The following is a 72,089-nucleotide window of genomic DNA, read 5'->3' on the forward strand; positions in this document are numbered from 1 at the left end:
TGCTTTCTCCTCTGTCTCTGCTACAGTGAGCTTTTGGCTGCATCTGCCATTTGTCTGGATCAAGGTGAAATATCCATTTGGTTTTGAGGAGGGAATCGAACATTTTTGCAGCACATCTCGTCTTAGTGAAAGTGTTATTCTTGGGTTGCAAAGAAAGCGTTGCTACTACACTGTAAATGAGGTGTAAGTCCACTGAAATAAACTCAGACCAGTCTAAGCAGAGACCAGAAAACAGTACCACATGTTTCTTTCAAAAAGAAAGAAAGAAAAAAACAACAAACAAACCAAACAACAAAAAAGCTGTAAGAGACAGTGAAAGATAAAGATGTATTTGAATGATCTGGTAATTATATGTACACCAAGAGCTATTCATTCGTTTATCTATTCTTCCTTTGCCAGCATTGGCGAGCAGGCAGAAAAGAAACTCTTCCAACCTTCTCTCTCATTTGCTACTTCTTTCATCTGCTTTCCAGTTTCAAAATCAAACACTTAGCTCTCCCCCTGCTATGGAGATTTGTAAGGTCTCTGTTGAGTTTCCTTCCTTGAGCTGGCTTCCAGTTCAGATGTCAGTGGACAGGCCCAATACGAAAGGTTAAATAATTAGTCTGTAAAGCTGAATTATTACTTTCAGGAGAAAATAGAAGGCCATGAATCCCACATGCTGGGAATGTCACTCGCAGTGACAAGGAAGACATCTAGGTGTTAGGGAGGGCTGATGGACATGTAGTGGACACAGCCCTGTGCCACTTATATACCACTGGTGTAGGGCTGATTGCCCTACACACGCATTTCAGGCGTACAGGAAGGCAAAGTGTCTGTCCGTAACAGTCTATGGTTTGACATAGAACAAGACACAACAGTTAGGAGGGGAAAAAGCAAGAATTAGGAGAGTAGTAATAAGATCACACAGTAAGTAACTGCCTACATGCACAATTAGACAGTTCCAAGCCATTTTAAAGTGGGGTTGTGTGAATAATTTATTTTTCAGTTCACTGGTCAAACTGAAGAAAAAAAACATTAATTTTGGATTGACCTGAAACATAAAATTTTATTTGCTTTCTTGGCAAAACGAAAAAAAAGTTTAAAAAAGTGATCTGGGGTTGAAGTCAAAGCTAATGGTTCATTTAGTTGCGGGAATTGAAATGCTCATTAAATGCATTTTTAATTTAGAGAGCTTAGAAATAATAAGTTTTGAACAAAATGTTGAAATATTGTGAAAATATGAAAATAATTTCTCTTTTTTGAAATAAACTTTTTTTCAGTCAAAGTTATTAGCCAAATCAAGCCAAAGTCAGGAACGATTTTGACCTGATCTGTTTGTCTAGTACCTAATAACACTGGTTCTCCCTGTCCTTCCACCTTGCTTTCATAGGGTAGTGCATTTGTGGAAGAAAGGTTGCAAACAACTTCTGAGGGAAATGAAGATTTGATTTTTAAATAATGATTTTTAGTTCAGTTCTGTTGGAGATGAAGGGCATAATTCTAAATCCATTCCTCTGTTATAAAGCTAAGATTACAGAGAAAGTACTCAAGTGAAGTGATTCTGTAGGCTTTTTTTAAGGTGATATGTAAATAATAAATAAGGCTTGACAAAATGAAGAAAGTAGTTATTCTTAAGCACTCCATCCAAAACTCTACTGGCAAAATTACTAATTACCAGTCCTGGGAAATAAACCAGAATAAAATAATGTATGGTGTCAGAGTATTCAGATAAGTCATCATTCCTGCAGCAAACTGGTGGTGACCATGGGAGCAGAGGGCCCTTGAGGGTCCCATGTGGAGCCAAGGACGAGTGAGATCAGTGTCTGGTCACACTGGCTGCCCGGGTGTCAGGTCCCAAGGATGGATCTCTCATTTTCACTCACGAGGGAAAAGCTGTCATGCCTCCTGTGGGCCTTACTTTCAAGCTTGCTCTTCTTCCTGCAACAGTTCAAAGATAACGAAGGAGCAGAGGCTATTTCCCAGGGCCCCAAAAGACACCCAACACACAGGCCCTGCAAGAGGTGCCTGGCAAAGGAACAGGATTTAGTGATTGGTTTGGTTAGCAGCTGGTTCCTTCCTCCCAAACCCTTAATTTTCCTTATGTTGAAAATATTTTCTCTCTTATAAATACCATCTACTCTTTATTGGTACTCTCTCTTAAGAAGTGTGCTTTATTTCTGCATGTCATACTTTATATACGCTTAATAAATCTTGAATGGGCCACCTCTTCTTGCATTAGCTGAGTAACTTTGAGAAAGAAAAGGAAAGAAAATGCCTAACATGACCAGCCTTCCCACATCCATCTTTCAGCATCACCTGGTGTATTTGGTGCACAGGACTTCTGCCTGGGTTGGGGAGGAAACATCTTCACTTGCAGGGGACTTTATCGACCTCTCCTCACGTGGGCTCAGCACAAGAGTACAGGCAGTTATTTATGGTTCTGAAGGCTAAGCAGCTATTCAAAATGAAGACACCTTGATCCAGTTAGGTTACGGAAAATAATAGGCACTATACATGCACTTTGATACGTTTGCTTTTCTTTTGATTTGGCTGAAAGCCTCTCGCTCTGTCTTTCCTCTCCCTATTGTCATCTTCCTTTTTTCTCTTTCCATTCCCATTTCAAACCTGACTTAAAGAGTTTATGAAGAACCAGGCTCCAGCACAGCCATTGATCTTAAGGAGAGCAAGTTTCTGCCCATATCAGTCCATCCTTTGGGTGCTGCTGAAGCAATCAGACAATTCATTTATTTTATATTATAACTTTATTAGGGACAACCAATCTTGGTTTTCTTTATGTGTTTCCCTATTTTCTTCTCCAGAAAAATGGAGAGAAACAGTCACACCAAGATGTATTCATAGAGCAATTAATAATGACAAAAATTACACAATCACTGTCATTAATGACCACACTCTGATACTACTTTTCAGGCAATAGATCATCTTATCATGACTTCTGTGGGTCTCTGTGCAAAAGAAAAAAAAAAAAAGCTTCTCATGGTGTATAAAGGAATTGAAACCTGTTTATTTATGACTGGATAAGAATGAGCTGCCTCATTAATGTGGTATAAAATGGGTATAATTCAGCATTCCATACAATCCTCCATGACGTGTTGACAGGTGCTGTCATGCACTATCACTTTTAGGTTATTGCACTCTAATAGACTACAATTATAGCTCATTTAATATGATATGACAGTGTGGAAGCACATGTGAGGTTACAAGCAGTTACACTTAACAAAACAAGCTGGTGGCAATGGGTACAACTACAGGTAAATATTGCAGGGGGCAATTCCTCTTTCGGCCATCACAGGACCCAAATCTCTGTGGCTACAGGTCTTGTACTTACAGTTCTTTCAATGAAACATTTTTGTTTAGCCACCTCCTCACATTTTCTCTTATTTCCCCACAAATGCCAATATTACTGCTTTCAGTTGTGCCTCCTAATGTTGCTCCAACAGTTGAAACCACAGCAGGGGGTGGAGTAGGCTTGAAGAAAAGCCGAAGCTGTAAGTAGCACAAGATTTATAACAGTTGGCAGCCCAACATCTCATCTCATACAAACAACTCAGTTTCCTTTTGGCGGCCTGCTGTGCCACTAACAAGGCAGGCTACAAAATTCACCCACTGGGTGACGGGGGAAGGCAGTGTGAAGCACACGCCAGCATTGTTTTTGTATGGTAAAAGAGTGGCAGGAAAGTTGGGCTCTGCACTTTGGTTTCACTCATTAAAAGGGAAAACTGCAGAATTGATGCTGGATAGAAATATTTTTAACCCGTTAAAAAAAAAAGTTCCCTCAGGGAGGTTAAAAATTTCTCAACAACACTTGCAACCGGAACATTGCAGGTTTTCTTCAGGGCAAGATTCACACTGTGGCCGTGTAGGTGGTATTATAATCCAAAAAGATGCCAGCTAGTCTGTATTTTTGTCTAAACTGTATACTGAAGTGAGCGGCTTTGCTACTTTCTCGCTTAAAATGTATTTCAGATATTATTTCAAATGCTGAGGTCATAATTGGGCTTGCACACTGAGCAACTGTAGGGTATAATCCTTCTGGTTGCTGCCACGCACTTAAATTCAAGGGTTTGAATATAAAAGCCTAGAAGCTGACTCTATGAGATGTTTTCAGAAAACCAGCTTTCTGGCTCGTGCAGCCATGGTGCCTCGACAGCTGGGTCACGCCATATGGGTCAGGATGCCACCTCTCCGTTTCATGCATCCATGGAGCTGGAGTAATGCTCCTCATCCAGTTCGTAATGAAACATCTCCTTTGCATTACAAAGAATGTGCTTGTTCACTGAAACTGTTTCCCCATCAGCAGCAATCATACGCTTGACATACCTACTGGAAGAGTACACATGCAGCCTCTGCTCCTCCTCAGCAGCACAGAAGGCTCAGCCTGGTGAGCCGCCACCTTCCTCCCTCCCTTCCTGAGCAGCCGCCTCTCTCCTTCATAATTCAGTTTTCCCTGCCACTCCTCACACCTCTCCAAACCTCCAGCTCCCACCATGTCCTCTGTGTGCCTTCTCTGGCCACCGGCTCAACAAAAGGGAAGGAAGGTAACTCTCAGGTCAGGTCCATGACTGGGCTGTATTCCTCTGCCAGTGGGAAATGATTTTCAGCCAGCCCTGTGTGCCCAACAAAGCGGGGTATTCTGATCACAGCTACTTTTCAGAGGAGATGCCTATGCACGCTTCAGTTTGATAATCCCAACTGGTTGCTATGTCCTGTAGACTTGCCCAGAGGATGCGTACTGGAGCCATCGTCACATGCAAACATTGTTAAACTAACCGTGCCCTCTGGTTCTTAAGGAGATTGCAGTGCTATAGAAAACATCACAAATAAACCCCCCTGCTAAAAACAGCAGCATGCTATTTTGCATTTTTCATGCTATTTTGTGCCTCGATCCCAAGGGAAGCATTGAATTAATACAGCATACTGGGGTTCTGTAGAGGAGATACTAGAAGTGCTGATATAATTATGCAATGCTTGCCTTTAGTATTATTGTTAATTTGAGGTAGGACTCTGAAAAGCTCCTGCTATTGTGTGGGGAAGAACTTCCTCTGCAGAGCAGTGACACCTGGGATCCAAATCCCTCGGTTCCTTCTGACAATCTGCAATTTAATGTCACTGTAGTTTTTAAATTCTCCTAAAATAAAGACCAAATTGTGAATATCAGGATAAACAGGAATACTTTGTTTAGTAGCTCTTTGGCATTTGGAAATGAATTAAACCAAATAATATCTAAATATTTAGACTACATTCATTAGTAATGGATGCTTTTTAAAAAAGTTGATCCCGTGTCACAGATATCAGCCCTTTTCTTCACTGTTGTGACCAATCTTAAATCTGGTAGCCTTTTTTCAGTTATAAAAGTACTAAAATTTAAAGACTTGCTTTAGTGTACCTGTAATGTCACATGGTTAAGGTCTACTAAGAAAGTGTGAGCGCTAACATTGTTACAACAGAGTAAACTCTGAGTGCTACAAACAGTAGCATCTATATGTACCAAGCAATGCCTATTGTTAGTTAGAAGAAAATCCCCAAACTGAAAGGAAACAAGCTTGAGTCTGGAGGAGCACAAAGCAGAAACCTTTTGTTCTGAATTTTCTAGTTTTTTCCTGTTTGGCATGAAAAGCTGCCTCTGTAAATTGAAGGACAGTTGGACCCAAAGCTTCTGCCCCTGACTGGTGTTTGGTTGGCAGGAACTGTGTTCTCCTTGTTTGTTTTGTTTTGGTTTGGTTTGATTTGGTTTGGTTTGGTTTGTTTTTGTCCATACCTGAATAAAGACTGTTGCTGAGTGGGTAGGTTAGGAAGGGGAATAGAATTAATGCTTCTTGAAATAAAAATCCAAGTGAATTTCTATGATGATCTTCTGGGGTCTCCCGAGGGATGCCGCAGATGGCATGTGGTACTCCTGCCTTGGACTGCACCCAGCAGGCACCTGTGCATGGGGCTGGGGGGGCAAAAGGAGCATTGCCAGGGAGAGCATTAGACACAGAGGTTTTCTTTTCCTGCAAACTGGTTGTAAAACAGCACCAGCAACAGAGTAAAACCTTCCCTGTTACAAACTTTGCTGGTTTTATCACATGTCTTTTAATACTTCATGCTTGTATTAAGCTCCCTTCATCCCCCTTCTCATCCTCACTTCCATAGTCCTGGGAAAGCAAGTTATTTAGCTCTCTTTGCAATGTATGGAAACATCAGTTGTGGCTGTGTGGTTTTCATAGAATCACAGAATCATCTAGGTTGGAAAAGACCTTGAAGATCATCCAGTCCAACCATTAACCTAACATTGACAGTTCCCAACTGCACCATATCCCTAAGCGCTATGTCAAAGCGCTTGTTTTAGCCAAGTTTTCAGGAGTGAAACAATGTGTTTCACCCTGCTACTATAGAGTGATTTCTAACACATATCATAAATTTCATTCTAAAAGAAAATGCCAAGTAGAGAATTCAAAGTCCTCTTTTTAGTGCCTGTCTTCATGAACTGCTCCCAGTGGATAATGCCATAACCTCTACCCATAACATGGAGTATTATCAAAGCCAGGCATTTGCAAATCAGGAGGGAGATAGAGTCCTGAAAGGCTTTTTTTTTTGTTTAATTTTAAATAAGGATGGTCAGATCTTTGCAGGTATTTCTTGGTTTTTAGGCTTTGTACTGGTTTTGGCTTGAGTAAAACCATGCCAAAGTGGCAAGCATTATCTTTTCCTTCTTTGTTCCTAAGAGTTGTGACCTGTAGTTTTAGTATTAATCAAATATTCAGACCTATGTATGTGTGAAAAAAAGAAAGTAAGTCTGGTACATTGGTGGGGTTTTTTGACTACATGCAGAATTCTTCTATTTTGTCCTTACATAAGGAATATTTTGGTGGTAACAAAAGTAATGAATAGAGGCATCGCATTTTTTAAAGAGTTTAAGATTATCAAACACTTTTGAAATCAGATTGCCTGTGAAATCAACATTTGTATTTTTATTTCTTTACATACTCACACCAAGAACCTGGGGGTCTCATTAGAATTTGCCTGTTAGGACACATTCCTCCTTTCTCTTTCTCTCTTCATTCTTTCAGCTTATATTTATTTCTTCCCCCTCTTACTTTTCTTTCTTGCCCTTCCTTCCTTCCTTCCTTCCTTCCTTCCTTCCTTCCTTCCTTCCTTCCTTCCTTCCTTCCTTCCTTCCTTCCTTCCTTCCTTCCTTCCTTCCTTCCTTCCTTCCTTCCTTCCTTCCTTCCTTCCTTCCTTCCTTCCTTCCTTCCTTCCTTCCTTCCTTCCTTCTCCTTTCCCATCCCCTTTCCCTTTCCTACCGCCTTTCCCTTTCCCATCCCCTTTCCCTTTCCCATCCCCTTTCCCTTTCCCCCTTTCCCTTCCACTTCCCTATTCTCTCTCCCTTTACCTTTCCCCCTTCCCCTTTCTCTCTCCCTCTCCCTCAGCTATTTTCAAGATAAATCCTATCCTTGCAAATTCATAACTGACAGGACTGACAACTAGAATATTTACTGGAAAAACAAGAATGCACAGCAAGACTTCATGATTCTCCCTCTCATATATATTTCTTTATAGGGTGCATTCTGCAATATTTGGTGCATGTGTCAGTGGAGATGAAAAGATACGTTTATGGGGAAACTGAAATCTATTTCCAATGACATTACTATAATGCAAAATGGAATATTATGAGTGACAGTCACTCAGATTTCCATAAATGCGGCTCCTCTATAAGTGAAATTCTGAAGTGATTTTTATTTCTAATGTCACCCTTGGAGGCTCTGCAATGTCATCCTCATTTTTGTCAGAATAATTATCTTTAATTTGGGGGTTTGGTCTATCAGAGGTCTACAAACTCATTTCATCAGTTAACACTACTCATTTGTCAAAAACAGGCAAGAAGCAATGATTTCCCTGTTTCACTTCTATACTCTATCGACATTCTTTAATGGTTAAAATGTTTTCAGTAGGGGAGGAAAAGAGAAAACATCTTTTATGAGTCTTTCTGAGTGAACACAACAGTCTTTGCCTGCCTAGGGTGGTAGGCCAGTGGAACCTTGTGTGGCATGAAGACCTGAATACCTCCCAGTCAGAAAGGGGTAGTTTCACCAGTGAGAGCACAGTAGTTTTGTAAGTCTGAGGTGTGTGCATGTAGGAAGCTAGATTTAGGGAGTTTTCTTTAACAGTAAGTTATGTAGAGTTTCAAAATGGAATCAGTGAAGCCAAATCAATCTTCCAAGTCCATTTCAGGCTTTCTATTTTTTTTTTTCTCTTTGGACATAAAACACTTCAAATAAAAGTTCTATTAATAAAGCTCTAACCACAGATTAAATATTTCTGCTGACATTATTTGACTGATAATATCAATTTCAAAGTTCAAATTTTAATAAGGTATTACAAAGCATAGGAAGAAACAAGCTAATCAAGCCAAGTTTCATATTTCCCCTCTTTGTATAAAATGATAAGTGAATTTAAAGCTATGCTTTGTCTCTTTAATATCTGCTAAATATGGATGAATTACTGAATATATATTTATTCTTAGCCTCATTTGAAGGCAAATATTTACAAGGCTTTTCTCTTGTAATCTGATTTTAATATCTCAACTGAAAATGATTCATAACATGTGGCTTCAAATACCCTGTAGTTAAAGAGGCCAAAAATTAATTAGCTGATTCTAGCAAGGGTTTCTTGGAACTGACCTTGAAAGAAAAAAAAAAAAAAACAGTACTGTTTATCAGATCACTGTACATTGTTGTTGCTTTGTGCAAAGAATTTCAGGAGTAAATAACAGAGACTGGCAATAACTTGTGTCTGATCCTTGGTGCTGATGTACATGTACATCCTTTGGTTTTCTGTGGCTCTTCTAGTAGGACTTCAGGGACCAAGTATCTTCTGTCCTTTTGGCATGGAAATTGTTCAGACAGTCATCGGTATGTGAAGTGGGTTAGCGACTGTTATGCAAGCAATGGGAAGCACCTCCCTTTAATCCCTTGTCCAGATTAAAATGCAGTGAGTGCGGAAATACTCGCAGGTCCTTTTTTTGCATCTTATAAATATACTCAGGAAGCCATCTGGGAACAGAAATACTCCCTAAGTACCGCTGACCTGAAACGCAAGTGTCTTTGTGAAGTCAGTTTCTCTCCTTCCTTTGAAAGACAATCTTGCTGATGCTGGCTGCTAAAAATAAGGACGCAAAATCTTTTCCAGCATCTGGAGTTTTCTGTGCTTTAATCTGTTCATTTCCTTATGTATTGTTATATAGGTATTTCTGTGCACGCTTTGATTAATGTACAAATATATATTTTACTCGGTAGGATTAGAGTCAAGTGGGCCTGATTCTCCACTTCCTTGCATTTTGCATCATTATCTATAAGTGTAGGTACAACCCTTTTAAGAACTGTCATTTCATAAGGAGCTTTAGGGAATTAGATTAACTCTTGCTTTGCCACTTTATAAATAGTATCCATCTATTGTTAGCTGAAAATAATTTTTTTCTCTACCATCTTTTATCTGGCATTTTTTCTTTTGGCTACATGCTTTTCTAGAAACCTGAGCTGTGGGTTATCTTCTGTACCATTAAAGCAGCTGTTTCTAAAGGGTGCCACGTGGTCTAAAACTTCCTTGGGGCAAGAGTATTCCTGTAAATGTGTAGAGGTATGTGTGTGGGTATTAGATAGGTATTTACACTGTCTAATTCCCAGCCATAAAGATGCAAATAAGCTGTTTAACAGCCCTTCCACAAACCACCTTAGAAACGTAATTTTCAGTTCCCATAGTGTGTGTAGCTCTCCAAATTAGGAGGGTACACTGTCCTTCTTTGTATTTTTTGTGTGTGTTTGTTCTGGACAATGGTTCATTCAGCTTTGCAATAAATCACAAATTTGTTTTGCTTATGTCCATTCTCCTCCCCTCCTGTGAAACTGGGTATCGTGGTAGGTGTGGTGTCCTTGGTTGCTACAGCCATATTGTCTCAATAATGTTGTGTCAATGGCAAATTCTGTGATAGTAGGTGCTCTCATATAATCCTATTTTAGGGTTTAAATCTGTATAATCTGTGTATTTCTCAGACTCCCACTTGCATATTAGGTTGGCACTAATCATCCTTAGAAGAGTCAAACGGTAAAAAATATTTGACATGCTTTCTCCAGCAATGATGAGCCTTGGTTTTCCATGAAAAAAGGTCTTCATGATCATTCTGAATATGGCAGAAATCTGGTACCAGAATATAGACTCAGCTATAATTTCATAAATGCAAACCAGGTCAGGAAGCCTTTCAGGATTTCAGATTTCACAGAAAGGAAAATGGAATAAGATTTACATAATTAACCAAACAGGAGAGTAGCCTCAGCTCCAGGGTTTGAGTTTTCTCAGTAACTTAGTGTCTGTTTTGGTATCATTAAATAATTTTTAAAAAGCTGGTGGAATTTACTCAATATGAAGAGTAAAGCACAAGAGTTACATATGCACACATGTACTCTGTGGGATTTTGTTTTTCCACATGGGTGTGTATGTGCACGCATGTCTGTTGTGTGTCTCTAACAGTCCTGAACGCCCCATCTGTGGGCTGGTAAGAGGGTGTGCTGAGGATGCAATGATACTGATGAAGTTGAGGTGATGTGCACACTCCTGATACCTGTCCCAGTGTGTCATGAATCTTTTATGTTTCCTACTATAAAAATCTTGATTTGTCCATGAGCAGCCTTTCATTCGAGGCTTGAAAGTTTAGGTGTGCTTGTGGGACTTTGTCAGTTTGGTGTTGTCCAGTGTTGCACTGCTATTCCCTGAATTAATGCATTTAACAGAAGTTCTCCTGGCAATGATGGAAAAAGTCAAAAACTTCCTGGTGCCCCTGATTTATTGCAGGTTTTGTATTTCAAGAAACATGAGGGATTGTAAACCCACACTTAGCACTTTGGATCAAGTTGCATCTAACAGAATAATTGCATTTTTATCAATGAATCCGTTTACTTTAGATAGTTTTTCCTGCTTCCACAAAGTTAGCTTTTTCTTGGTTTAATTGGTAACTTTTCACCTTCTCTTAATCAAAAAAATTTCTGGAAATGCAAGATACATTTTGTTTGAGAATGAAGTTGAGGCACAGTTTTAGGCGCTCTCATACAGTTAGTTAAAGGTGATGCAGTTTGCTGTCTAAAAGCTTCTACTGTATTCAGCTCTATATCTTGCATTTTATCAGTGTGATGTGATCTAACAGCCACAGGAAAGACAGAATATCCTGAATAACTAGCAACTGCTACAGGGCAATATGATTTGGCAGAATCCTACTTGTAATCACTGATCTCAAGCTGAGGAAATACGGATAGAAAAAAATAAAATAAATACAAAATTATTTGTGTCTTGCTTTTTTTTGGTAAAAATATCAGGCATTGCTTGAGAAGTCTGGATTCCTGATTTTTCACTTCTGTTGCTTTTACAAAAACAAAGGAGGTAATGTTTTGAGTGCTCCTTTCTGTGTACATGCTATCTGTGGTTTTGATATAGTCTCCTCATTATAGTAGCCACATCCTTCCCCTCTCATAATAGCTCTTTTGCTGTCATCCGTAGTGCCACTGCTTATTTCCTCCCTCTTCATTATCCTGTGTAGTGGACTTACAAAGATCCCTTCTTTACCATACAGCTAGATTACCTAGCTCGGGCTCGCAATAAAAAGCATGTGCTATGGGAATACCAGAGAGCTTGCTGTGATCTTTGACCGATGTTTTGCTGGTGTTTGCTGCTGTATAGTTCTTTTTCCATAACACACCCCTGCCTACTACCATTATCACCATCATAAAAAAAAAAAAAAAAAAAAGAGTTTAATTGCAATGGTTTGAAAATCAAGTTTAGAAGCTAAGGATGTAGACACTGGATGGTTAAGATGTTTTGACAAACATAGCTCCAGGGAGTTAGCTAAATACACTACTGAATTACCAAATCAATCCAAAGAACTTGCATAAAGTCTGCTGGTTTATGGTTTCTTGAATGCTCCTAGTCATCAGGTATTAGCAAGTTACGCTACAGAGTTTACAGCACAACATATACACTCCACGGCTTGTTATAGCCATAATCCATATTTTAATGCTTTATGTCAGGCATCTCTGCTGCCCTCTAACCATTCTTTAATAATAAGACAAAAGTGATATTTTAGGGTAACAGTTAATAAATAACGTGACTTATCCAATCACACCTTTCACTAAAATATTATTATCTTTTGACAGGTTCATTACTGTAGAGACATTGGGGACTGATGAAACATTGTCTAATTCTACCACTAGTACATTTTCTGTAGTTGTCTTTCTTTTAATTTAATTGTCCTACTCTGAAAGCATACTGTCCATTGCAATTATCGAATGAGCATTTAATCTAGCATAACTAAGGCATTTTAATCTTTTCTTATGGAAAAACGATTAAATGGCCATAACATTCCTATGATGTGCACTCATCTACTCCTGACTTAGAGAATCGGTTTTCTCCTTTCTGATAACCAAAGCTCAAGTAGGATTTTAGCTTTGGTGCTGTGCATTGGCTGCCTGAGCAAGAAGAGGACTGCTATTTATTTAATGATACTGCAGAGTCAGCAAAACAATTTGTGGTTATCAGTCACTTCTGGTATGATTGTTTCTGGGCAAATTCTGCATATGCCAGTGCCTTTTGCTGGGTAACATTTTTTTTAAAATGATTTCTTAAATTGGAGATGTATGAATAGTACAAACCCAAAAAATAACAGATTGAAACAAAGCAAAAGCTAAAGAGGTATGCCGAAAACACCTCCTGCATACTGATGTGATCACATTTCAACAAATCAGTTTCTTGCAGTCTGGGGTGTCCTTTTTGTCTGACATTACAAATCTAATAGGAAGTGAATTTGAAATACCCAAACATATATGTAGAAAATAAAATATTAGTTTTCAAGTTTGCCTGCAAAATTTGGCTAGAAGCAGACCCCATCCCTACCAAAAAGGAGACTGAATAAGAAACTCAGATTAACCATCCCAGAACAAAACAGCAGATCTCAACCCTTCTTCTCACTGAGATCTGGCTGCTATCTCTCTAGGAGAGCAGTTCCTGTTGACAACATAGAAAGGGGCAATAAGTTCATTGGTCTTTCAGAACATGCTGCAATCTCCAAATTCCCCTGGAGAGAGTGTATCAGGTATCCACAGAGCTCTGCTTCAGATAATTTCATAGACTTTAAAAGAGATTTTCATAATGGCAGAATTGTGAAAAAGAAAGCTAAATTTATCAGATAGATTTATTGCTCACTCCAGTCCCCCAGATAGCTGTTTTTTAATGGCTCATTATTTTGCTCTTAAATAACTAAATCTGTACATATTATAATAAAGGATCATATGGAGTTCCTAAACTTCTACCTACATAATAAACAAAAACTTAGATAATGAGTCACTGTCATTGCACAGAACCATGTGTCATACTTCTAAATTCAAGGAGAAAGTGCTTGCATGTATATTGTTTTGCTGATTAAGGTTACCAATTAATCTCAGACACCAGAGAGAAGAGTAGGCGTATTTTACTAGTGATAACCAAATAATGTAACAGAGTAATACAGAAAACATGCGGTAAGAAAAGGCAGAATAATGCACCTAAAGCAACAAATAGGAAAATACAGGGTAATGCATCAAATCGTTACTACATGAGAGAGAGAATAGTGATTAAGAAAGATACATCACCACTTGCATACGTTACCAACATCCAGATCTGCAGTCGCTGGGGAGCCCAGGTTACAGCGAGGATTTGGAGAGCCTGTCCCGGCAAGTGGGAAGTCCTACACAATGCATCCATCCATAGGTGAGGCATCTAAAATCGCTGTGAGCGGGTCCAGCCTTATATACTAGAGATCGGCAAGCTAGAATAGCTGGCAACTTTGTTTTGAGCGGAGAATTTCTGGTTTCATTCTCCTGTTGGATTCCACCCAAAGCCTGGCCAGGGCTCGGCGGGGGGGAACCAAGGGACTTTCTAACAAGGCCAAATACGTGGGTTCTCAGCCTTGAACAAGGCTAAACAAGGGAAGTTGGATACATTCTCTCAGCATTTCATCCTCACTACTGATTATATGCTAAACCACATCTTTCACTAGTGAACTTACATACTTTGTTAATGATTACATGCTAAGTTAGCAGCTTCAGCTTGGGGCCTGTTGTTCAGGCTTCAGTATTTCAATGCTTTAGCACTTTTTACATCAGCATAAGTGGGTTGTTATAACTTAGTACAATACCTACTAGCACAATGGTTATCAGTTATAAAATATACATGATTCATCTATAGGTCAACTCTGGTTTGGGCCTGTTGTCCAAGCCTTAGCATTTCAGTATGTATACCCTGCAACATACTTTAGGACATACTAAAAGTGTGACTTGACCAGGTTGACATTCAGGCTGTCACCATTCAGTAACTTTCCATCCCAAGCAAGAATGAAAAACGTCTTAGTCCACTTCCATGGGAAAATACAACTGTCTAAAAAAAAAAGTCGAATATTAAGGCTTTTTGTCCAGTTACTGTAAATTTTGATTTGGAAATGTCAGTACAGGGCCTCATAAACTCCCATATCCATGGGTGCTGGGTACCTTATAGGCTTAGGGTCTTCTAAAGATCCCTTGTCTAACTCCCCTTCTTCCTGCCTCACCATCTTTATACCTCTCATGGAGCTGAACTGTTGCACCGTGAGAGCCTCTGGCTTCAATGAAACATGGTGTAGGTCTGCAGTGAGAAAATGGCCAAAGTGATACAAATAACTGGTCTAGAAGGAAACCAGCTGTCCATTTAGTGAACACCACCATTGCAGTGGCAGCTGACTCTGACACCAGAGCATCACTAGAGATAATGATGCTCCAAAATCCATTAGAGATAGTAATGGCCAATTCGCATCAGCTCCTACCTTCCAGAAATGCCTTTTAATTTCTCCCCTAAATTCTTAGCTTATGGTTTTGTAGGACAATGTTTTGGTTTTTTTTTTCTTCTTTTAAAGATGCTTCCTGAGCACATTTCATACCATGCTAGGCAGAAAAAAGGACTCAATTTCTGTTTGCCATTGAAGGATTAATCTAATATTTCTCTTCCCAGACAATTATTGAACTGTTGGTCCTGAACACAGTTGCTTTCTGTGAGGGCAGCCACATGGCAAAACTGGCTAAAATTTAGCTTTAGCAGAAGCTGTAGTAAAACTCTTCTTTCATTTAAAGGTAAATAATCATGGACATCTTCCATGCTGACAGCATAAATTGTGGAAGACTCCTCTATTCCTACTAACAATGAAGGAAAAGACTACTTTTGTTCAGTTTTGAGTCTGCTCAGTCATTAGGGGTTTGCAAGTTCAATTCAGACTTAAAGACTATAGTGCCTGCATGTTACTGGAAAAAGATCAAAGCAAGAAAAAGAACAAACACCTAAGTCATGTCACAGAGGAGGAACACTTTGCAGGCTTGAACATTTACTACGGTATTAGTTCATACTTTTGATCTTTTACAGAAAAGGATAGATGACCTTTAAAAATATCAGGGAAAACATGAATTGAGTTCTTAAAACCTAAAATGATTATGAAATATGCAATAATTGCCCATATCTTTGCTCTTACTGATACTCACAGAGAATGCATCTGCTTTTAGATCAATTTTACAGGCTTGAACAGGAAAAGATCTCTCTTTTTGAGTTATCTAAGGACACCTCAGGAATGGGAAGACTTTTGCTAAAACAATAGCAGGCCCTCTCTGTCCCTTCAGTTGTGGCAAGGTGAATGTCCCAGGTGTCTTCTTTCCTAACATGGAATAACCATGTTTTGGAATATGTGACTGGGAAAAGTGTTACATTGTTGGGTTATGTAGCTGGGGAACATGCCCAACAGAGGTCACACCTCCTCGTGGTCCTGCTGGATGTCCTTCGGGGTAACTAAGTTGGCCTCTGCTCCAGTGTGATTGAGTTTTATTTACTTCCTGCCTATCAAGTGGCTTCATCAATAGTATTTAAACAGGTGAAACTAATTCTTGGCATCAACTATTAATCACTTGCCCAGAGCCCATGCCCATGGGTAAAGTTGGTCTCAGTCTGACAGCATTTAAGGGTGGTGTTGTCTGGCTTATGTGGACCCTTATAACTGGATTGGGAAAATGGGTCGACTGATGCAGATAACTTTGACACACAAAGTAATATGGACTAGCATGAGATTGTGGTCATCAGTATAATCAAAGACCAAGAGAAACTGGTGGAAGTTGGGATAAATTTGAAAGGATTGGAGTTTATTAGCTTGGAGTTTGATGGTTTGGAATGGTGTCATCCTTCCACCTGGACTGAGAGTTTAGTCATGTTGCCAGAGGTGTATGAGAAATCTCATGGACACTACCATCAACCCATGTGTGTGGGAGGTTGAGATCAAAGAAGAAGGGAAGCTCTCACTCCCAGGGACCATGGCTCAGTGTAGGGATACAGGACTTGGAATCATGAAGTGCTATTTACTCTATTAAAAGGACATCAATTACTGATTTGGACACAGGTGGATGGGCCACCTTTACTTAACTTGGAAAAGAAACATGTATAATTTTATATATGTTTGATAAATAGCCATGGGCATTGGAGGGCAGCACTGCTTGCTTCATTCTTCCCCAAAATGTGGCAGAGAACCAGCACCTCTGTCTTGCAATGTGGTGGAGATCATTTCCCCATATTTTTTCTGTCCTCACTCTCCAGGTTATCAGTGGTCTTGATCTTTCTTTCATGCCTGTGATCAAGGGAAAGATGAAGGATCACTCATATTTTCTTATTGCAATGTGAGCAGGACATCGGTGGGAAAATGCTAAAAGAAGGCTGTCACTCATCCATATAGTTCTCTACTGTTTCTTCTTCCAGTTAGGAAGCCATTTCAAAGGGACGTTGATCTGACTCATTCTATCCTTCTGTACAAAGCTAGCCAAGTATTTGGTACATTAGTATTTCTTTTCCAGCTCAGAAGTGTGCTGTTGAAGCAAATTTGCCCCTGGGTCTTCTTGCCAGTTTGGTTCACATCATGGGGTAGTCTCAGGGTGTGTGAAACCAATCCTTTTGGTTGAAACTAAACCAGGAGATACATTCCAGGAATGCACCCAGTGTGTTATATGTTATAATGGGTGTTAAAACCACAGGCACAGTTTAATGTTCTCTCTTGACCACAGAGTTTCATCAAGTCTTCTTGACTCAAATGCAAAATAAGGGCAGCAATTTTCTTATGTCATAGCTAGGTTAATGACAAAGTGAGGACTTCACATTTTCTCTCTTTGCCACAGGTGAAATCACAGTCCTTAACAAAGCTCCTTATCTTTTATGTTATGTGCTTTGCCATTCCCCATTTATTTGCTCATTTTCTTTGCTTCTTCCTGTGTCCCATTCCATGCCTGATTTGAAACCTCTGATCCTCTACAAAACTTACCTCTGTCTACTTCCCTCTCCTACTTTCACATATTCCCTAAGTCACTTCCTGCACTAAAATAAAGCTTATTGGTTTCCTTCAAATCACAAAGTATGCTTTATGTTTTTTTGGAGATGGCTGGAAAAATGTTCAATTTTAAATAGTATTTATTTACTAAATATGCTGATTCATTCAAACTCAAACTTCTCAAAATCCCAATAAATTATCACTTTGTTCTGACCTTCTCTGTATAAAATTCCTATTCCCAGCTCAAAATAACTGATTGCTTTGTAAGCTAGACTAATTATACTATGAACTTTTGTAAAAGTCTGAAACGTAAAGGAAATATTTTAACTGCTTTGATACAATTTTTCCCCCTGATTCTTAATGTGGGAAAAATTTCAAAATGCTGACATTTGTCCCAGCTTGAGGATGAAAAAAATAGAAATCTAGAAATATTTTGCTTAGCAATAAATCCATATGGTTAAGAGGAGAAAAAAGCACATATGGCAACAAGATCATCTCCTGTAATTCAACCCATTAGTGCAAGAAATTTGTTCAGACAGGTATGGAGTTTGATTCTCATTTATGTTACTGCCACCTCATTTTTATCTGGCTATAAAAAAGGCCCTGAAATGCTAACGGTAAATATAGCATATGCTCCCTCTAAAAGGTGTCAAAATCTTCTCGCTTCCTTACACCAAATTAGGCTAGTGTGTGTATGTGATGTATGTTCATTTGGTCAAAAGTTGACTTTCTTTTTTTTTTTTATTATTTTCCTTGGTCTGAAATTAAACAGCTGTAAGAAAGCCACATGAGGGTTGCAATATTTTTGAACCAAAACAGAATGAAAATCAATTTATTCTCTATCTTGTGCATACTCCCCTTTTCCTACTGGGCAATCCCTGTTTTGACAATTCCTTATTGTGCAAAGAGTTGATCCCATTGTCTGTGGAAAGACTTATTTGTGATAAAGCATAAATACAATGACAGATTAATATTCTTTGTTTCAAAGGAGTTTTCAGTAAGGGTGCTCGGTGGGCAGTAAACAAGGAAAAATTATGTAAATATCCTGTATATCTAACTCCCACTGCTGTCTGTGAGGACATTTCAGTAGCTTCATCATAATTTTTATGCATGTTTATCCCAGTTTCCTGGAATACTGCTGACAATTTACTTGGACAAGGCTGAAAGCCTGGCTAGTTCAACTGTCAGGTTGCTGAATATTGTGCATAGGGAATCTGTGTGGCTGAGGGGATAGGCAAGAGTATACTTCTGGTCTGATGAGGGGGTCTCAGGTAAGTCCCTTCACCTCTCCACGCTTCAGATACTGTGATACTGTCTTGCCTCTCTGAAGCACTCGCAAAGCTGGATAATATTAATGGAGAACATTAAGTAGATCTGATATAGAGTCATGGTTACTGGAGAAGGCAACAGCAAAATTTAACTCAACAGTATTATTTCCCAAAGGATATTTTCAAACAAAGTTGTACTGACTTCTGTTTTGATTTAAATGCTGCTTACTTACATCAGGAAATATTTATCTCGAAGGTAACTCCCATAGATTGTAGCCTCTACATACTCTGTCTCTCAGCTCCTGCAAAGCCCGGTCTTCCAACCTCTGCACAGCCAAGTTAAACTGAACTTTTACTGTTACAACTGTACTACTAGTATGTATTAGCTAACTTTATTGCCAAGAAGACGAATGAGAGAAGATAGAGCACTTGATAATGTCAGGTATGGAGAGCATAAGTAGTACATGATACTACCAGACCCCTCAATGTTTATTATTATCATATAGAAAATATTCAAATTCATAAATTATGCTAAAATTCAATAGCAGATATAATACTTTGATACTGTGAACCAGAATGGAGTGGCCACTGAACTGGTGGTTAGTTCTAGTCACTGTGAATCTTTGTGTATTTAGATCCAAAAAACTAAACTTGCCTCTGACTTTATATTCTCTATAATAAACTTCTTGGCCACTGCAAAATTAAAGGCTGAGCTGAAAATAATACATATTCCTAAGCTCTCCCTGAGAAAATTCTCTAACATATTCATTTTATTTAAAAAGTAGTTGTGAAAATCAAAACAAAGGCGTATAAACACACTGACAAATTGTTCCATAGATACATCTCATTTCCTTTTGTTTGTTATTTATTTTCACGTTCAACAGCTTACTATCATTAAGTCTTTGCCCTCAGGTTGGTTTGGGAACATGGATTAAGGAGACTGTCCCAGGAGTAGATTTTACTGTCAAAACCATCAGGATCTGTGTAAATCCATTGCATATGTTTTAGGGGACAAATTAACAATACTAAATCTTTTGATAATGCAATAGCTAGCAGGTATGCATAAAGAAGACTAAAAGCAGTGTCTGACATTATTCACTGTCAGCAAATGGCTGTTTAAACATAAGAAAATGATCCCAAAGTTTTTCTGATTTTAAACACCTAAGTCCACAGGACAGCTGAGAGAGTAAGTGCAACTTTTTGCAGGATGAGAAGATTTTTCTGGACAAGAGGCTAGAAAGACAAAATACATATATTTTCTGTGGTGGCAGAAGATTTTAACTGCAAGAGATGACATATATTACTTCTACCTTACATATGTTTCTATCTCTATTTTTGCCCTAGTGCAGTGTTTGGGTTGTTATGTGCCTTAAAATGTCAGAAGGTTGTCTGCAAAAATGCTTGTGAAAAGGCTTCCCACCAAAATGCTTTCAAACTTGTTCACTACATGCAATGAAGCAAGAGAGAGAAAATGACCATAGGAACATTAAATATTTAGCCTAAGTTTGATTTTTCTGTAAACGAAAACCTTTCTGACTTGGAATGTCAGGAAATATTGCCCTTGGTCCTATGATAAGTCACTCTGAAGGTATTTATATAACTCAGGTCTCTGACTCCTGCTCTAGCCTCTGGACCATGCCAATTCAATGTTGTTCTGCTTTCTCCTGTTGTTTTCAGAGAGCATCAACTGTGTTTTGGCTTGCTTCCCAGACAATGTTGTTCCAGAGGAGAGATTTTTGACCCTCACTAGAGACAAAGCTATATGAAATAAAAATAAAAAAGAGGTAACAAATAAAACACTGGACCTGTAGGCATGTGAAGAAAATCATAGGCAGTTTGAATGGTAGACCTTACTGTTAGTGTGACCTCTAAACTTGGCTCAGACTTGCACCTCCAAATTTGTATTTGCTTTTCATGGCTTGTGTTTACCCTTGGGATGTCTTGGCTTTGAATTCCAAATATTCTTGAAAAACAAAAATCTTTTCCAGCTTCTCAGGAATGGTCACTTGGGTTAATGGTAAAGGCACCTATAGTAGTAGATTAGAGGCACTGTGATGGGTCTACTGAGGCTAGCCTAGCTAGACCTAACTTAACCAGAAATGTGACTATGTTTTCAAGTGTCTGTCTTTGGAAAGATGCCAGGTGCTTGGGGAGCTCTTCAGCTCAAGCTGTAACGTGCTTGGATTTACCTGCTTGGAAACCTAAGAGTCTGGGACTGAGGTGGAAGTTAAGTGCCTTCCACCTACAATTTCAGGTCTAAATTATATGGTTTTCTAAAGGACTAGATGTAGCCCATTTATATCATGAAACAACAGAGAACAACCCAGTCCAACAGAAAACACTAAGCAGCCCCTCAGAAAGTGAAGGTCAACATAACTGGTGTGAGGGATGGCCTTCCAATGACTTTTAATGGAAGCCAAAGCTGATCCTAGTACTCAGAGTAACAAAGCACAGCATGAAGTATTTTGTTTAACCTATAAAGGTACTGCATGTATATGTCTCTATTAATTGCCATCTCCATCAAAAGATGCCTGCGGGCACTGCCAAGATTTTGAAGCATGCACGTAGAGATCGGAGACTTCCAGGCCTTTGCCCTTTGCTTGTGTGTCACTGACATTAGTATTAGCAGTATGAGAGAAGGAGTTGGCATAGAACAGTACAGTATATGACCAACTCAAGCACACACTCTGGCTCTTAACATGTGCATTGTTGCAGGAAGATTGGAGTCAGACCAGGATTTCTAAATTTCTAGTTGCTGGATACCAGTGTGTCACAGAAAGGCATTCAGTGTCCTGTCATTGTTTCTTCATTAGGAAATGGATATCAACAGGAGACTGAATGCTGTGAAATTGGTCCCTTTTATAGGGTAGGCAAAGGCCTTTGATTAAAGAGAACAACTACAGATTTGGAGAAAGGGCTGGCTGAAGGATGTGATAGCCTGCAAGGCATGGTGCTGTTGGTTCTCCTCTTCACAAGCCATGCCGTCAGCCCTTAGTTCTCCACCTCTCCCTTTTTGTTCATTCCAGTTGTCTAATTTTCCCTTCCTTGGTGTCTTGAGTCAAGCATGTCAGTTCCTTTTTGCAGCTTTTTGTGTTCATTGATCAGACACTGTCATCTCTTTGACCATCCTTATCTGCAACTGAACCCTCCAAACCTGCTCCTCTCCACCCTCCTGCTCCACAAACCCCTCGCTACCCTGTACCCTGGACTGTCAGCATAATGAAGGCTTGATTTCAATACTTCCCCTCATTTCTCTGTTCACTGCTCTGCAGGTTAATGCAGATTCCAAACTTCAACAAGCAGCTGTTAAACATGTCATTAACACTGCTTCGGCTGCAAATGAAACTCTGCTATTGGGATTATTCCAGGAGCTATAGTTTTGTGATGAGCTTTGTCAATCACAGCTGACCTGCTGTGTACAGAATGAAACTCAGATTATCTTCTTTCTTCCTCAGACTCTTGTCATTTTTTCACAAAGAATTACTATTCTACTCCCCGAAAGATTGATTACTTGCACAAATAAGAGAGTCTGAGACATTAATACAAAATTCACAGGCTTTTCTTTATCTCAAACCTGCAACTCCCTCTACATTTCCTCCTGGTAATTATATTAGAATTGTGTACACTAGGAATTGCCATCTGATTATTATGAAACTAGTTTTGTCATGACAAAAATGAGCTTAAGTCTTGTTTTTTTGGAAAATGATCAGTACAGTGCACTGGATGAGAGAGAAGGAGATTAAATCCAACTTGCTTTCATCCATGAATGCTTTCATCTCTTTTTCAAACACAGGAAATGATTACCACTGCTATAAGCTGCAGTTCATATGAGTGAAAAAGGATAAGAAAATATTGAAAATTCTGTAACCAACAGTAGGACATAATATAGGTCCCTGGTACCCACTGAGAAACATGTACTTTATTTTTATATGCTGGCAATGTCAAGGGTTTCATATTTTAAGAGTTGCCTTCTACTGAGGTGTCGTTAAGTACTGGAGAATATGTTAATTAATTTGCCATTTCTCCAGGTTAGGATTTTCTTTTATTGTAAGAAAGCAAAATATGCTAAAAAAATTTCACTCAAATAGCCTGTCCTCATCAGTCACTTAATGAGCCTTACTCTTGTTTCTTCTAGTAATTCTGGAATTGTTGAACAGCCCAAAACTCAGCCCAAGCTGTTCTTTGTTCATAATACTTGGAGTATATTTGAAATAAAGTAGGAAACTTTTAACATTGGTCTGGCAGGCTGACTTCAGTTCTTTTGTGTCCTACATTGATCAAAACATTGGTTTGATTTGGTTTTAATTCTAAAGTTGAGGAAATTGCTTGACCTCTTGCACAGCACTTTTACTGAAGCATCGATCTGAATGAGCTCTGCTTTCCATGATATAAAACAGAATATTTGGAATTGATGCACCTTTGGGCAGGGGATATATTTAAATTTGAGCTCACCTCCTCTAATACTGCAATCCAGTAAATAAAACCACTTCAAGTTTCATTGTCCTTGCCCAACAGATTATCCTTTTACAAAGCCTGTTGAACTTGTGTTGAAGAGTAAGTCCTGGTATCATTTCCTCCAAATCGTCATTTGAAGCATTTGGGTTTGTTAAATGGTGTGCCCAAGTCAGTAAGAAATTCAAACTCTCCCAGGTACCTAAGCCAACAGAGCTGCTAAATGTAAGGTCACGTTCAAAGACAGATCATTGCCTCATGAATCATGATCACACTCTGCACAAGTGAAAAAGAAAGACTGAGAGGAGAGAGAGTGTTTCATGGACAGAGGGAAGGAGCAAGTGAGTAAGTGAGCAAGCATAAGGTCCAAATCAAAGGGAGAGACCAGGGTGATGAAGAGTGAAGGGTTGATGAAATGTGGGTGCCTCTTCACCCCTGGAGCTGAGCTGCTAATTTTCTTCTCTTTTAACCCTTCTGTCTAGCAGAGAAAGAAACGGGAAGGATGTGAAGTGTGGAGTGAGTGACAAAATGCTCTCCAAACAAAACCTCACAATTATTAGTAATTGAATATTTCATATTTTGAGTCATTCAAGCTCTGTGAGCCCCAAATAGCACTTTTAAGTATTCAATTTTTTTCTCCATTGACTTTAATTAAGCTTGCCCCAGGCTGGCAATCCTGATGAACGTGGAGAAGCTTTTTTTATAAAGGAGTAAGCTTTCTACCAGTGCAGGTTTTTTTTCCTTCATGAAATCATCCAGCTGTTATTTAAACTCAAACTCTTATTATGTCATCAGGTACAATCTTAGAGATATAAAATACAGATATATTAAACTGCTGCACCATAAATATTTTCCACTTGGTGACTGTGAAAATTATCATATTATTTCCTGATTCAGATATGCCCAATGAAACCTAGTATTAGTGATAAGTGACTGTACGTATAGTAACTTCTGTGTAGGGACTGGCACGAAACACTTTCATGATAGGGTTCATGAACATACCTGCATTAATGCACCCGGTCTCACGTTTTCTACGTCTCTGTCATTTAACCAATACTACAGCCTTAACAGCAAAATGTCCAAAACAACCATAGGGTAAGACCATTTGGAAGCAACTTTTCCTCATTACTAGTGACACTCTTCTACTGGCATACAGTGAATTTATTGTGTCCTCAAATTGTTGAACTTGCTGACTTAACTGCTCTTGATGGTAATGCGCTGGTGACACAGAAGCCATACAAATTCATGCTGACTGCATTTATCCCCCTATCTGTCACCGAAATACAACCAGTTTGGTAACTATGGCCTTCTCCCTGAGATGTTAGATATTCCGGTGTTAAAGCATGGCCTTTTCCTAGAGCACATAGGAGTCTTACAGAAGCAGTAACACAGATATATTGAAAAAGCACTTTCTTCATGTCAGTGAGTTGGATTTACTGTCTGGACTCTCTGTCAATATTATTTGCTGTAACTGTTGACTTCAGTCTAGCTATAATGATTTGTACTAGTGGTGAGCTAAGATTTAAAACACGCAGTGATGTGCAGTGCTAACGAAACTACAATTATGACAGAGTGAGACATCAAGGGGGAAATAATCTCTGCAGTCATGCAAAGCCTGGTGCAGAGACCAAGGGCAGACTGTCATGCAGTTGCTGACACAATGCCAAGCCCAGTGTTAGGTAAATAGGTGGACTGTCTTTGGGGTTCCTAGAAACCCCAAGCTCCCCATGAGATCATCAGCAGTAGTGTTGAGGTGTCAGAAACCATCTTTGGATGCTTGAGAGATTCCAGAGACAGTGCGATATGCTGAGGGCTTCAAAGGTAGTGGTGGTGACAGCTTATTCTGATGGCTGTTCTGTAATGGGCTCTTCAGGTAAGCCTCAGCATTTTGCAGCACAGAAAGCTTGTTATGAAGAACTGATTTACCTCATAGCCTCCAAATTTTTCTTGGTTTACTTAGTTTTATGTTGAAGTAGGTCCTATAGTACCACAACAAACAAAGGAATACTATAGCCTCCTCCTGAGATGCTTGAACATAACATTACAGCTAATCTGAATAATTTCCTTGTGGACCTCTGAGGCTATGGATATTTTCTAGCCCTGTATTTACAAAACTGGACTTGCCTTTGCTATCTTTCAGCAAAACTCTTTTGGCCAGATTTATGTCTAGGCACTAACCCAAAAGGGGAAATGCATATTTGCACATAACCTAGCAGGACTATCTGCGATAGTGCTACTCACCAAAAGGATCCTGAATCACTGATTCCTCCAGCAATTACCAAAGATTTTGCAGCCAGAGCTTTGTTACAATGGGCCAGGCAATGAGTGATATGGCACTGGGCTTTCGAAATGTGGGCTATATAGTCTTATCTAGCAAAAACTGGTTTACACACAACTTTACATGAATGCTTCTCATGCTCACGGGAGTAATAAGGATATAGCGGCTGTACAAGGGGCTTCTGCTTAAAATATAGCTTGGTGCTGATGCTCATTAGTAGGATACCATATTATTAGTAGTTGAATGCAGAATCAACTTTGAGTGGGTGGCTATGCAGCTATCCATATGAACTAAATTTCATTTGTATATCAATCTGAGCCAATATCCATGTTGTAGTTAATGCTAATTTATTTTTATAGCTGGGAAAGTGGTCACACTAAGCCTGATTTTGGGCTGCCTTGTTTTGTGGTTGTCTGTGCAAGTCTGTGGGTGTTTTGCTCAGACAGAGTCCTTGAGCATGAAGTGTTAAAGGTGACTATGAAAAGTGAGTGTGACAGTCTCACCTACTTTCTGAATTTTTTTTCAGACGTAAATCATGGAAATGGGGCTAGTTTCTTTCCCGCAGCCAAAATAGGAGGAGTGGGTGATCCTCCAACACTTCTTACCCCTTTTCTGAAGCATTTCAGACTACTGAACACTCAATTTCTCATCTTTGCCAGCCTGTAAACTTTTGAGATTGAGCAGCATAGTCAGCAGCAACACAACTCATCTCCTGTATACTAGGAGGGAGGCCAACATAAGGGACTGAATTTCTGTTGAGCAAGCAGAATTTAAATGGCCCTGCCCAGGCTACAGACAAAAATAGACACAAATACATTCAGCATGAGAAAAGGTGGGGGGTTTTTGCTGTTGCCCCTGTCCTAGTTTTGGAATATTTGGGGTTGCCCAGACTTACAGATCTCATACCAAAATCATCAAACACAAAATTATTTGACTATTTTCTATGTCAGAAGGACAATGTATTAAAAACAAGTCACAGACAATTCTTTTCCTGTAAAGGTTAGGGATTCTCAATGTACATTCAGAGCCATACACACAAGTGCAAATAAGTCAACTACCACAGCTATTTAATCAGGAGCGTTTGTTGATTTGAGCAGAGCCCCTATGCTGTGAAATGAAAAAAGAAAACCAAATTTTCTTGAGCAATCTTGCTGTTCCTGCTTCAGGTGCTAGGCCATTTCACTAAAGCAGCTCAGACGAGAATGTCATTAGTTCTTAAGCCCCAGGTGAATTTGCCACTGTTCCACATGATTAAGCCAGATAATTGTGTGTTGATAGCGAATGTGGTTGGTGAAATACAATTTCTAGGACCTTCCTAAACAAACACAATGTAGAAGTGAGTCAAAGTACTGTCATTTCAGTCCTTTGTCACAGGCTTTGCACTTGCAGACATCTCTGGTGAGGACTGGAGAATAATTCTGTGGCGTGTCACTGTGCTCTTAAAGGTGACCTGGCTCAGAAAGTGGATCATACATCTTTTGGCATGCAGTTTAGGGAAGGAGGGGGAAAAAAGCCTAGTTAATGTTCCTGTGAACAGTGTAGAGTTCTAACGTTTGCCCACACTAAACTATGCATGCTGGAGATTGCTTTGTCTTCAAATAACTTTACAATTCCAGACAGTACTTTCAGAAGTGATTAAAATGCCACAAGTAATGTGCAATTATATATCCTGCGAAGCAAGTCACTGAAAACTTTTAAAGAGCTATTTTAAACAGGGTTTCTCTGTCAGGGCAATGCAGACCCAGTAAGCAGACTTCTGGGACAGTATCCTGTCTCTGCCGACTTTCCCTGTGACCTTGAGTAACTAAAGATTTGATTTTTGATCCTGATCTGAGACAGGACCCTAGATCTAAATATTTTTTTAGATTACAGGTAGATATTCAATGGTGTGATAGCTTCAGCAAGCACAGTACTGCCCTTCTGTTCTCCTGGCCACTTGTTTCTACCCTGGTGCTGTATTGGCACAAACACGTACTTGGTGAGTCACAGCTGGGCACTGACTTGTCTGAAACAGAGGCTCCTCTGCCTCCAAAGAAAGGTATTTTTTCAGCATATGTAGTTCTCTTATCCTGTCTACTACATGGCTCACTAACACTTATGCTGGACCAGGGCAAGATGTAGAGGTGGGAACACACACATACATTTAGAACCTTGGAAAGGGAGAAGGGGAAAGCAAGGGGGTTGATTATATTGGCACTGCTGCCAAAAACCAGTTGTGATGTTACTTGTAAAAGAGAGCTGCTAATACTCATGTTGGTATTGTGAGGATTATATATTGTAGTAGCATCTTCTAAGACCTTTTGATGAAAGTCACAGTGGAAATGGAGGGCATTAGTGGACTGATTCTACTCACTTAATGCTGGTCATGAGATGTGCAAAGTGATTAATCCTTAAGGAAGGAATCTATTTTTACAAAAGCAAACAAACAGAAAGGCATAAAAGAAACTGATTTTCCTGATTTACCTACATTACACCTTCTGTATCTGGCAGTGCTAGGAAAATCTGTCCTTTGATTTTTAAGCCGCATTTTTGCTCATAGTTACCATATTTATTGGAAACTGGGAAAGATGGAATTGTTTCCGGGACAAAGTAGTGCCTCCAAAACACACAGTAAGCATGCATGCACATATGTGTATGTTTGTGTGTGTGCACACACTTGTGCCTGTATCTCACCTACAAAACTGTGTTTGTCAACCAAAAGAAGAATACAAGCAGGGGGAAAGGGCTGGAAGTGTAGTAAAAGAAAAAACTCCTTGCCTTTTTGAGTACTTCAGAAATATTTATCAGATTATTATTTTTAACTCTCTCATTCAACAAGCAGGCATATATTATGTACAATCAGTAGCCTGTAGTATTATCTGGCAGTCCTTGTGCCAGACAAAGGAAGGAGTTTTGTCTCGTGATTTATGATGCCATTAGATGTTCGTTGTTTATCTGTGCAAGCTAAACATTTCCAGTGTGCATTCTTCATTCCTGTGTCTGTCTTCCTCAGCCCTTTTCCTACTTTCTTAAATCACACTGATCATGTATTTCCCAAAACACTGAAGGAGTTGTCCCTTGAAAGACCATTTCAGCTTCTTTTCATGGCCTGGCTGGGGTCTCTGGGTAGTATGACTACTGTTTTATCTTCTGACAGCATTTTTCACCAAAAGCCAAAGCGTTGAATGAGAAAACTGTTCTCACCTGCCTTCTGGGTAGTTTATTAATATTCAAAGGTGAGTGAAGAAGGCAGAACGTGTATACCTTTAGCAAGCAGGTATGGCTTTGTCTAGAATAAGACAAACTGATTACGTTGACAATATGGCAAGCTGGCTTAAAGCATGTGCTTTCAATTAATTTTAATTAGATTGGAGTAAAAGGAAATTTTAATTTTGATGGATGTTGCAGGGCTGAATAACAGAGGAGTAATGGAAACTTAGTTCTTTGTGTGTTTAACTATGTTGCCTGATTCAGGACAAATGAGATGTGGGGGAAAACATTATTGCATAGGTTTCTTTCAGTAAAGGTGCTCAGAACTCCCACAGGCACTGATAAGCCCTATAAAACATAGACAAATTATATTATGCAGCAAACTGAGTATATGTTTAATTAATTTTTGGGGAAAAAAAAGGAAAAACAAATTGTTAGTTTTTACCATGATACTCTGTGATAATCCCTCCTGCTGAGGAGAAAAAAAACTTCTTGCTAACACCAAGTCTTTTTAAAGACAGCTTTTTGGTTGATAAGAGTTTGGAGTGTAAGTATAGTCATCAGTGTCAAAAGAGAAATAATTTTCTGATTTTTCACAAATTACTACTAATAATATCTGTTTCTCAAGGGAACAAGACATCTGTGAATCCAAATGGCCAGAGCAGAGTCCTTAAAGCAACTCCAAACAATACAAGGGAGAAAAAAATCCATTGTCTATACTCCTGTCAGATCTGCCCTAATGGCATCACAATGTGCATTTTAGAAAAAGCAGAGGCAGTTTTTAACAATTTCAAATAATTGTATGAAAATAGCCTTGATCTCTCCTTAAACTGCTAAATCTTTTTAATGCTTCTCAAAAAAAAAAAAAAAAGGCTCCAAATGGGTTTAAACAGCTTTGATGAATGTGAAACTTACCTCTCCGCTTGTAATATTTCCAGAAATAGTGCTATTAAGTTGATTTGTGCATGGACACAAATCATTAGCAAATTGGACCCTTTATGTTAAAAAGGTTTTAGTCAGTGTTTAACTCTTAGGGTGAAAACCATGTTCTAAACAGGCTTTTAGAGCATAAACTTTGAGTTCTATAAAACGAGGCATTGATCTCTCTTACCCTTAATATTGAGTGTCATGGGCATTGCATGTCAGAAACTATGTTGGTCACTGACACAAACTTGCCTTTTGCTTATGCCTGAAGGCAGTTAGCATCCTTGTGCTGAACGGTCTTCTGACACCTCCTGCGGCAGAGAGGGTTTTTCCATCTATCACTGACAGTCTTTTCTGCTTATTGGAGGTGATTGTATTCCTTGAATTCACATGGGAACCCACCATAGGACCATCCACAGCTATGATACACATGCACACAGATCCAGTCCCCAGACACAATTCAGAGCAGCCATCTACTCCTCTTTCCTCTTGACTTTATTTTAGTGAGATGGTTTTAACTTTGGGCACTCAGAAACCTGGGGATTCAAAAAGAGGCACAGAAGGAGAAAAGTAGAAGACAGGCTATTTCAATGCTCATCTGTGTCTAGGGACCAGAGAATAACACAGTCCACAGCTGCCATGTCATTCTTTTTTATTCCTGTTTAATTACTCACTGGTTGTGTTGTTTGGTGTGGTTTTTTTTTTTTTTTTTTCTGTTAAAGAAAAACAATCATTTGGCTTTCATAATATTTCAACAGTGTTCCATACTGAAGACTAATGTCGCAGTTTCTTGAATATAAACTAAATGAGCTAGAGCCACAGATCTAGTCTGCTACCCTTTTGTCTAGCAGATTCAGACAGATGGTATCAACCAGTTGGAACACTCTTAGTTATAAGCCATTAAGATGAGCAGTGGGTCAGAGCCTTAAAAAATAGGTAAGTACGTATTTGCTTATAAAATGAGTTTCTAACTACTGAACAGTATAATTTAGTAAAATGGAGGCAAACCAATTTCTGTTCTGAAACTGTTGGAATACCAATTTCTGACTCTGGTGATCAGAACTATTCTCATTTTCAGTTAGCTTTATTGTAACAGTGAGTGAATTAGCAGAGAAAGCCTTCCTTTCATTTAGGGTAGGATATTCCTCAGACATCTGGGTAACTGGAGTTCAGTTTTTAAGATCATACTCCAAAACTTCTACAGATTTCAAGAGGTTTTAATTGTGCCTTTAAAGGTCCATCCCTACTGCAGGTTTTCTTGGGTTTGAGTGAAAAGCAGAAAGAAGAGACTCTTATAAGCAAAAAGCAATTTTGTTAAACCATACTTTCCTCTAGATCTATATTATTTTAATTCAAGCTCTTCAGGACAAAGACTATCTTTTCTTATTTGTCTGCAATGTGCATACAAACAATGAAGTTCTGTGCTTGACTGGGTCTCCAGCTTCTGTTACAAGGCAAAAAATGAATCCTACTTGTTTTAGATTTCTAACACATCTTGACTTTTTTGTTCTTGCCTTTTAAACTGCAGGACCCTTGAGGCAAGGTCTGACTATTTATGACAGATAACATGATGTATGCTGTTGGAGGTTAATTATAAAAAGAAACCCAAAATGTAACAAGACTCTCTGTAGTAAGGAGACAATTCTAAGGAAAATTTTGCAACAATTTTAAATGCTGTATGGTATTATCAGTATTAACAGCTTTATTAGAGCCTTGTATTAACAAGTCTTAGTACAGTATATTAGTAGCAGCTGGCTCTGCATTAATTATCTACTAGTTTAAATGTGACAGCAATACGTATATATAGTGGTCAGAAAACTTGTCACTATGTTAGCTAACTTTATCTCAGTGAAATAACTCAAAGTATTCTAAACTATAATGATAAAGTGGCACAGGTCATCAGTATAACTACTCGGTAATGCATATTATTTTACCCTGATGAAGTCCGGATTATCTTTAAGAATGACCACTGTACAGATACATGTCATTCAGTATAACATTGAACAATTACATCACCAGCCTTTAGAAATCTGGAAGAGTGTCTTGCTTGGGATTGGATCAACACAATTCAAAACCCTTTAGCTTGTTGAACTAAACTAAATATTTAGTTTCAGATCGATTCAAAATTCATCTGTATTGCTCTACAGTGTTGTTGTGCCTAACATCTTGGTGACCAAGATTCATCCAGAAACATCTCCTTAGTGGATTACATGTCACAAGATGCAATTGGGTGTCTTATTTGGGGTGAAGCTGGGAATTCGTATGATGGATGATGTACTTTGTGGCACACTCAGAAAATCTGTCTGTAGTGAAAAATTAGTAATGCAAGGCATCTAAACTCTGGCTCTTGTGAGGTATTAAGATCATCTCAGAGAGACTTACAGCGGTATTGAACTGAGCTAAAATGAAATGCTTTGATTTCATTCAAAAAATATTATTTGGTATTGCAGTTTTGTAATATCAGCATTTCCTTTAGATCAGAAATACTAAAGTGACATGTTTTGACATTTCTGAACTTTGTGATTTTCAGAAGTTTCAGTAGTCAGCGTTTGACTTTCTGTTCCAAATTGGGATAAAAGTGAATATGAAGACAGTGAAATTTTCAGTGGGACTGAAAACACATGTTCTTTCAGCCCTAGCTGTATCCTCATTCCACATAAAAAGAGGTTCAGATATTTGCCAGGGATGCTGAATTTTGACGAATTTCACTTTATTTCCTGACAATATAAAACAGTAGGGATGCTACATTTGTATAACTGTAATAGGTGCCTTTGTTTATTAGCTGGCCTTCTCAGAAGTGGAAATTTAAGTGTGAGAAAACGAAAATTCAGCGTATGTTTGAGTTTTTCTGGAGATCTATAAACTTGAGCCTTTCTTCTTACAATGATTCTGTCTCATTTTCCCCAGGAGATTCAATGTTTCTGCCTGATGTGTCCCTGTCCCTGCATGCTCCTTTAGCAGAAAAAAAGGGAGTGGAAGCTGACAGTTCTGCTGGGAATACCTGTGCTGTGTGGGGATATACCAGCTCCAGACCTCTTTCTTGACAACATCCTTGGAAAAGGTTCAGGCACAGGGATTCCTGCAGAGACTCAGGCAATTGAAAAATCACTTTCTGATAATTCTTTAGGATCTCCATTGTGCTCAGCTGAAGTGTATAACCTGGTCTTCAGTGTCTTCTACCATTATGGAAACATGTATACTGGGAAAGAGTGGAGGTTAAATGTCTGTCCTCTGTCTTAAGTGAACAGCAAAGGAAATTAACCCATTGCAACCTCTCTATCTGCTGTGTCCCATCCATGTATACAAAGAGCCATGTTTGCAAACAGTCAAGGCATTGCTCTAGAAGAGAATGAACTTCTTCCTATACCTGCTCAAAAGTTTGGAAAGTTTATCTTGCTCTTGCAGAAAGAAGGGTGAACACAATACATTTGATTTCAGCAAGCTGTTATCTGTAACATCATCCCTATCCTGACACCATAACACTGAAAAACAGTATCACCTCTCTAACAAACCCCACACCATTCATAAGATTGCAAGACACATTATGTTATTCATCTCACACACAGTACAGAGTCTCAACATGCCAAGGAACGTACAACAATGTGCAGCATTTCACAGGGTGCTGGAGAAACCCGTGATTTGCTACACAAACACCTCATTTCCCCCTGGGGCTTTGCTATTTGGGAACAATTCAGACTCCACCGAAGCAGGCAGGGAGACTTACCCTCTCCAGCTGGGATGCTTCCTCACCTATCTCAGTCTTTGCCACATTTTAGTCATCTCTCCAGCATGACAGGTAGACTTCCTATGTACAGACAGCTCTCAAGCTGCAGTAATTAGGGACAAATGAGATAGTCTAAGGGATAAACCAGCTAAAGCAAGATATGGAGCATATATAAATGAGGCTGCTCAGACAATGAGATGCTTTTACTTTTGAAAGGTTGGAAGACTGCTTTCTGAGGAGAACAAGGGCAGCTTCAAACAGCCTTGGGCTGTATTGGTCCTGATGTGAGCATCTGAGGATGCTGGGGGAAAGGCCTGCAATGCAGACAACACATATGCATAGCTGAGAGTGTACTTTAGTCACCCAGTTCTTTTTGTGGGTTTGTGTGCCTTTTTTTTTTTTTTTTTTAAAATACATAGGTATATTCAGAACCAAAGCTTACAGATAAAAATGGGAGTCTGACCAACTCAGGGAACAGTCGGCTGTGTTCCTAGCTGCCCTGGGTGGGAGCTACCCACAGAAGCTATCCCAAGTGCACATGTCCTAAATCTGTGTTCAGCAAAAAGTGCTGGTGGCCTGAACACCTTAATGAATCTTGTTGGTGGTGATATATTGGGCTGCTGTGATCCTCCTAGCACACACCTCACATTTCCCATAAACCAGGTGCTAAAACTGTGCTAATGCCATGTCCTCTCTGACGAAGTTGAACACACAAGCATTGCAGTTGTGGAAATTCCCCTGCTATGACCCCTCCTGTAGGATCTGAGCTGCTTGCTTTGCTCTGTGAATACCTGAGAGGTTCACCATACGAGCCAGTGGCGTGTGGCTACTGCAGGATCTTTTTATTTTATTTTATATTATTTTATTTGGATTCTAAGTATCAGAAGGGCTGTCCCCAGGTGTGGAGCACAGGTTTAGCCAAACCTCAGTCTTGTTTGGAAAGTAGTTTTTAATACCCATCTGGAGTGTGGGTGAAGGTGAAAGTTGTCAGACTGTGAAAAATGGAATTGGTGTTGGCTGACCTGAAATAGGCCGTAAAGTTCTATTCCTCACAAAGGCAAGATATATTATTGCTGTAACGCCATTATTCCGCTCCATCACTTTTAAACCTTGTTCCCATTATCTGCAAGTTAAATATAACCCTATGTAAAAACAGGAAGGACAGCGCTAAGTTGTCCAGCTTAACAGCACACACTTAAAACATAATAGAGCACTTGTTACTGTATTTTATGGAACGGAAACTCCAAATGTAAAGATGTATTAAGGAAATATCTCAAAGTTATTAGGGAAGGATATTTACAATTACAGATTGCTTTATATTATGCTTTTATGAACATCTCAGGAAATGAAATAGCCCTCAGCTGTAGAGAGTGAAGAGGGAGGTAATTTTCCTTAATACGGGTGATAAAATTAATCTGATTGAAATCGCTAGCGATTATTTCGCAGAATACTGAGTGGCAGTACAATCACTTACACTCTTTTATATTTTTTTAGTCAAAGCTCGTGTAGATGAAAGCTAATTACAAAGTAGTGATGTGAAGCGCTAAGGAAATAGTTTGTATAGCATAGAACAGGCACAGCTAATTGGGGTTTGTGATTACACAGATTGTTGTTAGGGAGAATTAACTACCAGCAGTCTCTCCTGCAAAGCTTCTCATCAAGGGAAAGTAAAAATAGACACTGGATCTGTTATTTATCTAATTATGCTATGAATATTTTCACAAGCATGTTACACACTCTCAAATGGTTTGTTGTTCAAAAACTTTCAGTCTCATGTTGCTTCTGATCAAAGTATCAATATGAAGTTTCTGACATTTGATTTTTTTAGTTAATATTACACACACAGTCCTTCCACTGAACGAAAGCTTGCCTGGGAACTGAATGGTATGAATTTAGGCATCTATACATAACACTGTGGCAGCAGGAATGCATCCAACATGATTATTAGAAAGGTGACTGGACAGAGAAGATTACAGTGGGTGACTAAAGTAAGAAAAGCCAAGATAGGCTTCAAATAGCACTGAGAAATATTTTCTCAGCTATTATTGTTTAAATCATTGTACAAGCCTACCAACAAATAAACCTTGCAAATATGCAGAAAGGCAGGCCTTTGTTTTACACTACTCTATACAGAACGGGAAGGGGTGGAGGGAGGAGATGTTCCATATGGAGACCCTGATCTTGTAAACTAATCTGCATGGGAGACTCCTTATGCTGCATGGAGCCTCAATGAAATCATTAGGACTCTGTGTGGCACAGTGTGTAATCAGGCTGATAATAGATGCTCATTGAATTTGTTACATGTTTTGTTTTGCTTTATTACTGCCTTTTACTTGCTGACCTAGAGTAGCTCACTGAAATTGAAAACTGTCATGTGATAAAGTTTCAGTGAAATCTGTAACAGTTAATACAGAAAGCCGCTTAGAGTCCTAATTTCTGGTGGATTATTGAATTAATGGATATTACTTAATAACAGATTCAGCAAACTTCGGTCATCACCAGACTAGCAGCAAGTATTTTGGAGGAAGGCCCCTGAAGGTCTTACTGGTAGGTTGTAAAAATATGTATTAGTAGTCCTAGTATAAGTGTTTGTCAGTCTCCATAGAAATTCTTGTGGAAGGGGAAAACAATCATTAAATGCTTAGGTACTGGCATTCAAACAAATTGGCAAGCTTAGTATCACCGCTGAAAGGAGCATCACACCTTCCTCTGAGCACTGTTTCCTGGAATTACTGCCTCTTGGAGGGAACCTCAGATATTCCTATCTCCATGCATACAACATCTCCCTGTACCATCCCTCAATAAGTATTTGAATAACACCCAGCTGCATTCTGTGCAGGGGCTGGATGCTCAGTATTTGTAAGGCATTTTAGGAGAAAAGTGCAGCAGAGAAGTATTTTCCATCTGCATAATCTCACTTTTTTGTATTATACAGAATGTACAGTCTTTCAGATTCAGTTTAGAAGCCTGAAGATGAATGGGTAATTCATAGCAGTTTAATAATTCATACACAAAAAATGTCAGAAGTGGCTTCTGACTTTTGGTGGTCAATTTGAGACACTTGGGTCCAGGTTTGCTTTGTAAAAATTCTGAGTTCCCAAAATCTCTGAGTTAAAATTGAAATGCCCCAAGTCAAAGGACAATTTTAGCATAAACTCATATGCTTTTATTTTGCTCTCCTTTTTGCTTTTATTTTGCTGAAAAATCCTCAGGCAACAGCTTGCTCAACTGTAAATTGTCCTATAATCCAGCAGTTTCCAAATTTATTTGAACTAATAGCCCTCAAAACTTCTGTCAGTACTCCAAAAATTAGCCCTGCTGTGAAAATTGTCCTGTACCCAGAGGTACTTCTAGCTGGCTGGATAACACGGTGGGAGACAGAGCCAATATCTTACTGTAGACCCCAGGGATGGGCTATAACCAAGGCTCATGCTGGTTTAAGACCAGACGACTTGGGACCATCCATGCACCAAACCTCACTGACAAGTCTCACCCTCAGCACGGCCTTACCGACTATGCTTCTGTGCAGCACAGTGGGAAAATCCCAGGACAGGTGATTTATACTACCTCCATACAAATAAACACAGAAAGTTTGAGATGCAGCAAAAATTACTAACCAGCAATACAAAAAAATAGTATTCCATATTCACAGAGAACAATAGATGTACCAAAATGATTGCGATGGGAAAGTGCTGTTATACCTTTAAATAAAAAAGTTGGCAAGAAAATGTATATACAGAATTGGAGTAAAATTGTTCCAGAGAGGCTTTCTGCTCTGGATAGTCAGTTTAAGACAAGCTGGGTCTGATTTTCTAATGTGCTGAATTCCTGCAGCTTTCACTGACTTCACACTGAGATGCCCAAAAATCAAAGTAAGAAATATAGCATTAAATGCCTGTAACAGTGCTGGTTCCGCAGCTCTCCCACTTCCCCCCTCCTTCTGAGGAGCAGGACCATTGTCCCAGTGGAGACCACTTGAGAGGAAGGCTGAATACCCATACTTTGTAACTTGCATCCTCCCCTTAAGGCTGGGGTACAGCTTTCCTTTGGGTTCCCTGAGTGAGTCCACATTCTCACAAGGGTGGAGGGAAGAAGTGTAAGGCATGTGTGAAAGCTTAAGTGGACAACATTTAGTGCTGTTGGAGACCATAGCATACAGCCCCCCTGCCTAAAAAGCCCACATAAAACAAGTTGTATAAGCACTGGAAAAAGCACAGCTTACCCTCTCCTGAGGCAATGGACTTGTAGCTTCTGCTCAAACCTTCTGAAATGTTGTCCCCCTCTGATGGGGTTCATGTAATGAGTTTTAATTATCATTTTAATTAAAGACACCTTCTCATGGAAAATCCCTGCAATCACAATCATCAGGCAGGTGAAGAGGAGCCTCAGCTGTATCACCCAGTGCTAGGGGGAAAACTTAGCAGAGACTTGCAGAGACTTTTCCTACACTGCTGCCAACTACTGAGGGCACTCTGCTAAGTTACAGGTATTATTTCCCAGACATGGTATCTGTTTGGAGTGTAAGGAGATGGCATTTTACAGTCCTCTGTAATGGGGAGAGGAATAGGAAGAGGGGAAGGTGGAAACCTTATTCGCTGGTAGGGTTAATTTACATTTGGAAAAGTATCAAGAACAGAGTTACAGCAGATGAAACTGCTCATAGTAGACGTAATATAAGAGGATCTCATTTTTCATGTGAGTACACAGAGGACACACTGGATCAGACAAGTTTTCCACCTCCTTCAGTAAACTGTTTATAAAATTGGCTAGCTTCAGACAAGCATGCCAGAAACTCTGCAGTAGGTTGTTACAGAGACAACTTGCCCACAGGGAAAATTTCCTCCTAATCCACAGACTGTTTTATGCCCTGAAGCATATGAATTTACATCCTTTCCCAGAAATCTTGGAATCTTTTTTTGTGTGTTTGTTTTTCTGCTCTTTACTACAATAGTTGTGGATATTTTGGTTATTGCCCATAAAAGTTTAGTATATGAGGTATTACAATATTGTGTCACACACTTGTGCCTAAATATTTGCTATTTATTTATCTATCCAGAAAATGAGTACAAGTATAATGTAAAATTATATATTTGTTCAAAATATTATTAATGGTCTGACACTAGCAATACACTGTATTCTATACATATTAGCAGTTTTGCTGCCATTCTGTATGAGAAGAAGATAAAAATTATATTATATGAGTGTATGCAAATGATGAAGGGTCTGGATCTGTGCTAAGTAATTTTCCTGTGCTCATCTGCTTTGTCCACTTCAAGTGACAGCCACTGAAAATTAAATGGTTTTCAATAAAAATTCTGTAACCTGAAATGAATCCCTACAGGATAATTAGAGTATCTTGCACATAAAAAGTAATCATGTGTCCTCAACTCGTGAAGAATCCTCCATAGCTGATCAGCATCCCTGGAGTGCTGGTCAAGCCAGATCTTTAAGGCCCATGAGTTGTAACATTCAGCTGAGAGGCATCACCATGTCACACTGCTCAGGGACATATCCTTCCTCAAGCACACAGTTTGGTTTGCTGCTCTGTGCAAACCGTGCTGTACTACTTTTTGCACTCCTGTTCTTCATGGCACCGACTCCACTGTGCCTCCAGCTTTTCTGTCCTGGCAGTCCACCCTCCTGAACAGCACTTAGTCTAAGACAAAGTGAGCCTTCCCCTATTTGACCACTTACATTAAAAGTTCTGTCATCACTAAGGGTCTTAGAGTTTATTTGGTGGAGACAGATTTTGTTCCAGCCAACTTAAGTCCTAAAGATTTCAAGGCCTACTTAAAGCTACAGCTTACATGTTAGCTTTTAGGAAGACATAATCCTCATTGTCCAGCCTTGGATCTGACAGAAAACTGGGCCACATGCTCATAAAAATACTACACTGACCCTGTATCAGGGTATCCTGGGACAGGACAGGGTATCCTGAGACACTGGAACAGGTTGCCCGGAGAAGCTGTGGCTGTCCCCTCCCTGGCAGTGTTCCAGGCCAGGTTGGACAGGGCTTTGAGCAACCTGGTCTAGTGGAAAGTGTCCCTGTCCATGGCAGGGGGGGTGGAACTGGATGATCTTTAAAGGTCCCTTCCAACCCAAACTATTCTATGATTCTACGATTCTGTGATCCTAATTCTCAGTACCACTTATACCTTGGGCTCAAATCTGTTCCATCACACTCATGGGACTTTCAGCTCAGAGCATGAGCCAGGCAAATACAAGTCTTCCCTCAGTTTGCATTGCAGAAATGCCCCAAATGAAACAACCAAAAAACACAGTCAAAAATAACTTTGACTTTGCATTTTTAAAGAAACTCTTTCCCATCAACTCATGGGCCAGAACTCAGTAAATCTAATGAACTGCAATATTGATATTGTCATTATTCCTGTGTATTACATACACACCCAATTAGGAGCACCTTTGTAACATAGCAAAGACTTTCCCAGAGACTTACAATCCACAAAGCACATGCATGAAGGATAAAGGAGAGAAAAATAAATTGTTATATCTCATTGATTTTAAGATGACAAACTGAGGCAGAGGACTGAAATACTTGGTTTTTAAGCCCTTGACTTGGGGAGTCAGTTTTCACAGCCAGTGATACACACAGAGCTCAACATGTGGTACAAAACCTAAGGAGGATCACTGCTTTGATTTGCTTTCATGTACACTTCAGGTTCAACATTGCTCAGACACTGTTCAATACAGATAATTGGGGAATGATTTTCCTGTCCTATGTAAAGTTCTTAATGTTTCAGCTTTGCATGGAGGTGACTGTGAGACCAGCTGAAGTTTTTCATGAAAATTAGGAGGAGAAATCCCCACTGATCAGTCATTTGTCAGACATGTAAGAGGTGGGGGTTTCTGGCAAATCAGGCCTAAAGGTACTGTTAGTCCTGAAGGGACTAACGCACATGGATGGGATTCATTCCTCTTTGCTAGTCAGAAAAACTTCCTCAGTGCAGAGAGTTATGTACCTCTGGAGATCAGTTTACCCCATCCTAAGGGAAACATGTAATCACCTTCTGGAATAGCTTATCTTGGCCTAATGTATTTTAGGTGCCTACGGATAAGTTTGGAGGATCCCACCCTTGCCCAGTGCATCCCAGGTGACCAACAGTTTATAAATTGCTTTGCAGTGTTTCCCTTCTAGTCATCTCTACTGGAGCAACTCTGGTTTGTGCAGAGGTGAGGGATCTTTGGCATGGAGAGACTGACAAGGGCAAGACCTAGGACACCTGGAAAACCTTGGTCTAAATCTTTGTTTCCTCTCAAACATGACAGGGACTGGTCAATTATACCTGATGGGAGCATTCTAACCAACATAGTTTTCTACATTTTTTCTTCCAGTTCAGATTTAAAAATAACCTCAGTAGAGATCCTGATTACCTTTCATCACGAAAGTTTTGTTATGACTTATCCTCCTGAGCAAAACATTCCTGACTACTATATAACTTTGCCTGATTTCCCCTTTGATGCTCCTGACAGTCTTTTGGGACAGACCTAAATAAGCCCAGCAAGACTCTCTCCACAGGACGTGTGTCTGGGTCTAGCATTGAGTAAATCAACACGCTGGTGCTCAGAGCTTGTTAACACACAGGTTCAAATACTCTTAGCTTTCCTGCTCATCTAAAGTGTACTTACAGCTCTCCTCCCTCTGCGCAAAATGGCTGCGACGTCGTGTTTCTATAATACACTTCTGGTTTGTTTTCCATGCTGACTGCCCTGTCCCCACACCAACCTCTCATCAGTGGTGGTTCAGGAGAACCTTCCTGTACCAAAAAACACCCGTCCCCATGCAGAGGAGTCCAAGGATAAGAACATAAATCGTTTCCTCACATTCTGGAAGCTCAGTGTGGTTTTACTGTAGCTACTTTACAGGTACTAACTGAGCCATTATGAGCATGATAGAAATTGATGCATATACTTGGAGGATGACAGACTATATCTTAATGTAGACCTTTTTATGATGCATAATACTGACTCTATGAATACACGAACTTGCAATTTATTTACACCTTTAGTTTGTTTATAAAAATACCTTATGCATATACTTTACATCAGTACTGCTTTTAGTCCACACATATAAATTATCTACTAACTAGCATGCACCCACAAGCTCCGTGGAATTCACATTAGTGATGAGAAATATTACAAATTGCATTCCCTGAAGGTCTGGGTTCACAATGGACTCGATCCTGAGGTTTTGCCATGATGCTTCTAATACAATAAATATTCAGTAAAGTGGAAGAAAGAGAGAAAAAGCTGTCAGTGTCTTGTGGGAGTCTCTCTTCAATTCCTTGCCTGTGGTGCATTTTGCTTGAACATTGCTGTAGTAAGTTTTATCTACATGTTTATCTATCTGTCTATACCAGAGGATATATTGACCAGGATATTATTCCCCACCTACATCTAGCTTTGTCCTGGTTCTAAATCTTCATTGTTACCTAATCCCTTGACAAGCTCTACAGTGTTTAACTCCTGGGTGCCTCAGTACTACAGTGCACAACAGATTTGCGTATAGCTAAATCACCCCATGAAAAATTCCCTTGATACCCATTTTCTACTTAAACTAGTGATTAAGTACCTCTATCTACTACAATTTGAAAAGCATCAGCATGTTCCTGGGTGCCTATTTCGGCTGGTTGAAGAAGTAATTTAGTTTTCATGGGAAATGTCAAAATTTTATTGTTTTTTCCCCTCCAATGTTCCCCATGCTGTTTTGTTTTTTCTTGAATAAAAGAGAGCAAAGCCATATATTTCAATGACATCAACAAGAATAATAAAAAAGAATAGATAGGGGGGTGCCCCTTCTTTTGAAAAATAAAATAAAAAAAAATCCCACACCATAATTAACAAAAGAATGAAGTAAACCTAAGCATTTTTATTGAAAGCTAAACAATTTATCTTTTTTATTCTGTTATGTGTTTCGGGTTTTCTCATCAATAACCAGCACATTTGGTGGGAAATCTGTATCTTGTTAAAAATATCTTCCAAGAAATTTTTTTCAACAGCCTGAGAGTAGATGTGCATATATATACACAGAGACATAGTATTAGAAATCCACTTATATAAAATGGTAAGCTTCATAGTTAAAAAATGTTGAACCACCTGAATGTTAAAGCTAAGACTGCGCATACAGTCTTAATTTAATTCTTTTATGTATTTTTCTAACAGGACAGACTTAAATTCACGTACACTCTTTGTCCTTTGTACCCATTCACTGCAACAAAGCAGCAGTAACTGTGGTAGATCAAGGCAGATGAATATTTTCTTTGCCTTGAGGGAAACAGAGTCACTATTCACAGCTGCTCCTACCCCACTTTGCCTTCTGGTTGCTAGCATGGACAGTGTGGCTGCACAAATGGGCAGCATTGGGGCTCTGCTACAGCTGATGGCAGTGGGCAGGTCAACCGATGTGAGAATGGCTGTCTTCTGAGATGGAGATATTCATGCCTGGCTCTGGACAGGACCATGGAGAGATATTTCCATCATATCACCATGACCCTGACCTGTTTTTAAGGATGGTACAAAATAAGACCCCACTTTTTTTTTACTTTTTTTTTTTTTTTCTTTTTTTGATAGATAGTATCGTACCTCAGATATGGGCTTTTCTAAAAACTCAGCCACTGGCCCAAGTGTAAGTGCCACCCAGCACCTGAGCTACTACCTGGCATGGCTGTAGAATCTAAGTCTATATTAACAAATACAATGACAAGTGGCTGTTTTCTGAGACCAAGTAGGTGGCATGTCCATGTCTATATGGCCAAATTCTCTTCTCTCTGCCTTGTCCCTACTGTCATCTGGGACTGTCCTTGCTCCAACCTATTCCTTGAACAGTGCCTGGGAGACTAGTAGCAGGCATGTGCCCAATATGTGCTGAGGAGCATATTAGCAATTAAGCAGCATGGATGATCATAGACCTGGTCCCAACCACTGATTAGCTCACTAGCAGATATGCAGCCATTGTGAGCCATGCAGAGTGACAGTCAGCTCACAGGCAGCTCAGTGCTCTCTGACACAAAGTTGTGACCTGTCTTCCATACATTTTTCACATTTCCAGGGCTCAGTAGAAAAAAACAGGATTATGACAGCAAATGAAAGCAAGGAATGAAGGCTGTCTGCAATCTCATCCATAACCTGGTCTCTACCTCAGAATTTGAAAATAGATGGCTTTTGTCCCATGTGTTGACCTTCTTCAGGTATGGACCATTTCCAATCAAGAGAAGTGGAACCAAAGGGACTTTCACTTCCTCCTTTTAGGAACCGGAAGATCCAGTATATGGACCTGATCATCAGTGCTTGTTGCAGTGTCAGATACATACAGAAAAAGATGGTTTCTCTGTCATTTGGATTCCAAAACAATTGCAGATATTGAAGCAATAACTCAGACTCCATTCAGGAAGTGGCAAGGAGCCAATCTGAGACATTGACTAGCTAACACATTCTGGGCTGTTGATTTTTTGTGAGTAGATATCCATAAAATATTTCCCATTTTTCCCCACATTTTATGCAGCTGTACTGTCTCTTTTATCTGCCTAACACCCACTTCCCCTTAATGATTTTTGAACCTGTTGAGTTCAACCAGGTTTTTGAATCAAACAGATTCAAAAGAAGATGATGTCTCAAAGCCAGTGAAATACTTAATTTTCATAAATATTGGCAGCTGAGTCAAAGAACACCTATAACCTCATGTAAGAGTAAGACGGGTAGAGTTCAGTTCATGTATCCCATTTGGCAGCAGCTTGCAGCCAAACAGCAAGGATATGCTGTCTAGCAGCTTTGCTGTGTCTTGTCTGGGACGGTGTTGTAGACACTGTGAGAGAAAACTGGGTTATATCAGGCAGAAAACTCATTTCATTAGTCTGACTGGTCTTAGACAGCATCTAGTCTAAGCTCTAGAGATGCCTGTCAGGGGGCAACCAGTCTATGCTGGATATATCAGTTTCTGGTGCATTACTTAATTTCATTATGTCAATGCAGTGGCCTAAGTGGCTTCATCCTAGAAGATGTATTTCAATAGTTTCTCAGGAAACACATATCTTTCCTCCCACCAGCTTTGAAGAACTGCCTTGTTGTACACACTTGCTGGGCATGCCTCCAATGCAAGGAAGTGTTGTGTTAACTTCAACTGTGCTGAAAAGTCCTGTATACAATTGTAAAGCTATTTTTAGACACAGAGTGCATATTTAAGCTATAGAAAGAAGTATACTCTAAATACAAATCACTGCTCACTTTGGATAGAAATGATTTTCACACACTATTTCTAGCACATCCAGAAGAGCACACATTACACTTAAAGGGTACAACACTTAAGGATCTTTTTCATTTTACTCAAATCAGCTGTATGCCTGTGTATTGTTTCACCACTGTATGCATCAATTTAGTGGAAAAAAAAAATCTATTGCATGTTCTCAGTCTCCAACTTGCTCATACAAAATCAATTTATCCAGAATAAAATTATGTTCTGCTTCTCCAAAAAGGCTATTTTCAGGCCAAATTTCCATGTCAAATCTGAAACATTTAAGGTATAGGATTATTTTGAAGACCAAAAAAAAAAAAAAAGGATACAAGGGAAAACTGTATTTCCTCATGTTCAAAGACGGCACAAAACACATATGCTAGAAAGATGTTTCAAATGCCAAACTGCTTACCTGACTCAAACCTGCAAAAAAGGAGGCTGCTGTAACTTTCTGAATGATGTGGATTAATCTGAGCTTGTACAACTCTGTTAGCCCAGGAACAGCTGAGGTTTACCCCAGTGGCTGCAGCTTCAGTCATTTCTTACCTCACACATGTGTTTGCTTACATCAGTGGAGACAGTGTAGGTGCTGGTTCTGACTGCTTTAAACCAGAATTTGTCCTAGAGTAATTAGCTAATACATTATTGTGAATTAAAACCAAATTATTCCAGCATTGAAGGATGTAGATGGGAAAATAGCATAAACCTGGTTTTGGCCTCAGCAATGGAAAATTTCAGCCCACATATAAGCATTTCAGCATACTCCAGTGGAGTTGGCTAGAAAGCAACAATTCAGTCTAATGAAAAACTGTAAGTCTGAATATTTAGTTGATTTTTCATTAGATATTTTTCATTAGGATGAAGCCTATCCCCGATAAGTCAGAGGAGAGCAGCTACAGCTCTGAGATGGGGAAGTTGCAGAGAAGCAGATCTGGACAGAAAGAACTTGCCTTCATCTCTGCAGTCCTCCTCATGGCCACAGGGCGTTTGGCTGCTTCAGAGCTTCTACTTGTGGGGATTGAACATGGGACTGTTCCCACGCTAGCTCTGTTTATGTAAACAAAAACTGGAATTTAAGTAATGTGTAAATCCCTCAATGCCTCTTAATGTGACCAGTACAAGCCAGGATCCAAAATAGTCATGGTAGCACAGGCACACGAAAGAAAACTTCCTAGTTAATGATGGGTTACATTTTCCTGGTTTTACACAGGCCTCTACAATACCTATGTATAATACAGACTGATCTTGCTTTTTAGAGGTGCAGTAGACCTATTACATGTAAGATCATAGCTCTGAGACATGCCTGTGATACTTGATCCTTATCCATTGTAAAATGCCCTCTTTGCTGCTGCTAATTATTTGTGGCCAGATAGAACACATGTTCAAGTAACATTTTGTGTTTCTGCTAAAGCACTTCTTATTTAAATAATTTCTGGTTTAGCTTTCATTTTTTTTTTATACGTTTCAGCCTACTCTCTAACTTGCAGGCAGACCATGAACATATTAAGATCACCCATGCACATATTAAGAAATGGTGTATCTGTCAGCATATTTATAGTCCAGCTCTAAATGAACAGGTTTTACCCTGGCTCTACACTCATTACTTATTTTACAACTGCTGTTGTGTCAGTTCCCATATCTACTGTGACCAAAGAGTATATTTCTGATAATGTGTTATTAATAGCTATGCATTAATAATAATAATGTGATAGCAGAAATTATAGTTTTTATCTTTAAATATTCATGCATCGGCAAGGTAGAAACTCATTTCAGAATTAATATGTGAATGTTTCAAGCAAATATAAGTAATTATGCAAGCACACAATGGCAAAACATGAGTTCTCTGTGGGTGCATGCAGAATTAGATACACCCGGTTTTATTCACAGCCTTAATATTTTAAATAACCAGAATTTTGAGTATGTATGCCCACTCGTTTTAACAAATAATTTGCTGAAGATTTCCTCATATACTCTAGGCTGCTTAATATCCAGAAAAAAACAGGAACAAAAGATGCCAGCTGCTGAACATTAACGCTGTATTTCACACTGAGTTGAATGCAAAGGCTTCATACCAAGTAAATGATCAAGAATAATGCTTCTATAAAAATGAAAACTATCATATTTTGCATTTTCAAATGAGAGGAAAACAGGGCATAACAAAAAAATGCATGCCACAGAATTACCTTTATTATCAGTCAATCTAACCCAGAGTTCACTTCATCATAAGTTACAGCCCAGGTCATTGTTTCAGAAGTAAGTGGAATTTTTTTTGGCTATGGAATGAAGTATCCTGGCTTACCTTGGTACACTGCCACTTGGGAGCAACTGTTTCAAGAAATTTGCGGGTCAGGTTGAGCTGGCTTCCATAGGGTTATGATTAAGGTTTTACTACCTTTCTGGAAATTAGCCCTATTAGGTCAGGATCTTAATAGAGTTTTTTTGGTTTACTCTTCAGGATGGAGATCTTATTTTTATAAGAAAATAATAATTTCCATCTTAACTATGTTTGACAAGTAAACATGTAAATAAGAGCACAATCATTTGGAAATATGTCCTATGTTGCACCATTAAGAATTTGGATAAACTAAGAGGTGTTCTGCATGGAAAGCATTGCTTGCTACACTGTTTGTTCAGCATTCACATTAAAAAACAGATTTCTCAGCACTCAGAAGTAGAACATGAACCTATACTTACTCCATCAGTATGAATAAAAGGGAATGAAACCCATGTCAGATGAGTTGATTAGAAAAGTTAAAGTTACAGAAAACCTGAAGTGCACATACCGAGCAATTGTACTACTGCCTTCTGGAAACTTAAAATGAGTCATTACTTATGAACTGCACTGAGGAACTACTCAATGAAACTATCATGTCACTAAGTTGAACTAAAGAGGAGACTACGTAAAGAGTACTTGCTCATAATATATGAAGTGAAATACCATTGTATGTTGTTGCAAATTGCACAATTGCGAAAAGAAAGGGTTAAAAAGCAGCTCCTTAGTTGAAAAAATAAATAAATGTTCTTTTCTGTTTTACTCAGTAGGGAGGTTTGTGTTTAGGATTGCATGCAATGAATATGCATAATATTTAGCTTTATTCTTGTCATTGTTTACAGTGTATGCTGCCTCTGTGTTGGCAAACCATACTTCTCATTTGGGACAAAGCACAACGGATACCACAGAAAGAAGAGACTCAGTCTGGGTTTACCATTACACTTAGATTGGGAAACCCCATGACCCAGTGCTTTTTATGCAGCCTCTTCGGGTCTTCTACCAGGCAGCAAATTAAATTAAGCCAGGTAGAGAATTTAAAGGAAATCCTCTGTTCCTCTGGCACCAAGCTCAAGTTCCTGGCTGGGTCTAGGGAATTTTATGGGGATTGAAAGGGAACTTCCTTTGGAAGCTTTCCATCTACTTGTGTATCTGCATGTGTACAGATGGTGGGAGCTCTGGAGCTCTCCAAATATTCGCTGATTCACACACAGACTAAGGCAACTCTGCTGTGACTCGGCCCTCCTTAGGCTACAGCTGGAGAGGACAAGGTTTCTCTTGTACTGCCCCAAATGGCTACACTTCAGTAGGGTGCAAAACACATCCCTGAGTGAGCCTGGTGATTCATGTAGGGGAAGAGGTGCTTTGGCAGAGGAAAGACTTCTAAGTAACCTCTTAGATTATTGCAACATTACTGCAAACCCTTGCAGGTTGGGGCATACCATCACAGGGGCAATACCATGCTAATCCAGACACCATGCCACCTGCTTCAGAGCACTGGGGAGTTTATAAAACATAGAAAGTCAGCCTGTGCCCAAAAAACCCCTTATAATCGAACCAGACAAAATCAAGAGAGATAGGAGCGACCACAGAAGCAATTCACTCCAAAGTGACATCGCTGGTCTATACAAAGGCAGAGAGGCTTTCGAGAGTGGCCAAGACAATCCTGTCCACTAGGTCACACTGTGTAAGCAGACAGTGGCCACATTTCCAACACAGTCTATCAGAAGTATATTATTGTGCTTACACTATTTTCTGATATGGATAGCTAAACAATTAGATTAAAATTCTGTTAGTTTTGATTTCAGAAGTGCAGCTTTTTCAAAGTTTTCAGAAGAGGTAATTGATATAGTTTGGCAGTTATTGCTTGAGAGAGACATGTAGTCTGAATAAACATGCTTTTTTTCTGATGGGATTATGTTATAAGGTATCAGTGTTCCCTGCAGCTCACTTATGCACTTACACACTCACTGTTTCCGCAGGTAGGATATCTGCAACAAAAAGCAAATAATGAATTCATAATTCCATTCTCATTAAGCAATGATATGTTTCTAATAGATAAAATTTGCTTGTTAGGAAATCCTCCACATCCTCTGCTGCAAAGGAAGATGACCTTGTAAAAGCACATAGATACATTATACAAAAGGGATGAATTTGTCTTCTTTTTCCTCACATAATTCAGTGGAAAAATACAAACTGCTGTAATGAGAGTTATAAACTACCATCGCTCAAATCTGACTTTAAAATTTGGTTTATTTAGAACATAGAAATACACATGAAATTTAATCAGCATCTCAAGTCACATTATGTACTCTCTGTTCGACAGGAACTGAGCACATAAATTAGCTGAACTGGGAGCTAGTCCCAGATCCATCCCTACTTGGCTACAGCAACTTTTGCTAGGAACTTCCAGCAGGGGAAGCTCTTAGCACATCAGTCTCTTCACACTTCTTTAGGAGAGAGCAAAGTTTAGTCAAGAGGAAGCAGGGGGTGTCATGGAGAGAGGGGGCGAAGGAAGGGAGGAAAAAATCAACAGTGTCATAAATACTCGTGTCAGAAAATTAGAGAAAAAATATTATTCTGATCAGATGCCCTTGTTGCAACTTAGAAGTTTGAATCACATATAGACATGGTATGTAAGAGCAGGGAGACTGAGAGTATTTTTGTATGAAACTTTATGGCTCACAATACTCCTTCTGTGAGGGAACCGCGTCCAGTTTGGGACTGACAGGCAGCCTACAAGCTTTGTGTGAGCACACTAATCCCTTGTCTGTGGGTTACTGAAAAACTACTTGCATTTTTGTTCCCAGTTCACCTTGGTGAAAAAACCCAATTCCACATATGATAAATCCAGTGTCTGCAGAAAAGCAGTCACCTAATTGCACAGTGAAGCAGAAGAAAGCCTTGCAAATGGTATACAATTTTCAAAGTGTTCCAAGCCTTAGGCAAAAGCCTTTCAACTGTGTCTAAAACTGAATGATAAAATATGTTGTACAAATTATCTGTGAACAGGAAACATGTGGTAGTGGCAGGGGACTGAAATGTAACACTTGTAAAGAAATGGGAACTGCCAGTCATTTATACCCTTTTACTTTTCCCTCAGTCACAAGTTCCATCATATTTTTTTTCACCATCAGTTGATGTTCAAGTTTATAATAAGACATTTATCAGATCTCACTAGGCCAATTACAGCTTTGTAGCAAAAACAACAAAAAATAATACTCCATACGAAGTTAAAGGTTTAGTTTTGTCCCTTTCTTCATACTTTTATAGAGTTTCTGTTTTATCATTCCGAGGATGTGCGTGGATGGAATTTTGAAAGAGCTTCAGTGCTGCAGAAACGCCTGGGATGCCAGTCATCCGCACTTTAGACTAAAGTAATCATAAGTTGAGAAAACTTTCTGAAGTCCTGTCTATAAAACAGTATTAAAAAATGAAATAGAGAGAGTGAGAGGAAGAAAAGGAAAATGCACAATTACTGTTCAGCAGGAATAAAAAAAAACCCAAACCAAAACACCTTCTATTCTGAAAGCTCATTTCTGCTTCCTTGCTCTTAAAGATCCTGCAGTAATGGTGTATCTTATATCTTCTGTTTTTTAAAGATGTAATGTTTATCACCAATACCAACCACTGTGCACTGTGGTCCTCATTGATGGAATTTTTTATAGTTTACCTCCAGAAGAACACTTCAAGGGTGAGGGGAAGACAAAACAAAAACTTCTATTTTTTTGCTTCACCTTGTACAACAAAAAATGAACAATATTGCCAAGTCTCAAGAATTTTTTTGGCATAAGTGAAACATGAGATTTAAATGTAGTGCTTAAAAATGTCACCTGCAAGCAGCTAGAAAAAAAAGACAAAACCACAAAACAACAACAGGATAAAACCACAAAACAACAGGATTTCTATCCATGACATTTTTCAGATGAGTGGATGCATTTAGGCCTCAGTTCTTCAAAACATTAGAATACGTAAATACATAGAAAAGTGTGTGAAAGTCCATCCATAAAGCAAAGATCTTAACCGACTCGCTGAATGACACCTTAACCCTCATTTAAGACTGTATTACTTCTCTGTGTACTGCTGTCCTAACTAGACCACATTAGGTGTCCTCAGTTTACTGTAGGGCCAGAACCATTCATACCCATTGTGATAACATGGTTGGTGTAATTTGGTGAACTGGTGAACATGCAACATTAGTGTCTGTCAAAACAATTTCCTGCTGATATTTCCCGTTATGTATAGGACTCAGATGAGTACTTGAGAAAATAACTAAAATTTTGATTGTATCTGAGATAAAAAATCTTTCTTTCAAGTTCTACTAAGACAATCTTTCAGAGGCAAAAGAATTAAAGGTTTTGCATCATTCTGAGAGAGTAATGAAGAGGTTGTGTGATTTAAAGGTTAGCTCATTGGGCCGGGACTTATTAACATAACTAGGCAAACAATAAGTTGGGGTTTTTTTTGATTCAGTGATCAAACCCAAGCATTTGGAAAAATCTTAAGCATATCTTTAAAAACTGTTTCATAGTTAAAACAAAACCAAACCTAAACAAAAAATTTTGTGCTTTACTTCAAGCTGTGGATTTTTTTCTAATTTGGGTCATTTTTCTTGAAAGAATGGTATTTTAAATTGAAAAGGCTAAAAATTTTATTCTGAACTATTTTATCACTTTTCAAAGGAAGTATTTCCTTTAAAAATATACAATGAAATCTTTGTAAACAACTACACCATTTTCTTTTCCTTCCTATTTTCTGACCACAAATATTTACTGTTGAAAGTTTGCAACTGGTTTTGCTCCCTGTAGCTGTGCCTGTACTGCAAACCAGTAAAAAATCCTCAGCCTCGGTCTCCAGTAGTCCAAGCTGGGATCTGCTAGAGAAAACAGTGGCTGCTTCCCATGTTGCTTGTCTGGATTCACTTTGCATGAAAACTAGGAAAGCGTGAAGCAGTGATGGTGTCTGTTTGAGCTCTTGCATTGACGTAGACCCAGACAGATCTGGGAAGCATTCCTGGCTTCCTCATTATCAACATAAGCTTTGAAACATTAGAATTTTTGTTTAGTGGCTTAATTATTCATCTAAAAAAATCACACTTGTTGAGTTCTGAAATAAATGTCCAGTTCCATTATTTGATAGCTACATGACTTCTGGTCAGTGTCTGTATATTTATGGGCTTCATTTTGCCTATCTGCACAGGGGAATAATAATAATAGCTACTTCCTTTGAACAGAGCTTTGAAATCTTTAGTAGAAAAATGCCATATAACTATATTTGACTGTTCCAAATTATTTGCGTTTTTTCTCTTTCTCCTGTTAATTCTCATTTAACTCTAACAGAGCAAAATCTCTGCATCTGAAAACATTCAGTTCTAGCTACTTCTTCCATTCCCTAGACCTAAGTTCCTAAATTAATGGAAGAAAAAAATCAATTGAAGGCTAGTAGACATAAAGATATGACCTTTAGCTTAGGAAACGCTTGAGCCGTAGAGTGCTGCAGTCTAGCAGAAAATTTTGGACTTCTGTTGTGATGCCCATCCTGTTCCGGCACTCCTCCTTCAGCATCTGATATTGTCTACTTCTTTTCTTTTTAAGGGTTGTGCGAGGGTGCCACATCAGAGGCTAGAAACATCATGTAAATATCCTGGGTCAAATTTCACCCCCAGCTACTCAAATGGTCACCCCTTCCATTCAAGGAAGTCCTTTTGTGTTAGTCAGCCACTCTGGCAAAGAAGCAGCATTACTGGAAGATGCTAGGATTTGGCTTCCTGTTGGTGCTTCCCTGAAGCTGTAAGCCTCTGAAAACATGCTCCAGGCATCCAGGTACCAATACATATGCATGGTGATGCACTTCTGCTCTAGTTGCGCAGTGAACTCCCTGGCTTCCCCTTGTAATTCCAAAAACACTTGTCCATCATTCTCTGCAGGAGCTGCTGTACATTTGCCACAACGAACTGCACCTTCATCTGTCTGCAATAAGCCCAGGGTCTGGCTTTAACCCCACTTTAAAACCCTAGGAACTGAAATACAAATTTGTCCTCCTTCTGGAAGAATATTATCTACCTCTGGAGACATGGTATTTGACTTGTTGATTCTTGGCTCTGACCCTATATGGATGTTCTTACACTCCTTACACCACGTTTCTAAGTCATTGGTGGGTCCTCTGGGGAATTGAAACAGCAAAAGCAAGACATGTTTCACTTGATAGTTTTTATATCTAACTTTATCCCTCAACGCACATGAACACATGAAACAAAGGGTACCCAAGTCATGTTCTTTATTTTCCAGCCATCTTCACTTTAAAACCATCATCTCTTAATGCTCCTAACTATTAATCTCAAAGTAATGACATCCTAAGATACCAGACTGTCTTTTTTTTCTACTGAGGAATGAGAAGGAGAAAACCAGCTTTGTGTCATCTGTGGACAAGCAGCAGAAAAACTGCATATGGAGTGCAATAGCTAGTGATTAGTTGTTAGTCATTTTAGAGGCCCAAAAGAGCTTGCTTGGCTTCTGGTTGCCTCTACAGAAGAGTGCAGTGGGCCTCTTTCTACCATATTTACCAACCCTATTAGGATGTTCCTAGTACCTTGGCTATTGTTTTTTTATTCTTTGGAGTCTTCTGTTTTGGAATACAGTATTTTAATTTGTCTGTTGGGGGTTTTTTTGTTTTTTGTTTTTTTTTTTTTTTAAATCAGAACTCTCAAACTGTGGCACATGGACCACTTGTGGTCTACAAATCATGTTTCAGTTATTATAATGGGCCAATAGGCTGTATGATGTTGTTTCTTGACCTTGTTCCAGATGGCAAGTGTCACTAAAACCCCTCTAAAAACTCTAAATACTTGCCTAATATTGCAATTGCTACAGTTGCTAGTGAGATGTTATGTGATCACAAATGAAAAGGGAGCTGGTTCATGAGTCAACCTCTTTAATAAGATGTGTCATCACTATGATAAATCCCTGTATGGGGTGTCATGTGTCTAGTGAAGTGAAAAATACTATGAATCTATTTTCTGGGGTCTACAGGTGTGAGGAATTTCCACCTACCTTGGTACCATTGAAGATGCCACAGAAAAAAAATTTTGTAAAAGATAGCTACTTTGAGTGGGATTCTTTGAATAGACAGATAAATTCTGTCTCATACAGACTCTGCTGAAGGAAAATGGAGCACAGTATGTGTGTCACTGGGAGGGCACATCACTATAAAATAAAGACAAAGACTTTTTCTAAGGATGTGCCATTGTTCTAACTTGTCTTCTTGTCAAAGTAAAAAGAAGTCCCATGGACCCCTGTGGGATCTGCGGTAGGCAGCTGTTGTGTATTTCAGGCTATCCTAATAATGAACAGGCTACACTGATGTCAGACATTTTATCAACAGAGAATTTCTCTTTTGCAAGGTGTCAAATTGTCACCTTTCAAGTGCACCACATATACCTGAAATCTTGACCCGAACTATCTCAGCAACCTGAAAGAGTGTTGTTGTTTTAAAGGCAAAAAATACTCTTCCAAAGCCCAAAAAAATCACTTAACAGCTGAATTAACAGGCCAAAGTATTACTAATTCACTGTCTCAGAGGGGAGCTAAATTCAGACCCAGTGAGGCAGATGTCTCATGCTGTGGATGTTATTTGGTTTTCATGGGTGCTCCTTGCCATGCCTGGAATATCCTACACTAACTTTAAGCAGCCTCTATTGGCTGGTTCACACATTGTAGCAGTACAAAATATCTTGCCTCAAGCTCAATAGGAGGCTGAAGCATTACAGGCCTTTGAGAGACAAGGGGAACTAAGAAATGGGAGAAAAGAAACCCCACATGGATAAGATTAACTAATGTTTACCCCAACTTCTACCAAGTGGCTTTGATAAATGACTAAATACATAATGCCATTTGATTCAAGCTAAATTCTGTGTTATTTTTCAAATCCCAGTTTGAAACAATGCTGCTCCTGAGAATGCTACATGGCACAGTGGGCCAATATGTTTTTCATTAATAATAATAATTTACATTTTTATTAAGAATTTAATTTTGAAGTATCCCAAAATGCTTCATAAAAACAATACATAGATTGCAGCAGATTTGCTGTCAGTGGGAGCAAGGCAGGGCAAAGAGGGAAAACTTTGTGAATAGGTTTCAGCAATCCCTATTTTATGGGAAGTATGTGCAGTCTTTAATTTTTACCTAGATGAGATGCGGCTTCAGTTCTTTGACGGTTGAATCCAAAAGACTCCAATAGAAGAGAGCAAACTAAACCAAACCTATATATTAGGAAAGGAGGAACCTCCTTTAAAATTGCTGTTTTGAGGTTGGGAGTTTGTGGTTTAAAAGGAATATATATTCAAGCTTGAAACAGAGGCTTATGAGTTAATTTTTACCCAGATTTTCCTGATAGGAAGAGCCAAATTCTCAATCCTTTTGCTCTGAAATGTTGTATTGAAGGAGAATAAAACAGGTGTAAGGGGATGTTTTTAGCCTTGGATGAAACAGTGGAGAACAGACATGTGCTTAGCTGCTGCTGTTTTAAGGCTTGACCTCTAGCTTCTTGCTGAACCGATAGAGGACGCAGTAGGTGGATATAAAAAAATCGATATTCATACTACCTTGGAACTTCATCAGGAAAAGATGTTATTTCTGTACCTTTGCATCGTTTCTCCAACCCCTCACAAGCACGACAGGATATCTCCATGCTGTTCTGCTCTTTATCCACCACGTGAATGACCCAATATGCCTGCCCCATGCTCTCTGCCATATAAGTGACCTGGGAACCCCCACTCCTACACAAACACAGAGCCCTCCCTTCAGATAATTTTGCCAATGTGTTCCTCTTTATTCAGACAAAATCTCACTGAAGTCAGAACTTACATAAGAACCAAATACAAACTGGTAGCAAGATAATATCTTCCTAAAAAACAAAGTCTTCACGGTTCTGAAGGGAATGAAGATCAGTGTAGCCTCTTGTGGATTCCCTTGGCCAGCTGTACACCAGAAAAAGAGAAGACAGTTCTGGTCTATATGTAGGACTGATCTAGCTAGACCTGCACCCACTGCTTGGCACCAGAGCTTTACAGTTCCATCAGCAAAGTTGTCCTGCCAGGGACTTCCAAGGGACAAAATACAAACAGTAACAGAGACCTAAGCCTTGACCTACTGACACTGACACCTGTGCTGAAATCTAAACTGCAAGGTTACATTGCACCTACTGATGGCTCTCACACTTCCAGTCAAAACCACTATTTCTTACTTGCCTATGTTTTAAATGCATGTTGTGCAGAGCAGAGGATGGAGCAAGCCTGCTGTGCTCTGCCCCAGCAGTGGCTGCATGCCAGTCCCATGTGAACAATCCTCCTATTTGTATCACTGTTATAATTGGTGCTATTTCTATTACGATGCTTTTCCTCATTTCTGCTGAGAGGGTTTATCAGAGTTCCCTTCAGAGTAAATCACTCCTCTGTAACTTTGTGAGATTTTAAAATTATGATTTAAAGCTAAAGCCTAGAATCATATCGCTGTCTCCATCTTCTGCAAAGAAGCTGTCAATTAGAGACACCAGGTGGGAGCAAAGATCACCGAAACCAAAACTGAATCAAAATATGGATTTTTCTGCCTGCTGAGCAGTTGGCGAGCATGTTTGCTATTCTTCAGCTGGCACAAACAATTTAGTGTGAGGGACAAACTATTGCACTCTTAGAAGCTGAGAAAGTTTATATATTATACTGCCATACAATGCCATCCCAGAGAACCAAAGTGAAGGTCTGAGGGAAATGGTTAGTACCAGTTTGCTGAATAGAATAGTTTAATGCCTGAGACAGCTACCAGAAGGCTCTGGTTCTGTCCCCAGCCAAGATGTGTCTTGTACTGTAACCTGGCAAAACATTTATCCTCTTAGGGTGTCTATTTTCCATTCCAGGCTTCTGTTTACCACCAGCATTAGTTACACTGGGACACCCCCAGTTTTGGTACCTGTCACAGCTTCCTCTGGGACAATGCAAATTTTCAGCAGTGATGAAATAGTGTCTTAAAAACACAAACACACACGTGCAAAACCCAGCACAATGTATTTTTTTTCAGATTTCCAAGCTGATAAGGATAAAACCACAAATGGTCCAGAGCTATGGGCCTTAGTAATACCTTTTTAAAGGTTTTCAAACTTTTTTCCCAACTGCTTTCTCCTGACAAGGAGAAAAAATGTGTTCTGATCACATCTATCTTCTTCCCTGGCTGTATCTACTCTCATTTTTCTCATGTGTGTTGAAAAAGACTAGGTAAAAATCCAGTGTGCTCGAGCCTAATTCACCTAAATTGCTTCTCCAGAAGTTCTAATTCCCTTTCTTATAGGCTGTAGCTTTTGGAAAACTAAATATACTATTCTAGTCTAGATAGAGCTTCGTTCATTGCCCAAGCATTGTTATCTTAACTCCATCATTACTTGTCACTTTCTGTTTTACAGCTTTCTTTGAATATTACTGCAAAGGAAGACTGATGTCATTTACATAAAGTGAAGTAAATTCATATTATTCAGATGCATGCAAGGTATATGTAATATTTATATAAAAACAATGCAAATGTTTCCTAGATGTTGTTAATATGTTTACGACAAAGTTAAAGTTTATTTTCCTGGGAAGACTACTGATAGGGCTGTGCTAAGGCTTAAAAGACATTGACAAAGCTTTGTCTGTAGAAAAGAATAGAATAGGTAGACAGCCAGATAGACACAAAGACTGACTAAATTATGCTATCCAGGGTGTATAGATAGAACTGTACCATTAATAAACAGTAGAGGCAAAGCTCTACATTTTTAGGCTCTAAATTATTAGACTCAAATTGGAGGATAAATCAGTTCTTGAAGAAGAAAAAGAAGCCATCAGGGTACAGAGTCCTGAATCAAGCAATATGTCACCAGGATCAACAGCTATCGGTTACAGACAAGATGTGAAAGGGATGGCTCATGTAAACCTTGAAGGTGAGAGATGTCCCAGTACCCTTTGTGGAATGTGTTCACTCTTGAGGAAGAATAAAATTTTGGAGGCATTTCTTCTGCTGAGAGAGAGAGGAGAATAACTACACCTAACACTGCTAATGATGTACTGTTGTCAGAATCAGAAGAACCCTAAATATAATGTATTCAGTGGGCTCCAGTGGCAAAATGGGTAGTTCACTTTCATATGAACAGTAAAGGGTCTGTTAAGCAGTTACACCTGTGAATAACTTTAAGTATTTGAATAGTTCCACTTACTATATTGGGATGAATCATGTGAGTGATGTTACCCACAGGTACATTTAAAAGTATTGATCCTAAGGGCATGTCATGAATTATTCCACTAATTCATAAACCGATCATTAGGAAGTAAGCTTCTTGCAGAGACTTGAGCATAAGGGTTTTAAAACACAGCTTATGAATGAACCTTAAAGCAAACCATTCTTTAAATCCACATTTTTTTTGAAAAAAACATAAAACCCCAACAAAAAGTACTGATTACCCATTGGGCTTCTCTTTCCCTTCCTTTCTTTACTAGAAAAAGCCTGCAAGTTCTATGGAGCACCTTAAAATTGATGATATAACCCCAGGAAAGCTATGACTAGACTTGCAGCTCCTTCCTAAGAAAACGGAGAGGCCTGCCATGACATACATTATTTATATGGATGAAACGTGCTGGACATTACTTAGGCTGATCTAGCGTTCATCCAGAGTCACAACGTTGGAGAAGTAGTAATCATGAGCATTGGTGCATGGAGAACTCGTTTATCACTACAGAACCACAAAAGAAAGAGCCCATTTGAATCTTATTTTCAAGTGTGCTTTGAAGCGCTAAGGTTAACAAATCCTTTAGTCACATACTGTACAGACCTAATCGAAGCTTTTTCTACTTGGTCCTGCAGAGTGTGTCTTTTTGAATGAACCCCCTACAGAAATAAAAGGGACAGTGTAACTCTGAAACTGCACTTCTGTTTGAAACTGGTCTACCTGCTTTTGTGACAAGTAGTACTATGATGACCGCAAATGACACAGATAATTTTCGTGTTTCTTCCACGTGTGTTTGATAGCTCTTTCTATATAAGTCATGTCACCATCTTCCTTGTTAGTGTATGTCTTTTGCTCAGCAACTACCAAGAGCAAACTTCTTAAAAAAAATCAGCAATTCAGGAGCATATTGGCAGAAAGACAGCAGGGAAGATGCAGACCTACCTGAAACAATTATCTGTTATTATTCATGCAAACTTTTACCTAAAACCAAATCCAGAGCTCAAAAGATTTGTCAGAATAAATTTTTAAAACAATGTTCAATTGAATCCTTTTTATAAGCTTTATAAGCCAGGATAGAGATAGTATTGCAAGAACTCTGTAATAAAACTTTCATATTTAAATTCCCTCCTCTCACTGAGATCAAGATGCCTGACTAACATCTGAATGTTTGGGATTGAAGTCATGGCAAACATCTCACTCATTCTCCAGACTTCATTCCACTTTTAATACTAAAGAGTCATTTGACCTCAATGATTTATTTGTTCCCCTCTTCTCCTGTAACCAAGGATATTGAGCAAAACAAATATCTTTAGGGGAAAGAAAAAAAAAGAAGGCTCTTAAGTGTGCATTGATCAAATTTTATACATAATTGAAATTACTGGATGAGAGTGTCAGCAGTGCCTGGCATTATGTTACATACCTTGTGCCTCAAGAATGACCTCACACTGATTTTATATCAGATAAAATTTCACCTGATTAGCCATCCAGAGATGTAGTGCAATGGTCTCCCTTTCCTTTTGTTTCATTGTTGCCATTCCTTTCTCCCATCTCCTTATTTCTTTATTTTTCCTTTCTCTTTTCTACTTCATTGCTATTTTCCTTCCTTTTAAAGACATTCTGTCATTTTTTCATGTTTTTCGCGTTATTCAACACTGATGAAATAGGTATCTTTGAACTATTTATATATCTAGTCGACAGGCAAGTCAGGTGAAAAGAGCACAGTATTTAGTGGGAAACTCTCAAGTCTATGGGTGCAATTCTGGCAAGATGAATGTGCATGTGCGCATTCAGAAGCTTTTGGTCAGACTCTCCATGTGTGTGAGACAATGTGGTGCCAACCAACATAACAGCCTCTACAGAAACACTCGAGTTGAGGGGCTGGCTCATGTACTGATTTTCAGATCATGGCTGTGTTACCTGGGGAAACAAAAAACCCACTTCCATTACAGCTTTGCAAATCCCATGCTTCAGAATTTCATGAAAAACAGGTTGTATGAGCTTTTGCACTGTGAAATGGTGCCACTTTACAAGTGGTAATATAATTAATGTTAATTGTAAGTGTTTGGGCTGTGCTCTGAAAACATAAAAATTTATATAGATGGTAAGTATCATTAAGTACTTTTGGAAGCATTTGTTCTCCCTGGGGTTATCTTTGACAATTAATTTCTAGAGGCACATTTTCAACAAGCACCTTTTAGGACAGCTTATTCAAGGAATAAACTGATTCTAAGCTTCAGAGCTGATAAATCCTGTAGAGGAACTTATACTGAAGAGGAGCTTTTTGCTTCCAGGAGAGGAAAACATCATGCTAGCTATGTCCTGGGCAAGACCATAATGCCAGCATCTCTGAATAAACAAATGTAAGAAGAAACGCTTTATGAATTTTGATTCTACTTTCTTTTGAAGGCAGTAATATCCTCTGACAAAAAGAGGGTGTCAACGACCTGCATTTCAGGGTTGAACAACCATAATAACTTAAAGCCAGAAGAGATCATTTAGTCTTATCTCTTATGTATTACACACCATTTCACAGAGTTGTAGCTGTCCCTTTAGTGAGTCCAACAGCTTGGGTTTCACTGAGATCCTGAACCATTTTGTATCTCCAGAAGAGAACAGGTGATACCAGGCTGCTTCCCAATGCCCAGAGCCCTGCAATGTCATATGATTAAATGCATTATGCTTGTGCATTCCTATCAAAGGTGGGAATAAACTCTAGATTCTAGACAACTAAATGCTGTTGTCTCCATGTGAGCTAAGTATAAAAGTTTCCACAACAATGTGGATTTAGTCCATACAGTTGAAGGTATCCAGGCTGCTATTCAGTTCACTCTAAAGGAGACATCTACCCACATTTGATTAACCCAGCTACATCCTGGCCTTCCTGAACTGTCTGGGTTCATTCTGTATTAAGTATAGTGGAAACTACTAGCTTACATATAGACACATATATTTACAATCCTAAAATTGTCAGAAGACAATTCCCTGGGGATTCCATCTCCTGTGCTGCAGAGAGTAATAAACCATCCCAGAAACTCAGCTACCATGCATTTGTAGAGAAATTCTTTCCTTACACCAAGACTAGCAATCCTAGCAAACCTAAGCAGGGGTCAGTTGATTAGTCCTTCCAAGCTTTTGGAGATGATGACTGCTTGTGCCTACCAGCATGAGATTTCATTGTAGTTTATGTCCTAATGTAAAGTTGAAAATGCCCTGATGACAATGCAAAGCTTCCTGATCTGTAAAGAAAGGAAATGAATAGTTTCACAAGTATCTGTTGACAGGTACCAAAGGTGAGAAGGTAAAATCACACCCATATCATCAGAAAATCCAGGCAGGCTTTCTTGTGGAAATGTTATTCAACACCAGTGTTTTGAGGGATCTAATTTGAAAGATTATAAGCAATGGCGACTCTATTTACATGTACTAAGCCATTCCAGTGCTTAATTACCTTCTCCACTAGGATACTGAGTCTTATTTCAAGACTGAAGCTAATATCATCTTCCTGCTAATATATCTTTTAATATCTGTTAGACTGAAAAGCCCCTCACCTGTCCCAATATTGTTTCTGCCTTTCTATACACAGTGTTCTCATTCTTTCTTATCTGTCCTTCTGATAAATTGAGTAGGTTGAGCTGTTTGACTTCTTATTGTAAGAGATGTTTTTCAGCTCCTATCTGTGTCAAGGAATCAGCCTTTTTTGCCAGTTTTTTTTCCTTTTACTTGATAATTTTACTTCATTTTCCCTTTTTCATATAATCAAATATTTATTTAATCATTTGTACAAAAAATTGCAATAAGTGTGTTAGTGACATTTTCAGGAACTGGGTATTGGTAGCTAGTTTTGCTAGCATTTGCATTTTTATATGCCTGTGATATTCATTAAATTTACCTGTACATATGGTAATGCACACTATGAAATAATACATGATTAATTGCTGCCATGGTGTTCACATCTATATTTTCATTGTGTAATAAAGCACATGTACCATGTGTGTAAGAGTCTGGTAAGCTCATTTCATAACTGTTCACTGATGCAGTCTTTATATGGAGTCTCTAGTAGTTCTGTGTGAAATACAAAATATTCTGTTATTGCTTTCTACTGAAGAATAATTTCCATGATTATTTTAAAGGACTTGAAATCCCAAATAAAAATCAGTAACCAGACCACATTGTATATTTAAAAATCTACTGTATTTGTATTTTCAGCAGCAGTGGCCAGGATACTGGAGATGTTTCAAATGATTCAGGTGAATAAAAGGTAATTCAAGCTGAGATTATTTCTGTAAACATTTTGTAAGCATTTGAAAAATGTATTTCCAGTCATAGAAGGTCCATAATATCTGTGTCTCCCCAAATAATTTATCCATTATTTCCCACCTCTATTAATTAATTTTTTTCATTGTTTCTCAAGTATACAAATGATTGAGTACTTTAGACATTTGGGAAGCTTTAGAGATGTGTCATGCTCATAATTTATATAAGAATTTCATTAATTCAATGAACTGAGTCCAAATAGGATAATCTGCCTTTTAAGATCTCTAAAATAAATAGCCGGATCTATTTTCAGCAGGCTTTTGCTAGTGATATAAAGTTATTGGTCTGCATCCGGCCATTCTGTAGAATAACTAGATAGATATTTCCTTGTAATTTTGCATCTAGGTAGAAAGAGAGTAAGGGATAGTCAAAATAAAAATTAAAGAAAAGCATAGTGGACAATTGAGCAGTAAGCCAGCCATGAAGTTATTAACTGACTATATGATATAAACGTATTATTAAAGCAGAAGGCAAATTACAGTCACATTCTCTTTCACACTTCAAACAACTAAAAGCTCTTTCGTGTGGAGAATAGGCTACTGGCTCAGGACTGAAACGCAGGAAGAACTCTGTCCAGTCAAGAAATGAAAGCTGAATTCTCAACTAGGTTACAAATCAGTCTGGATTTGTCAACATTAGGAGGAATCATCTGTAATATATTTGAAAAAAAAGACCAATATTACTCTCCAGCACTCTGGTCATGATCCCAGAAATTTCCATCTGGTCCTTACTTGCTTTTGCCAAAAGATCTGAGGTTGACATAGACAAAAGCAAGGCAACTCACTCTAACTCCTCTGTAGAACTTAGTGGATTTAGATGATCTTCCATTACAATGAACTGGCTACTTGTTTTACTTAATTACCTTCTCCACTAGTATACTGAGTCTTATTTCAAGATGGTGCAGACAATGCATATATGTGCTTGTGAATGATAACTCCAAAAGCAAGTGCAGCAAGTCTAAGAGCTGTTAGGATGTCTGTGTTCCAGGATAGCAGCAAAGACATCATCATGATTACTAATAAAAAGCACTTCAGATTAAGCCTCAACTACCAGGCTTGGTATACAATTTTTATTTGCAGTGGTGAATATTTAAAGCTAATGGTGGAAGCAAACATTTTTTTTTTCCTTTTATGTTACTTATAAAGAACAGGAGTTTGCTCATTAGGACAATACCGAAAAAGAAAATAACGTGATAAAATCCCCAGGGACACAGAGAAGTACACGATAGGAAATTGCTTACATGAATAGAATATGTTACTATTGCCATTTTCCGAGGGGAAAAGGAAAAGCACTTAAAAATACATAATCAAGATTAGAAATACACATGAAATTTATAAGGAGGGTAAATTGCTCTGTTGTGCCATAGAATTTCATCTCTGCTTTGCAGATGACATGCCTTGGAATAAGTTAAACTTAGAGATCTGGCTAGTATAAATTACACTGTTGCAGGACTACCAGCCTTGAAGTCCCCTCATAGAGGACAGCACTAAGTACAACAGTATATTGTGTGGTCAGAAAACCATACTATTGCTGAACTTGTGCAAATAAGAACAAGACTACACACAGCTTAATTGTGTAAAACAAGGGATGGATCAAAAAAAAATTCTGGCATTAGCTCAACAAAAATTGTATTCAAAAACCTGTCTCGGTGCAATAAGCATAAGTCTTGTCTCTTGCTTCTCAGTAAGTAGCTAGTCAAAAGTAAAACAATCTTTTAAGGCAGAAATTTTTGGAGGTTTTAAAAAAAAGTATTCCAGGATTCTGAAGCTAGCGTTAAAATATGGCATCTGAGGTTGTACATTTGATGGGACCTGGTGAGATCAAAGAACTGGAAAGAAAAAACTATGTTGAATACATAGAAATGAGCTCCAATTATGAGCTGGACAGTCCTCAAACTTAAGCTTAACACAGCTTAAGCACAGCTGGAGACATCATTGCTGCTCCTGGCTTTAGGAGAGCCACTTCCAAGATGGCTTGAAACAGAGGGGCAGGCTCTTCAGGTTCAGCTCTGTAGGCCTGACAACATGTGATGTGTCAGGACGAAGTCTGTGGAAGTGCCACAAAGTGAGAACTTATTTAACCGATATCATGCTGCTGCAGATGCATGCTTCTGATCTAAACCTGCTTCTACCAACTCTTGTCTGAAGACCTCAACATGCCTGCAGTTGCCTATGACTGGTTACTTAATTTCTGTTCAAAACACAGTCACACTATGCACAATTATATCCCTACAATAGGATAGAGCCAGAAGCTGTGAACTTTGAGCCCTTGGAAAAGAGTTTCTGGAGTGAATAAAGGTATTTCTTGATACGTTTTGCAGTCTACTCTTGACATCAACAAGCACCAGAACTTGAAGGTGCAGTTTCACATTCTCTCTTATCTAGTGCAGATGCTGCTGAAAATTGCAATCCCAATCTTCACAGACTCCCATGGTTTAGATTCTCATTCCCTGGATCTGTAGAAAACTAACTCCAAAATAAGACTGGCTGATCCGGCCCATTTTCATTATCATTGTACAGAAAATAGGCGAAATGCCTGACCTGAAGAGAAGGTGGTTAGAGGAGTGGGACAGACCAGTCTGGCAATAGCCAAAATTAGATCAAATTAAATACAGTGCAATACTGCAGCTTGACTATTCACATGCTTCCTTAAAAAATGAGCAGTAACGCAAGCTCATTTGTACATGTATCAAGGATGAAGTCATCTTCAGTACAATAGCAACAAGTAGCTAGTAGCTTAAGTGACAGTGAAGGATTTGTGCTAAGACAAAAAAGTGGCCACAAGCAAATGCTAGATGTGAATAAATTGCCTCTTCCCCCCCGCCCCCCGGTGTGTAGTAAGGGAAGCTTCCTCTCCTGTCTAAAGAAGTCTCACAGGAAGAATTTTCAAGTGCAGTCTTCTTATAGTTGCATTCTTTCTGGTGTTCTTGTCAGTGAAATTATGTGGATCATCAGGTCTTGTCATGTTGAACCTGTCTTTGTCATGAGGCAATTGGCTGAAGTGTCACATTTGTATGTTGATGTTCAGACACTTTTGTTTATCGAAACCCATTCAGTCACACATAGGGATTTTTGAATCAATATCCCTTGCATCTGGAAAGAGGTGTGAGGCTAATTCCGTGTTTGTGTTTCATAACATATATCTCAGTATAGTAAATAATAATGTCCATGGGCTCAAAGAATCTGTGGTGTTTCTGTTGCCCTATTGCTCTTCATCAGCAGAAAGACCAAAGCCCTTAATTATAAGTTAAAGTTATTTTAAAGAAAAAATAATTTAGCAATGTTTCTAATACAGATTAAAGTACAAAGGGCCTCAAAATAAAATTGGTTTAGCTGAAAATGATAAAGAATGTTGTGCTGAATATTGCAAAATTATTATTTTTTTCTTCCAGAAAAGCAATTACCTTTGGATGCTGACTGACATTAGACCGCCTGATTGTATTCCATTTTATAAAATGGGAGGAATTTACATAGTTGGAAGGTTGCACATAGAACTCAATATTGTGTAATCTTGAAATGTTAACTTTTTCAAGCCATGTAGTTACTCTGTATGGAAGGGTAGGTGATATTTCTGCTCCAGTAACCTTCTCAAGACTCAGCAAATAGACTCGGCAGGGGTTAACCTGCAGGATGTCCATAACTGAGCAGAATTTCTCCTCATCCGTAGTGATAAAAAATCAGCAGAATTTTCCTCTTTTCATATGTAAGGGAGAGTATGAAGCCTTTAAAAAATGCATAAGGACAGAAGAAGCTGGAGTGCAATAGACTTCGTTATAATTTGTCCTCCTGTGCTGGATGAATATAGTGCTGAGTGACTGGCAGATATTTTAAGATCCACTTCCATTTTTTTTGATTAGAAGAAATTGTGCATGGCCTTCCTTGGTATACAGCCCTTGATTTCTATCTGCTTAGGAACTCTGAATCAGAGAACAACTTCTTTTTAATAAAGGCTGTAGACTTGTAAGCTGGTTAACCATAACCTCTATTCTAAAGTTCTTGTAAGCACATTTTCATTTCTTTTATTTTGCTAAAGTTTCTCTCAGCCTAAATTTTCCGAGATTTCTGTCTATCTTAAAATGATAGGTGATGCATAGATCTGTATATATGCATACACTGGTGGAAAACTCATACTGCTTATGAAGAAACTCTTAATTCTCAACTTTGAAGTTGAAAAGAAAACTCCAATCTGGAATGCTGGAGAGAATGTGCATTTGTAAGTAGTCACCCTTATCCCAGTTAGCTGTAATCAGGTCTACTATGAGACTTTGACTATTATATTTACTGCTTCTGATACAGCTGCATTCCAGACTGGAACTCTATTACTACAAATACAGAGACAGTCACACCATAACTCCTATTCTTCAAATACTCTTGGTTAGACTTAAACTAGTACATAGTGGCAGTGCAAAATGAAGAATAGATTCACTAGCATATTCACAAATTTCTTGCTTCTCTGTAATTTCTATTTGCTAATCTCAAAAGTCTGATAAATGGTTTTGAGCCAGAAAACTTACTCCAGGTGTGGATTATTTGCTAGTTAGCACTTTTAAATTTTTTTAAAAAATGTAAAGTCTGCCAACAAGAACAGAGAAACTACAGTATCTGCTTTTGATTGCCAGTCATACCTTATAATTGTCTGAAGAAATTGATTTATGAACCAGTGTTTTTGTAGGTCAAAAGAGCTTTGTCCAAGTATTTGTTGAATTCTTATGAGTAACGAATATATTTGCAGAATTCAGGATTGCCTCTTGAATGATTTGTAAGCAAAATTAAAAAAAACAAAAAACAGCTAAATTCACAATGAATATTATTTGCAATGAATAATTCAACCAGTACTAATTATTTAGCACCTGTAGAGGAAAGAGAGGGAAATAGATATGCTAATATGATGTTGCCTCTTTTCTGCCTAACTATCAGGTATCATTGCAGAGAAGGGCAAATGTCTGTCACACAGCACACTTGCTGGCAGATGTGTTATCAGGATGGGAAGAGGATTTAATTTGCCAAAACTATCCATCTATCTGTCTATCTAGACATTTATACAGAAAGACTTACGTAGAGGTAGTTATTATCCTTATATATTTAATAAAACTGTTGCACATGAACTTTTTAGCATTGCTCGACAACTCCAAAATACACGTTGAGTGTGACATGTAAGACACAAATATATAAAAACCGTGTGCAGATATATCTCATGTACATGCTAGCACAAGAGATTAAGGGCCACATTTCTTTTGAAATGGCAAACCCAGCAATTTTTACACATGTAACTTAAGCAGATGCACAAGACGAATCCTTATTTTCTTGAATCACCATATTGCAGGTATCCAATATGTGTTTGCATGTAAAACTGTTATGCTTGCTTTATTTTAAATACTGGGTTTTATAGTACAATTAGAAGAAGAATAAGAAAGACAAAGATCCCAATGGTCTTATGAAATAATAAGTAATATTTTTAACATTTCTGTTCTTTTACATTGCCTTTATAAAATATGTGTGTAATTACAGGACAGCACATGCATATATTCTATCTTACAGACCTTAGTCTCTTCTGTGGTATAATACTGTATTTTGTAGAATGAGATAAAGTGTCAGTGGGTTATTTGAAAATTACTAACTGTGTTGTTATAGACAGTCAGTGGACCACATGCTGTTCCCATTATGGTTGGCATAGGTATGGATTGTTCCCTGATGTTTCTCAATATTTTGCATTCGCACAGATTTGTGTCATGTATTTCACTAAAGAGGCTACCAAAAAGTAGTATGTTTTTGTTTTCTTCTATTAATAAAAGAATTATTATTTGATCATTTTACCCTAAAATAAGAGTTCAGCCCTCGGCACCATGTTTTGAGAAGTTTCATATAGAGACCTAGGTTACATACAAAAAGAGATTTGATTGTTTATGTTGCAATAAATATATAATTTACATAGTAAGGAGAAGCACAGACCTTTGTTTGCTCTGAACATCCAAGGAATTCATGTGCCGTGAATCCCTCAGGTAGACCGACACACTGGGCTTTTGTCTCTTTTCTTGTAAGCAGTTGAGAGATACAGTACAATATTTGGGTGCAGCCACTAGTATAGGATATTTTAAACCAGAAGAGGATTAATTTTAATGGCAGCATGTAGCTAAATAACTCTTTTTTCTAACTGGAACATGAGATTTTGAAAACAGATGTGTGGAATTGAGAAACTGATTATAAAATGGGTGAAATCTGAATGCCGTTAGGAATTCTCTGAAGAATGTAGAAATGGATTATCAATTTCCAGGTAGATCTACAGGATTGTATTCCCACAGTTCCAATACCAATAAATTAGGTGTAAACTGCAGCTGAGAAAACTTAATCTCTTCTAATGCCATTTTCAGTGTGTTTACTTTTTTTTCTCTCTGAAGTTTGAATCATTGAGAAGAAAAATTGGCCCAGGTTCTCAGCTTTTTCCAACACAGGTTGAGTTATAGATAGCAGGCTATAAATGCACCACTTGTAAATCAGCGATCCTGTGCTGTTTTTCACCAGTCCTTAGCAACTTCTAAATTAAACTGGATAGTTACGATTCCAAAGGGAAGACATAATGCTTGATGACTGCTGAAAAGCAGAGCATGTCACTCATGTCCCCACAATATTTTTTTTTTCCAGATAGAAACTCCTAGGAAAATAGGATTGGAGAATGCTCATCCAGTTTGATGCACTGGACATGAAGTTCTGAAATTTTACCTTTTTGGGGTTAATGACATAGCATCCATTGATGCTGTGTTGTGGTTCCTTTGTGCCAATAACCAGAATGCCTGGAGAAGATTCTTGCCCTGAATGTTTCATTTTGATTTTCTTTTCTTTTCCTTATTCTATTGCCACTATTTTAATATATGCTGTGGTTGTTTCTTGTTTCAGTACAGAGCTGAACTTTCTCAGATGCAAGATGAGTCCTGAGAAAGGAAGTTCTCACAGTATTGCTACATTTATTTCAGACCAAAGATAACCTCATGGCTATTTAGTCTTTGACACTGTCTTTAAATGCAAGAACAATTAAAGTTGTGAAACAAGACAGAAAGCACATGAAAAAAAATATGGAGTCCCTTTTGCTGGCTGCCTTGCTTGCTGCTCCAGGTGACATAGCATAGACATGGACAAAAAGGTGCTTAAGAGAAGTCTTGATTCAAAATAGATTTCATGGACCTCTCACTTTTCTGTTTTTATTTTTCTCTGGCATATCATAAATGTGGACCATCAGGGAAGCTTTCTTATGACTTCAGATTTCAAAGCTACAGGTGGTCTGCAAGCATGGTACTTCAAAGAGTGTTTTGATTAAATGAAACAATGTTTGTGTAATATGGATCCCAGATCTTTGAACTTTTTTCAGATCAATTCAGTCAACAAAGATTCAATTAGGTGAGATCAGAAGACCCGCTTCCATCCTTTGTTTTCATCTGTCATTCAGCCTTGTCTTTTCAAACAGCTTTAATACAAAACCAGGGCCAATCATTTACTTTAATGAGGACCACAGTCATAATGATGGCAGTGGTGACGATGGTCCTTGTACTAACAGTAATAAAACACATTTGCAGCTGGCAATACCATTTGCTTAAAAAAACCCCCCAAAACTAAGTAGTATAGCCTAAGTAGTATTTTAACTGAATTAGCACATACTGGCACAAGCTGGGTCTGTATCTGCTGCTGAAGCTTATTTAACTGGATGTATCTTGTGTGGGGATTTTTTTTTGCTTCAGTGAAAGAAAAACTGATCCTAACAGTTTTAAACTTGTTAATTCAAACCATATGTCATAGAGCCAGTCTCCATATGGTGCAACACCACCTTATATTTACAGGGTGCTGCTTTTCCAAACATTATTCTAAAAGCTTTATTTGCCCCAAATGTAATAGGTGGTACTGAGCTCCTGAATACAGCTTTTAAAATAACTCAAGTGTCTAAATCACATGGTGATATAGCAAAAACACACCGATTATTAAAAGCTAATTACAGCCCATTTTATTGGCAAAAATGTGCTAATCAAGTCTTTGACTGAGAGTGTATACTTAAGAGAAAGAAAAGCATGCTCTTAATCCTCAGTCTCCACACATGGCAACAAAAGATAGGTGTAGAAAAAAATCCATCACCTTGTAGAAAGACTTTTACAATGTGATCTTCCATGACTGGCTGTCCAAAGCTATGCTGGAGTTAGAGAGAAAAGGTAGCCTCTACCCTTTCTGTCCTTACGAAAGTAAAAACCGAAAAACAAACCCTCTGGATTTCTGAAGCAAAATTGCAATGGAAAGAATGAAAGAGGTTAAAGAGACTGCTGAGTTTGACTGATGCTTTTTGTTTACTTCTATCTACCTCTAAAATAAGATGGTGTGGAAATATCTTTGAAATGTCTCTCTTCAGTATGGAAAAATGCTGAAGAATAACACAGGGTTCTTTCTGGGGTGTCTGAGAACCATTTCTTCTACAGCACTCAGTCTGTTTACTTGATTTCACCCTTCTTTCTGGGGCACCAGAAAGTAAATACTTTCTTACTCACATATCTTAGTATCAACTCACTCTCCAAGCTGACAAATCCTAGGGAGTGAGGAAATGGATCATGGCTTATTCCTCATTAAGCTTTCTTGGTGGAACAAGGGAGAATTTAGGCACGTTTACTTGATAGATAATCTGAAAATGGAGCTTCAGGCAAATGGCACGTGATTATCAAACTTAACTGATCTCTGTACAGAGGAGTTATTATGTTGAAACACATGCCACCCAGAACTTGTTCTAGATTTGCTCTTTGTATCCAGTGACAAAAAATACTCTGTTTTACCGAGTCTTACAGAGGAATGGCGTACAATTTCCATTTTTTCCCCACATTGCCCAGTAGATGCTCCATCCAGTCCCTGTATAAACTGTATGGTTTTATGTTAGAAAACATTACCCAGTGTGTATATGCGTTGGTCTAAAAGGAACCCTTGCAGCCAGAATGACGATGGTAGATTGAAACCATTATCACTCATCATTCTTCACATGTGTAAGCCTGCCTCCCGGTCAGTCTGTCTTGGCTTGCTCTTCTCTTTTTGTGCTTTGTGGTTAAAGTGAGACTTCCTTGCTCCTGTTAGGAAGGTTTTTGGCTGTGTGATTCTTAAGGCTACACAGTATACCATTTTTTCAGAGAAAGACCCACAAACCACAAACAAGCCTTAAACTATTGACACATGTGAAGTCAAATTCTCTGATCCTTTATACCACAGTAACTAAATCTACCATAGTGAATCTAGAATAGCTCGACTGGCATCAAGGGAGTTGCTTCTGGCTTCTCGCTGGTGCAGCTGGAGGCAAAATTTCACCATAGAGAGAAACATTATTATTTAGTTCATTAATCACCAAGGAAACTTGCTAGCAGAACAATCCTACAGGTTTTCATTATTTCCTTGATAATCTTATTAGAAACAGAATTCTAAATTGCATGCAGAGAATTCAGTGGAAAGAAAACAGGCAGAATTTAGCAAGCAGTCCAACTATTTCCAGTCTAATAAGTTAATAGCAACATGCTTACAGAAGCCCATGCAAAAAGCAAAATACAATAACATTCTGAAATGAAAAATAGAAAGAGAAATGCATACAGAAATGAATTAAATAGTGCAGTGTATAATGCCACTGGTTAAAAAAAATACTTATTGTCTTCAACAGTCTTCCACTTAGATTAGCTACCAACCAATTAACCTATTCAGAGTACACAATGCTTTCTTAATACAGTAGTCATGAATGGATCAGTGTAAGAATGATGCATTGTCTATCATTTGAATACATCCCAAAGAGAATGAACTTAAATGCAGAA

At 38.6% G+C, this 72,089-nt stretch overlaps 1 long non-coding RNA gene across 1 annotated transcript; it reads right to left on the reverse strand.

The window, feature by feature from the left end:
* Positions 1–313: 313 nt before the first annotated feature.
* On the reverse strand, positions 314–13,999 carry LOC141940190 (uncharacterized). The gene is made up of 2 exons (XR_012627909.1): positions 13,666–13,999; positions 314–1,920 (listed from the first exon to the last, which is right to left on the reverse strand). It is a non-coding gene; the product is annotated as an uncharacterized LOC141940190 (long non-coding RNA).
* Positions 14,000–72,089: the final 58,090 nt, after the last annotated feature.

The sequence above is a fragment of the Strix uralensis genome, chromosome 2, assembly GCF_047716275.1.
Source record: "Strix uralensis isolate ZFMK-TIS-50842 chromosome 2, bStrUra1, whole genome shotgun sequence".
NCBI lineage: Eukaryota > Metazoa > Chordata > Aves > Strigiformes > Strigidae > Strix > Strix uralensis.